Source organism: Ambystoma mexicanum, chromosome 1p, assembly GCF_040938575.1.
Source record: "Ambystoma mexicanum isolate Mex_15411 chromosome 1p, UKY_AmexF1_1, whole genome shotgun sequence".
Taxonomy (NCBI): domain Eukaryota; kingdom Metazoa; phylum Chordata; class Amphibia; order Caudata; family Ambystomatidae; genus Ambystoma; species Ambystoma mexicanum.
Window position 1 is genome coordinate 463,960,619 of NC_090921.1, and position 72,089 is coordinate 464,032,707.

The window sequence follows — 72,089 nt, forward strand, 5'->3', positions numbered from 1 at the left end:
CATCCCAGAGACATTTCGCCGACAATCCTGAAAAGGAAGACATTTATTTTTAAAAGCACATTGCATCGATCGCTGCAGCGCCGCATTCTACTCACCTTTACAGGGCGCCTCCATGTTCAGCAGCGACCATCCGGATTCGCAGTCGCGCCCCAGCGCCTAGGGAGAAAAAGACAAGAACAAAGGTGAGAGAAAGAAGGGAAAAGGGAAGCTAAAACTCCATGTCAAGACTTACCTGTTGGATCATTCCCTTTTCATTTCGGGTCCGCGCCGCATCCAGGCATTTTCAGACCCCGGGCCCTAAGGGGAAAAAGACATCAGCGTTAATGAGTGAATGAAAAGACATTACCAAAAAACTCATTAAAGACTTACCTGATTTCCACAAGGATTTCACTGCTCACCTCGGGTCGGTGCCTGTTCCCCGGCATTCCGTACCCCGGCCCCTATGGGGAAAAAGACACTAGCATTAGAACATTAATGCATGGACACAAGGGGAACCACTTATAGAAAAACTTACTTGGAAGCCAAGCAAGATTGGTTCTCACCCATCCGAAAATCCAGTGACGTAACTGGATACCAACGCGCCCCTGCATCAGAAGCAGGATGGAGAGCTCGTCCTTCCAGACCCTAAGAATGATACTTCTGCGAGTCAGACAAACCAGATCTGGGGCCCGGTCCAGTCCGTCTTCTGAAGCAAGCATCACCTTAGACGAGGTCACAGCAGCGCGAACCAGGCCAGCGCCCCTGTGGGAGTCAGGTGAGCGTTACAGAACGTGAAGCCTTCCTACAAATTCCCACCCAGGCGCTATGGAAACTTCTGAGACTGATCAGTTGGCCCAATTACTGGGGGAATTACGGGCCGAAGTACATGCCGCTCATCAAGAGACTAATGCCCTCAAGAGGGAATTAATAATATCAAAGGAAAGAACTGATGACCTGGCCAGACAGCTTTTGCAAGGTCAAGCTGGACAAACTCCTCTACCCTGTTCCGGAGGGAACCCCGCTCCTGTGGTTCCCAGTAACCCTGTGCAGATTAATCTACCTGGAAACATGCCGCTGGCCCCACCTGAACGCTTTGTGGGGACCCCAAACGATTCGCCGTATTCATGAATCAGTGTCGTTTGCACTTCCTATGCAGACCTGGAGCCTTCCCTAATGATCAGACCAAAGTAGCCTTTGTATTGTCATATCTCAGCGGCTGCGCTGCCGATTGGTCAATTCCACTGGTTACTCAAGATGACCCGATTCTCTGTGATTTTCAAGGATTTCAAGCAAGCATGGAAAGGTTATTTGCTCGACACTCTCAGGGGCAGGCTCTGGATGACGAACTTCTATCCCTGCGACAGGGCAATCAGGACCTCCTATCCTATATTTCTACTTTTAATAGACTAATTGTGGAAACGGGATGGTCAGAGGATAAAAGAGTCACGTTATTTTATCGAGGTCTATGCGGAGAACTTAAAGATGTCTTGGCCCAAGTTGTAAATCCGCCCCAAGAATGCACAGAATATATAGACTTAGTGGTCCAATTGGATCACAGACTTCAAAACAGAAAAACAGATCGGTCCAGGTTTGAGACCCAGGTGTTGGTCAAGACCCATGCTAACCCCAAGGGAGTTGATGTCTCTGAGCCTATGCAAATTGGAGGGGTTAAAGAACCCTTAACTCAAAAGGAATGTGAAAGGAGGCGGGAGTTAAAATGATGTCTTTATTGTGGGAACTCTGGACACTTTCTACGAGATTGCCCGGCAAAACCGCCCCGAAAAGAGGTAGGAGCCGCTGATAAAAACCATGAAGACTCTGTTTCGGGAAACGACTCAGCCCGACAAGCGTAGGGGTACGCTTGCCGAGCTTGAAAACTAACTCCCAGACCACGCATTTCATTGTGCCAATGGTTCTCGTAGATCCAGAAAAGCCTAAGCGGTTGCATGCAATAAAGGCATACATCGATAGTGGGGCTATTGGAAACTATGTGGATCGTGAATTGGCCTCTAGGATTAACCTCCCTCTCCGTCCTAAAACCAGCAAAGATGTCATCACCACAGTCGATGGAACTGAAATTGCCTCTGGACCGGTAACACATTCCACTACTGGGGTGACTCTTATTGGTCCTGACGGCCATCGGGAGGCAGTTGTGTTTGATGTAATCAAAGCTCCACAGTTTCAGGTTATTCTTGGAATTCCTTGGTTAGAGACACATAATCCTCGAATTGATTGGCGAGCTAAGAGAATAACCTTCCCTGATTGTGCACAAACATGCTACCCAGAAAACCTGAAGATTAATCTAGCATCTGTAACCTCTGCCTCCATGCAATTACCTCCGGAATACCAGGACTTTCAGGACGTCTTCCAAAAGGAACAGGCCAACACGTTACCTCCTCACCGATCGTACAATTGCCAAATCGATCTGGTGCCCGGTGCACAACCCCCTTATAGCAGGATTTATGCCCTTACTGAACTTGAGAACCTGCATTTGAGACAATATTTGGATCAATACCTCGCCAATGGTTTTATTCGCCCGTCAAAGTCCCCGGCATCCTCGGCTTTGTTCTTCGTGCCTAAAAAAGAAGGCGACCTTAGAACTTGTATCGATTACCGCGCATTGAACTAGATAACGGTTAAAAACCGTTATCCTCTGCCTCTGATTCCTGAACTCCTTGACCAGGTGAAGGACGCTTGCATATACACCAAGTTAGATCTCCGGGGGGCATATCATCTGGTGCGAGTAAAAGAAGGCGACTAATGGAAAACAGCCTTCCGTACAAAATATGGATTATTCGAATACCAGGTAATGCCTTTCGGGTTGTGCAATGCGCCTGCTGCCTTCCAATTCTTCATGAATGATGTCCTTCGGGAACTCATCGATGTTTGTGTTGTCGTCTATATCGATGACATTCTTCTGTACTCCTCTTCGGAATCTGATCACAGAAAACACGTTAGGGTAGTTCTGGAAAAACGGCGCCAACACAAACTATTTGCTAAACTGGAGAAATGTGTTTTCCATACCACAGAAGTTGAGTTTCTCGGTTTCATCCTGACACCCAAAGGAATCCGAATGGACTCAAGAAAAGTGGATGCCATCCTCAAATGGCCATCACCTTGCTCTGTAAAAGGGGTTCAAAGCATGCTCAGCTTTGCCAATTTCTATCGCAGGTTTATCCCGGAATTTTCACGCATAGTACAACCCATTACTGCACTATTGAGGAAAAATAAATGTTTTGAATGGTCTGAAGAAGCCGAGCAGGCCTTCCAGGATTTAAAAGCTAAGTTTACCTCCGCACCTATATTGAAACACCCACGTCCAGATCTCCCGTATGTCGTCGAAACTGACGCATCCAGCCTAGCCATGGGAGCAGTTCTGTCTCAAAGAGATCCTGAAACCAACCAACTGCATCCCGTAGCATTTTGGTCCAGAAAATTCTCGGCACCAGAGATTAATTACGCAATCACTGACAAAGAACTGTTAGCCATAAAGTCCGCTTTTAAAGCCTGGCGGCATCACCTGCTTGGCGCTCGACATACCTTCAAGGTGATCACTGATCACCGGAATTTACAGTATTTGAAAACCGCCAAGGCTCAGTCATCACGGCAGCTCCAATGGGCTTTGTTTTTCGCTGAATTTGATTTCGTGATTACCTATCGACCTGGCTGCAAGAACGGCAAAGCAGACGCCTTATCCCGAATTGGAATGGGAGAATCTGATGCAAACTCAGAACCAGTACCAATAATTCCCGAACAGAGAATTCTAGGCATGACTTTGTTACAGACGCTTGAAGAATACAAGGAGAATGCTGACCTACATCGGAGTGAAGCACCTCCGTATCAGATTGGGGATCAAGTGTGGTTAGCTACCAGACATTTACCGCTCAAAGGGCCACGAACTTTTAACCCAAAATATCTGGGACCTTATTCTATTACGGCAATAATTAACCCAGTAGCGGTTAAACTTGATTTACCAGCTAATATGCGAATTCACCCTGTTTTTCATGTGTCACTTCTAAAACCAGTGGTCCCCGGAACCAGACTACTCAAACCTCCAGAACCTATTCAAATAGATGGGGAACCCGAATTCGAAGTGAAGAACATTTTAGATTCAAAAATGTTTAGGTCAAAGCTTTTCTACCTAATTGATTGGAAGGGTTACGGACCTCAGGAGAGGTCGTGGGAACCCAGTGACCATGTGCATGCACCTCGATTAGTCAGGAAATTCCACCGACTCTTCCCAAACAAACCAAAACCCCCGGAGGGAACAACCTTGGGAGGGGCCTTGGGGGGGAGTGCTGTCACGATGCCCGCTCCCGGGGAGCCGGCTCAGGCCCTGCGTCCCCGAAAGCGGACATCAAGTCCCCGGGGAAGGTCCAAGCAACCCCTTATAGGGGCCCTTTGGACAGCGTCCTGGCGCCTATGGCGCCAGGCGCATAGAAAACATCAGTCCTGGCGCCATAGGCGCCAGGCTCATTATGAAAGTGTTTGGGTGCACTTACCTGATGCAGACCATGCTGCAGAACCCCGGCCTCCTTGAGGCCTGAAAGGAACTACTTTACCAGTGGGACTCATTTACCACCCGGGCGTAGTCGGGGAAGGATACATACCTGATTGGAGGAAGGACACATTCTAGGAACTTCTTCCAAGGCTATTTAAACCACACCCGATCAGCCACACGTGCTTTGCATTGTTCTGCATCTAGCAGCTGGACGCTCACCATGTCTGCTCCTGCATCTTGACTTCTGCCACACCTGCCAGCATCCTGAATCACCTGCAAATGAAGGGAACAAGAGAACAGAAGAAGGAAAAGGCCTCACCTGCTAAATCTGCATCCCAGAGACATTTTGCCGACAATCCTGAAAAGGAAGACATCTATTTTTAAAAGCACATCGCATCGATCGCTGCAGCGCCACATTCTACTCACCTTTACAGGGCGCCTCCATGTTCAGCAGCGACCATCCGGATTCACAGTCGCGCCCCAGCGCCTAGGGAGAAAAAGACAAGAACAAAGGTGAGAGAAAGAAGGGAAAAGGGAAGCTAAAACTCCATGTCAAGACTTACCTGTTGGGTCATTCCCTTTTCATTTCGGGTCCGCGCCGCATCCAGGCATTTTCGGACCCCGGGCCCTAAGGGGAAAAAGACATCAGCGTTAATGAGTGAATGAAAAGACATTACCAAAAAACTCATTAAAGACTTACCTGATTTCCACAAGGATTTCACCGCTCACCTCGGGTCGGTGCCTGTTCCCCGGCATTCCGTACCCCGGCCCCTATGGGGAAAAAGACACTAGCATTAGAACATTAATGCATGGACACAAGGGGAACCACTTATAGAAAAACTTACCTGGAAGCCAAGCAAGTTTGGTTCTCACCCATCCAAAAATCCAGTGACGTAACTGGATACCAACGTGCCCCTGCATCAGAAGCAGGATGGAGAGCTCGTCCTTCCAGACCCTAAGAGGGATACTTCTGCGAGTCAGACAAGCCAGATCTGGGGCCCGGTCCAGTCCGTCTTCCGAACCCTGCGCATCACCTTAGACGAGGTCACAGCAGCGCGAACCAGGCCAGCGCCCCCGTGGGAGTCAGGTGAGCGTTACATACACCAGCTCGAAAGTAATTGGAAAGATATTTTATGGATTTCGAGTATGCATACAATAACTCTGTACATTCAGGAACCGGACAAAGCCCATTTTATACCATATATGGACATCACCCACGAACCTCAGAACTAGATTCGCCTCAGCATTTAGAAATGCCCGCAGTTAGTCATTTACACTCAACTGTTACAAGCCTTTAATGAGGCAACAGAACATTTGAAACAAGCAAAAGAGAAATATAAGAAAAATGCTGATCAACATAGAAGTGAAACTCCACAATACCAGATTGGGGATCAAGTTTGGCTGGCTACAAAACACATACCTCTGAAGGGAACTCAGACTTTTAACCCTAGATATTTGGGACCTTACACCATTAAGGCCATTATCAACCCGGTGGCCGTCAAATTGGAATTACCCTCTAATATGCGAATTCATCCTGTCTTTCATGTTTCACTTTTAAAACCAGTTCAACCAGGAACAAGATTAATCAAACCACCCAACCCCATCTTGATAGATGGAGAATTTGAGGTAAAAAAAATCCTGGACTCCAAGATGGTTAAATCAAAACTTTTTTTATTTAATCGATTGGAAGGGCTACGGACCACAAGAAAGGTCATGGGTGTCTAGTGACCACGTTCATGCACTTAGTGAAGAAATTCCATCAAGACTTCCCAAACAAACCAGGGCCATGGGGAAGAACAACTTTAGGAGAGGCTTTGGGGGGGAGTGCTGTCATGATGCCTACCCCCGGGCATCAGGACCAAGCCCATCAGCTCCGGGAGCAGGCATCCAGATACTTATTAAAAACCCAACAGCCCCGGCTGGGGGCTGGTTGGGTTCAGACCTGGCGCCTTAGGTGCCAGGCTCATCATGGAAATCAGTCCTGGCGCCATAGGCGCCAGGCTCATAGACTTTACTTACCTGATGCAGACCATGCTGCTAGTGAGTCCAAGCCAACGTGAGGCCTATTTTTCTACAGGGACTATTTTTTACTCGGGCGTGGTTCTAGGGAACTTCTTACCTGGAACTACTTTGGAGGCTATTTAAACCACGCCCGAACAACAGCACACGCTTCGCATTATTCTGCATCCAGCAGCGTAACGCTCACTGTGCGTGCAGTCTGCATCCAGTCTTCTGCCACGACCACCTCGAATCTGGAGCTCCTAAAACCAAGAGGAAAGAAAAGGACAAGATTAGAAAACAAACTATTTCGAATTCCTCACCTGATTTCGGATCCATCTCGCCTCCGGACCTGGAAAGAACATAATTTCTGTACGCGTCGCATCTCCAGCTGCAGTGCCGCGCCATACTCACCAGTCCTCGCAGCATCTTTCGATTCGGCGCTGCCTCCATCATTGCTTCGCCGAACTCCGGCATCTGAGGGACAAAAGAAAACAACAAGGTGAGCCGAGAAAACCAACAAATAAAACACCTATCATCATAGACTTACCTGATTACCACCGGAGGCATTATTCTATAACTCTCCACATCTTCATGTGCCGCACCTGCAAAGGGAGAGAAAACAACACGTTAAACACCGGCAACATTTACCGGACGACGTCGGGTAATACAGACTCTTACCTGAGCTCCACCAACTGCCACGAGGGATATCTTCTCACAATCTTAGTTGCAAGACAAAGAAGGAAGGGGGGACAAGAGTGAATCATCGGACATATTGAACTCTATGAACTTGATACTTACCGAACTTTGCCAGGAAACCTCAGAGTCAATACTCTCCGGAACTCTCCCATGCCTTCAAACCAGTGAAGTAACTGGCATCAACGCACCCCTGCAATCCACGCAGGGGGGAGAGCTCATCATTTAAATACATAAGGTGAGGTTCCTGAAAGGGGATATCGGAGGTGACAAGAAGGGAGAATGAGAACAGTGGGAGGGAGCTCTTACTCATATCCACGGGTGGCTAAATCCCTTTCTCCACTTGCAGGAGAATACTTCCGCCTTCAGGAGTCCAAGAGGGCAGGAGCCCTTCTCCCCCTGCTTCAAAGCATCCACCTTCCCCCACCCATGCGTGGACACATCTGCAGCCTACAGGACCAGAGCCTGCACCCCTAGGTCAGTGGACCTACACCCCCACCGCATGGTGAGCACAACGCAAGCGCCTCACCCACCCCCAGCTGCCTCCCACATTCGCCGTACCCAATGATCAGCTGTTCTCCGAGCCGTGCCTGGTCCCAAAATGGCCCGCGCAATGCGGCCTCAGATCGAGGCTCAAAGCAGTTGCTGAGCAACCTACTTACCCAGGACACATCCGCCGGCAGGCGGAAGGAAGCCGGCCAGTCGCAGAAGGCCAGAAGTAAAAGGCCTTGTTTGCCGTTGTCGACTCCATTCACCCGCCTTCAGGAGTCCGAGAGGGCAGGAGCCCTTCTCCCCCTGCTTCAAAGCATCCACCTTCCCCCACCCATGCGTGGACACATCTGCAGCCTACAGGACCAGAGCCTGCACCCCTAGGTCAGTGGACCTACATCCCCACCGCATGGTGAGCACAACGCAAGCGCCTCACCCACCCCCAGCTGCCTCCCACATTCGCCGTACCCGACGATCAGCTGTTCTCCGAGCCGTGCCTGGTCCCAAAATGGCCGGCGCAATGCGGCCTCAGATCGAGGCTCAAAGCAGTTGCTGAGCAACCTACTTACCCAGGACACATCCGCCGGCAGGCGGAAGGAAGCCGGCCAGTCGCAGAAGGCCAGAAGTAAAAGGCCTTGTTTGCCGTTGTCGACCCCATTCACCCGCCTTCAGGAGTTCGAGAGGGCAGGAGCCCTTCTCCCCCTGCTTCAAAGCATCCACCTTCCCCCACCCATGCGTGGACACATCTGCAGCCTACAGGACCAGAGCCTGCACCCCTAGGTCAGTGGACCTACACCCCCACCGCATGGTGAGCACAACGCAAGCACCTCACCCACCTCCAGCTGCCTCCCACATTCGCCGTACCCGACGATCAGCTGTTCTCCGAGCCGTGCCTGGTCCCAAAATGGCCGGCGCAATGCGGCCCAGATCGAGGCTCAAAGCAGTTGCTGAGCAACCTACTTACCCAGGACACATCCGCCGGCAGGCGGAAGGAAGCCGGCTAGTCGCAGAAGGCCAGAAGTAAAAGGCCTTGTTTGCCGTTGTTCGCCGCTTGTGCGCCGGGTCGCCATAACACTCTAAGACACCGGAGGAACAGGAGCCTCGCCTCCACTGCAGGAGCAGTGTGACGTTGCAGAGTGAAGCAGGAGCTTCCCGCACATATCAAGTTAGGCCCCCTGGGCTTGCTAGTTCATATTTAAGTCTGCGCATTCCAGCCGAAATTACGCGCCAACTTTGCTTCCTCTTTTTAACCCTGACCCCCGATTTCTGCTGCAATCTGCATGAAAGTGCCATTTCACGGCAGCATCCCGCCAGAAACCAGCGCGCCCCCCTTTGTTGCATACTGGGCTGCCTCCCCAAGATGGCCGCCCGCTATGGCCAAATCCAACTTCCATTGATCTGGGTCTTCACAGGCTACGAGCAGCACCCTCATTAGCCGCCCTGACCTAGTAAGTAGCCTATCACCAGCCGGCCAACCTGCCCCCTGCTCGGAACCCTGATCGTATTCTATGAAGACTTTGCCCATAAGGTTCTGTACTAGCTCTGCACCGGCCTCTCACTACTGGAGTAGTCACCTCTCCTCCCACTGCCTTAAGGTAGCCGGCCCTCTACAAGTCACCGCAGTATTGTAGTTCTAGGTACGACTCTGTACCTAGTTGTGGCCCCACTGCATTACATCTTTATCCTAATGTACCTACCATGTGTCGCATAACTGCTTCTCAGTTGATGCATCACTCTGAACTTAGATGCTACCCTGCTGCACCATATGCTGGCCTACGGTCGCTAATGGACCACATTTGATCTATGCTGTGCCTTATGGTCGCTAAATAGACTATATCTGATTTATGTTGCACCTTATCCTAGGTTGTTCTGTCTTGTTTATGATTCGCCATGCCTTAGCAGTTCACTGTGGTACACTCAACTTGGCTAAACTTTACACTGCCTTGTCTATTTGCATTAACTACCTAACTTTGCACACCCCTCAGCCTTGTGTATACTGCTCTTTGCTTTAACTAATATGCCTGATATTTGAATCTAGCTGCGCTGTATTTTGCACTGCATTCCCTGATGTGCCTGATATTCGAATCTAGCTGCGCTGTATTGTGCACTGCATTCCCTGATGTGCCTGATATTTGAATCCAGCTGCGCTGTATTTTGCACTGCATTCCCTGATGTGCCTGATATTTGAATCTGTATCCTGCATATTTGATTCTAGGGGCACTCAGACTGCTGTATACTGTGAAATGCCACCTAGTCTATCTACATCCTGCCACCTTAAAACTTGTCAATGCCTGTTAGCCTCAGTTAGCCCTGAATTCCAAACCGCACCTGGCTTGTTTGTCGCATCCAGGCCGCTCACTTTTAACCAGTTAGCATGTACTCCCTAAATCTAGTGAAACAAACTATTGCTGCCAACCGTAGGATAGCTAAGCTACCCCGCCTCATTACCTCCTCCATCATATTAGTTGCATTATCACTTAGCCTAGCTACTAAAGTTAGCATACTGTCCCACAGCACCAGGCCACTCCCTACCCACCTCCCATACCACACCATGCCGATATCACAACAATTCATAGGACCTATAATGAACCAATATCAGGAAGATACTATCTTACAAAGGCCTTGTAGTACCACAGACAGAAACCTTAAACTTCACGCACGCCTACCTAAATTGCACGAACTACCAGCCAAGAAAATTGAACAACTCAATCTCCACAAAAAAAAACACCTACTGTCGAAGCCAATTATAGAATATACCAGGAAAGATAGCAATCCCAAAAAACTCACACAAAACTGTTCCAAATCTATCACCACTGCTAGTCTCAGTACCACGAACCCCAAACCTGAAAGTCACAAACATCATCTCAAAGGTGCGCTCATTAACGCTAGGTCACTAGTATCACATGCAACAGAGATTTCAGACATCATTCTCGCAGACAACCTCGATTTCCTGGCTATCTCAGAATCGTGGCTTCATGATGCAGCAGGCCCTGCCCTATCATTAGCAGTTCCAGACAATTATACCATCTTACGAGCAGACAGACACACCTCTCGAGGTGGGGGCCTAGCTATCATAGCCAAGCTTAGTCTTGACATGAGAATTACCACAACCCCTATTTCGAAATCTTGCGAATGCCTTGCGGTCAAAATTGCCACCGCTAACTCCCAAACACTGAACCTCATCCTTATCTATAGACCTCCAGGTCCTACTGGAACCTTCGCTGAGGCTCTATCTACAACCATATCCAACAACCTAAAAAGCACCTCCCAAACAATAGTGCTAGGGGACTTCAACCTAGGCTATAATGACGCTAAGGATATCCAGTCCACAGCTACAGCTCTGATCCTTGAAGAACTGGGTTTCTCCCAGAAAGTTAACCTTCCCACTCATGACAAAGGCCGCATCCTAGACTGGATAGCGGAACATAACTGTGGAGTAACCATCACAGAGACTGTACCCCAGATCTGGATTGACCACCATCTATTACTATTCACAGTAGCTATGAACTCGGCCACGGCTCAGTCCCCACTTGCCCCTCCCATGCCCACGAGGAACAAAAAACTTATGACGGCGGAAAAATTGCTGCCCATCATACTACCACATCTGAACTCGCTCCCAGCGAACACGGATCCAAATGTGCTAGTTAAACAATTTAATGAAACTATCAACACAGCCCTTGACCACATAGCTCCGCTCAAGCTACGTAATAGTAAACCGAAGAAACATCTCAACTCATGGTTCACTCCTCACCTAAAAAAGCTCAGGCTAAACAAAAGAAATATTGAAACCACCTGGACACTCTCTCCCTCAGCCGAAAACAAACTCAACCTAGCTAAGGCATCTTCCCAATATAAGAAAGACATCTTACTAGCCAAACAGGAAACGTACAACACCAGAATATCACAATCTAAATATAGTGTCAGAGAATTGTTCAGCATCCTTAAAGAACTGGAAACTCCTATTGCCCCCCAAGAATACTGCACCAAGGATAAAAATTGGTGCTCCAGCATACAGTCGGCCCTCACCAACAAAGTAGCCAATCTACAAACTAAAATTGCCCTCAAAAAAGCTTCTCTTACACCTCGTATCCCACAGACTATAGTTCCACCGCTAAAACCTAAACAAGAATCACGTTTCTGCTTCGCTAAGGTATCGACCATTGAGGTAGAAAAAGTTATCTTGGGACTTAAACCATCCAACTGTAAAGGTGATCAATGCCCTGCCCAATTAATCAAGGATGCTGCGAGAGAATTATCGCCATTCATAATCAAACTCATCAACTCATCCTTTACCACAGGCACTGTACCGAATAACCTAAAAGAGTCCTGGGTACTGCCACTCCTAAAGAAGCAAACCCTTGACCCGGCCATTCCTACCAACTTCAGGCCTATCACGACCGTGCCCTTTCTTCTAAAAATCTTAGACAAAGTGGCATACATGCAAATACAAAACTTCCTTGAATCCAACCTTTTACTTGGAACACGACAATCCGGATTCCGCCCACAGCATGGGACTGAGACAGCCCTAATCAATCTCAAGGCCAAAATAGATCAATGTAGAGACAACGGCCAAGCAGCCCTTCTCCTACTGCTAGACCTCTCAGCGGCCTTTGATTTAGTCGACCATACAGTATTATGTAGCCACCTAGACTCTGCAGCCCACTTCTCCAAAGAGGCCATAATATGGATCAAGTCTTTCCTGAGTAACAGAATTATGAGAGTCTTCTCTCCCTCAGCCTCAGCAGACCCGATCCCCATAACATGTGGGGTACTTCAGGGATCCTGTGTGTCACCCACCCTCTACAATGTATTCACAAAGCCACTCTTTGACGAAATGGATCATCTGGGTATTGCCTACACTAATTACGCAGACGATACCCAGATCCTCCTCCCGCTTTCAGGTGACTACGTCAGGGATCTGGCCTTAGTGAATAAAATCTACAGCATCGTTCAGGCATGGATGGCCACACACGGCCTATGTCTGAACGATGACAAAACTGAACTCATTATCCTAGGCACCCCGACATACATAACCAAACTCAGCCCGTATAATGCCAATTTCATCATCGATGGGAACAACATAAAAGTAGCGAAGGAAGTGAAGACCCTAGGCTTTTACCTAGATGCCACCTTGAACTTTGCTAAACAAGTTAATTCCCTAGCCTCAGCTACCGCATACACATGCAAACTCATCAGAGCGAGCAAACAATTCCTTTCTACAGACAGCTGCATCACGCTTGCCAGAGCCCTCATACTTTCCAAACTGGATTATTGCAATGGACTATACATTGGGGCTAATAAACAGACTATTCATAAAATCCAGGTCCTCCAGAATAATGCCCTGAGAGCAGCTCTCAAGATTAGCAGAAAGGAGCATATATCCTCGGTAAGAAGAGAACATAAATGGCTATCCACACAGGATAAAATTCAACTCAAAATTGCCTCCCTCACCCACAAGTGCCTCAACAACAAAGCACCACCATACCTCAAAGATAGGCTACACCCTAGAACCTCGACCAGACCCACAAGAACAGTAAATGCTAATTGCCTACAAGTCCCGCAATTTAAACTCGCGACTATAGGAGGACAGAGCTTCCCAGTCAAGGCAGCGCAGCTGTGGAACTCACTACCCCTTGGCATCAGAGAACCCCAGCCCTTTGCGAAATTCAGGCAGAACTTGATCAATTGGCTAAGAGTAAATGACGCCTAACTAACTTCCCGGTCCTGACTGTTTCCATTGGTAAACTAACTGAAGCTCCACTGGCACCCCTATTCCAGACTATCTAAATCAACTTCCTTTTGCACTGGAATGTCACTGGAATGATACCTGTATATTACTACTGTATATATTATTGTATACTATATATTGTATGTATATTACTACTGTATATATTATTGTATACTCCCGATAGTATATCCACACCTGTAAAACTGTGTTGGCTCTGGACCTAGTTCCGGCCGTGTATATATATGCCTACTATATACTGTACATTGTATGATACCCTTGTACTGTTACTACATATTATGTACTTGTAACTAAGCTGAGCATATTCTTGTCCTGTGCGCCCTGATGCCCCAGGGTATGGCGCGCCCTATAAATAATAAACTAAACTAAACTTCTACGGATCAAGCAGATGAGATTAGGCGGGCCAGTCCAGACAGTCATCTCGGCACTACGCATCACGTTGGTGGAGACCGCAGCTGTCCGGGTCCGATCGACGCCTCTGTGGGAATCAGGTGAGCGTAACACTATGTCTAACTGGCCTTAAGGCAGAGATTGTTAGCAGTGCACCACGCATGAATAGCAAATAGGCAGTCAGGAATGAGAGAGGAAGAGGTGGAGGCGGAGGAGGGAGGCTCAAAGGAGAGCTGTGTGTCATCTGCATAACACTAGAAGTTAGGAGGGATGGTGGAGATCATATAGGCTAGAGGGGCCAGGTAGATGTTTAAAAGCCATGGTGAAAGGATAGAGCCCTTAGGGACACCGCAGTTGGAGAGTGATATGGTGGAGAGAAAAGGGCCCAGTTGAACCTGGGAAGGTCGGTCCCAGAGGAAGGAGGTCAACCAGTCCAGTGCCAGGTCCAGGATGCCAAGGTTATCCCAGAGCCAATTTATCAGAGTGGCTTGATTGACGGTATTAAAAGCAGAGCAAAGGTCAAGAAGGATGCGAATGGAAGGAGAGCTGGAATCGAGATTAGAAAGTAAGTCTCCACGGGTGTTCAGGAGAGCAGTTTCCATGCCTCTGGCAGCTCTGAAACCAGACTGGTGGTCGTGGAGACAACCGGGATTGCATGAAACGATTGTATTTAAAATGCTGAATGCACGTTTAGAGCGCATTCGGCTTTGTAGATAAGATCTAAGTCCATAATACCGAAAAGGGTTGCGGGAGTTGTGGGGGTGTCCCCCGCACCTCCAGTTTGGTATTATGGGCTGCAGGGGTTTCCACTGCATACATTATAGGCAGTGCAGGGGACAAATGGGCAAAATCCCAAAAGACTGAATTACAAAATGCGGACTAGGGATACTAGAACTATCAGCTCCAGAGATGGCAGCCTGAAAGCTGTTTCCTGTGCCCAAGACTGACTTCCTCCTTTTCTCACTTTAACATGTCTGTATCTGACACCCCTGAGGTGACTCAACCAGCAAAAAGACAAAAAGGAGTGGAGAAAAAGGACAATGATGAAAACAGAGAAGACAATTTGTTGGATTTGCTGACTAAGATAACCCTGGATATTGCAGAAATAAAGAATAAACTTTTTAAATCAGAAGAACAATGTGTGGAAGTTGCCAAAAGGATTGATTCAGCGGAAACACATTTGAATTCAGTGGATGAGAATACTCAGAGGCTAGCTGATCAAGGGAGAGATCTGAAGATACTTAATGAGAAGCTTACTTTAAAGATGTCTGAACAAGAAAATCTTTCACGAAGAAACAATATCCGGCTAGCCAGATTCCCTGAAAATCCTGAGAGAGGTAATCCAATCGACTTTCTACAAAAGAATGTACCTAAAATACTGAATTTAGACCCAAAGATAACTTTGGAAATTGAGAAGGTTCACCTGTCTCTGGGACCTAAGCTAGCCATAAGGGAGAAGTCAAGACATTTTATTGTTACATTTTTAAGATTCCCGTTCGGGAGCTCATACTAAAAAGAGCACAAGAACTGAGAGATTTAGCATGGGGTGGCAACAAAATAATGATATTTGTTGACCTGAGTAAGGATATCCTGGAGAGAAGATGAGCATTTGATAAAGCTAAAATGAAAGTGTGTGAAAAAAGTATGAAATATTACATGATTTACCCAGCTATATTTAGAATAGTGCTGGATGGTCAGCTGCACTCTTTTACTGAACAGAGCTCTGCATGTGCTGGTGCACCCGACGTGCTCTGCTCACGGGTGCCGATACATCCGCAAGGAAAAACCTGGCGGGTTAAACGGTTCCCACGAGCAGAGCCCGTAGTATGGCGGCCCGGGAAGTACGGTACCGGCATACTTACTGGTACTGCACTTCCCAGACCACCATGCTCGTAATGAGGACCATAGTGTTCATTCAAGAAACTCATTTGACTGATCAGTCTGAAAGCTTTCTAACCAACTCTAGGTACACACCAGTGGTATCCAATTGTTATGATTCTAAATCAAGAGGGGTTGGTATACTATTTAGAAGGGGAATATCTATAAAAAATAGAGAAAATACTGAAAGATGATGAAGCACGCATATTGCTAGTAGATTTGGTATATGATGGGCAAGAAATGACAGTAGGATCTATTTATGCCCCATGTTCACCAACTGTACAGTTTTTTGAGGGATTGAGTACATTTCTGAATGAAATGAATGGAGAAAATATTATTTTAGGAGGGGACTTTAATGTTGTGCTTAATAGTAAATTGGATAGGAAATCACAATGCAGATATGGAAGTGAAGGAATGAGTGGAGAATTTCGTAGCTTTACACAAAAATACAATCTGGTAGATATCTGGCGGGAGATGCACCAAACGGAGAAGGAATATACTTTCTACTCACTAGTGCATAATTCACATTCAAGAATAGATTATATGCTCATAAGTGATCGACTGGTTAGTCAGGTAGTGTGCTCAGAGATTAAGGAAACAGGAATCTCAGACCATGCACTAATTGAATTACAAATGAAAATGATGGGTTTAAGGGACAGGTGCAAAAGGTGGAGATTATAAGCAGGAGTGCTTAAAGACTCAACGGTTATTACAGCGCTTGAAACCTTTATTACTAACTGTTTTAATGAGAACAAGGATATGGCTGACATTAAGATACTATAAGACTGTTTTAAAGCAGTAATGAGAGGAGAATTAATAAGCATATCTGGATGGATAATGGAAGAAGAAATTACAGAACTACAGCGAACCTATGCTAATTCTGATACAGAGCCAAACAGGAATAAACTGAGAGGGTTGGAGGAGGAAATGATTAGTCAGATTGACACAGTGGGAGAAAAAGGAAATTTGTATACCAAACAAAAATTCTGGGAATTTGGAGATGAGAATGGTAGGATATTGGCTAATAAGTTAAAGGGGATAACTAATGGAACATGTATCACATTCATAATTACTTATGAACGGAATACTTTATTTAAAAACAGAGAGATGTGTGACTAATTTCACAAGTTCTATTCACGATTACATTGTTACTCACCACTCCAAAGTAGGCCCAAGATGTGGATGTGTGACCTTGGAGATGATGGTTGTACAAGAATCGATATTCAGCCTTCCATCCCAGCTCCCCTGAGTACAAGACTCAGGTTTCCTCAAAGAGGGGCTCTTTTCTACAATGTACCTCTCCGCTGTTTCGATTGGGACAGACAGAGGTGTCAATTGAATAAAAGAGCGGGGAGAACACACACCACCAATACCAATGCTGCAAAGGAATACAAAGATATTATACAGTGTTGAAAATAAACCAAGCAATCAGAACAGCTGTATAATACAGGAAAATACCTAGGTAAATATTGGAGTGGAGCTTCCCCGGGGTGAATCTACAAAAATATGAATAAGCACAATGAGTGGAAATAATTCTGAAGAGACTTCCTAAAGTATTCAACCAATGACAACTAACCTGAAATATGGGTATTTTGAGGATGGAAAATAGTCCATGAAACAGAAGACAACGATAGGAGAAAACAACAAACAGGAATGTTAATATAGGGAATTAAACCCGAGTGGCATGAGGGTCTCACTAGTGCCGGGTTGGTGCAGTATCAGCTAAGCGTTTATATGCACTTAAAGACAAGTTCACAAGACAGTCACTCAATGTCCCAGAATCCAACAAAAGGCAAAAATCCAATCAAGGCTGTGGAGAAATGACTAAATAGCAGGGGTGGAATTGCCAATTACAAATATGTACCTGAGCACACACGCATCCAGATAAGACGTAGAAGAGTTCCGGATGGTTGATAGCAAGTCACCTGCGAGGAAGGCAAAGTCGTTCCGCGTCTAGTAGCAGCTAGCTGGGATGAGGTACCGCAAGAGACAGCAGGAAGCAGGAAGAATAATCCAATAACATTCCGGGTCAAAAGCCAGGCGAGCACGACAGGAATAAAGGAGGAGGCAAGCCAATACAGAAGCCAGGCAAGTGTCAAAACCAGGTAAGCAGATTAGGAATTCGTGCGGAGGAAACACGAAGGAGTAAACGGACGTAACCGCTGTAGCTTGTAACGCTAATTAGCAGCAACGAGCCCCTTGAAAGACGGTGGTTTTAAAGCCGTATGGGGGCGTGTCTTGCCGTACGTCTTCCACGTACAGGATGTGTCAGCTGACACGGACTCCGTCGTAGTTTGTACAGGCGCCATGGCAACCTGTATCTGCTCCACAGAGGAGCTTGTAAAGGAGTCGTATTCTGCAAGGAAGCCCGAAGTGTAACATACATAAGGAGGATATATTTCCAAATGACAAAGATCTTAATGATTTCTTTAGTAAAGTTAAACTTCCAAATTATCATCTAAAGAGAACATTAAGATAGAGTCAAATATTGGGGTTAGCAAAATACTTGAAGCAATAAAACAACTTAATAGCAGGAAATCGCCTGGGCCAGATGGATTAATTCCGGAATTCTACATACCTTTTGCAACTCAATTATCACCAATACTGTGTGAAGTGTTTAATAATTTTCTACTGCCAGGAACATTATGTGAATCAATGAAGGAAGCCTTAATAATTGGAATCCCAAAATCAGATAAAGATCATCGGAAGTGTAGAAGTTATAGACCAATATCACTATTGAATGTAGACATAAAAATATTCACTGAAATATGGTCAAATAGACTGAAAGGATACATGGGGGGCTTAATTGATGAAACTCAAGCAGGCTTTAAACCGGGGAGATTTGGTTATGACAATATTAGAACAGTGTTAGATGTTATAGGCACATATAATATTAAGGAGTCTGATTCGGTGTTAGCTTTCTTTGATGCAGAAAAAGCTTTTGATAGAGTCAATTGGAAATGTCTAGAATACACATTAAGGAAAATGGAGTGTGGGCCTATGTTTATGCAGGTGGTTAACTGTATACATAAGGATATATCGGCAAAGGTGCAAATTAATGGGCTAATATCAAGACCCTTTCCAATATCAAAAGGTACTAGGCAGTGATGCCCATTATCACCTTTCCTATTTAACCTAGCACTAGAACCATTGACAGCATATATAAGACAATGCAATGAAATAAAGGGGATTCAAGTAGGAAATACAGAGCTAAAGATATTAGCTTATGCGGATGATATGACAATACTCCTTTCAAATCCTGCAATGTGTGGCTCGGTTCTGGCAGAAATGTTTGAAGAAGTTGGAAAAATGTCAGGACATAAAATTAGCTGGGACAGGACTGAAATACTCCCTCTCTACAATGTATGTGATAAAAGTGTGTTAGAAGCCTGGAATTGTAAATGGTCCCTGAATGGAGTGAAATATTTAGGTATACATATCATTAGGAATTTGAAGAAAATTGTCCAATTAAATATTGATAGGATAATAGGAAAAATATTAATGAAAATTAAGAAATGGCAAAGGCTGATTTTGAATTTGTGGGCTAAGATTAATGCAATAAAAATGGTACTATTACCCGAGCTATTGTACATCATACAATCGCTTCCTCTTTTAGTTTAAAAAAAAATCTTGTTGAAAGTTGATAAGGTTTTCCAAAATTATTTATGGGGAATCAGCAAACTACCATGTATCCCAAAATATATTTTATTACGTGAAGTAAACGAAGGAGGGTTTGGATATCTGGATCTTTTCAAATATTACAGAGCATTCCGTTGTAAATAAAGGTGCACATTATTTTGATAATGAAGATATAAAAGGTCCTATTTGGTTCCGGATAGAAAGAGATATTTGTAAACCTTATACTTTGGATAGCCTTTATACGATGAGAAAAGTGTCAGAAAAAAACATGAGATTACAGCCAGTAGTGGCAAGTAAGAATGCTTTAGTAACATTGTTTTTAATAAAACGGTCAACATTTTGGGATTAGTTATGATGTGTCAATCTGGCATAATCAAGCGTTGCAATTGCAAAATAGATGTTTGCATTGACATTGCTGGATTGTGAAGGGTATTCTAAGAATAAGGGACATTTTGGAAGGAGGTAGGATACTGAGATTTGAGGAATTACATGATAAGTTTAATTTGAATAGAAGAGTGATGAGTCGCTACATAGAGCTGAGTTCCTTGATAAGTCAAAGAATGAGTATGCTTGATTAAGAATTGGAGAAAAGACCAGAGATTTGTAAACTGTTTGATGGACGGGAACATGGTGTATCTACTTATATGCATTTCATCACTATGAGGTTGGATTATGTAGGTTCATGGACAAAATTGAAATAAATGTGGTCAATTGACATCAATTTAACAATATGAGAGGAAGAATAGGATGATCTTATTTGAGTAGGATCTAACGCAAGAATAGACACGTGTTTACTGTTTGTAAGACAAAAAGTTATTGGAAGAATTTACTGGATTCCAGAGAAAATGCATATGCTAAAATTGATGAATTATGATGTGTCTTGGAGTTGTGGTAGGGAGAGGGGAACTCTATTACATTTGCTCTGGGGCTGCCCGTAGGTACAAACGTTTTGGAGAGAGGTTTTTTGACAGAATAGATATGGTTTTTAATATAACTATTCCTGGGTCAGCTGCGAATGTGATTTTGCTACTGCGTAGAGGAAGATGCTTAATCACAAGGGAATATAATGCATGGATTGATAAGGCCCCAGTGGTTGCTGTCAAGTTGATTCTTAGAGTTTGGAAATGTAGGAAAAAACATGTTATGGAAGATTGGTTGGTAGAAAAGCAAATATTATCAAAATATGAGAAAGTATCTTTAGTAAATAAGGGTCCTGAGTACATATATATCTTTCATTATGGAGTACTTTCAATATATGAATGAATGATTGAGGGGGTATATTTCTTTTTTTGTGTTTGCTTGTTTGTTTGTTTGTTTGTTCTGTGTTGTGCTGTGTTGTTTATGTGTGCTAATTTGTTATGTTTGGTTATTCACTTTTTACATGGGATTTGAGATGAACTATCGCTGTGGGGTTATTGGCTCATTACATAAGATTGTAAGATATTGTCAGATGGTTTTGTTGTTATGGTACTATGGAATATTAATATGTTTATACATTTCATAGTGTCATGATGCCTACCCCCGGGCATCTGGATCAAGCCCATCAGCCCCGGAAGCAGGCATCCAGACATTTATTAAAACCTCAGCAGCCCCGGCTAGGGGCTATCTGGGTTCAGTCCTGGTGCCTTAGGCGCCAAGCTCATAATAGAAATCAGTCCTGGCGCCTAAGACGCCATGCTCATAGTCATTACTTACCTCAGGCAGACCATGCCTGGAGGGGACTATTTTACTACAGGGACTATTTTTTACTCGGGTGTGGTTCTAGGGACTTCTTACCTGGGACTACTTTTGAGGCTATTTAAACCACGCCCGACCAGCAACACACACTTCGCGTTATTCTGCATTCTGCAGCGTAACGCTCACTGTGCCTACCAGCCAGCATCCAGTCTTCTGCCACGCCCGCCTCAAATCCGGAGCTCCTAGAAAAATGGGAAAGAAGGATAAAAGTTTAGATCATGGACATTATTTTAATTCCTTACCTGATTCTGGATCTTGCACGACTCCGAGCCTGAAAGGACATTACTTCAGCACGCGTCGCATCGCCAGCTGCAGCGCCGCGCCATACTCACCAGTCCACAGCATCATTCGACTTGGCGCTGCCTCCATCCTTTTCTTCAGCGAACTCCAATACCTGGGAGAAAACAAAGGAATAACAAGGTGAGCCTAGAGAGCCGACAACTTTTACCACCAGGCTTACCTGATCTACCACCGGAGGCATTACCCTTCAATACGCCACATCTTCTTATGCCGCATCTATAAAGGGAGAGAAAACAACAAGTTAAACTCACGCAACGTTTACCGGACAGTGTTGGGTAATACAGACTCTTACCTGAACACCATCAGCAGCCTCCAGACAATATTTTTTAGCTGCAATTCAACAAGGGGATGCAAGAGTGAACATCAGACATATTGAACTCTTTGACTTTATAAACCACGGATTCAATATTATTCCGGAACTCTTCCAGTACCCCAAACCAGTGAAGTAACTGGTATCTACGCGCCCCTGCATGCCACGCAGGATGGAGAGCTCATCATTTAAAAACATAAGGTGAGGATACTAATTGGGAAAATCGGAGGTGACTAGTGGGGAGAACGAGAACAGTGGGGAGGGACCATCACTAAAATCCATGGGGCTAAATCCCTTTCTCCACTTGCAGGAGATGAGATTAGGCGGGCCAGTCCAGACTGTCATCTCTGCACTACGCTTCACGTTGGTGGAGACCGCAGCTGTCCGGGTCCGATCGACGCCCCTGTGGGTACCAGGTGAGTGTAACACATAGTTAAGGAATTATACTGAAATCCTTATGATTTGGAAATGCATATTGTTGTAAAAATCGAATAAATATATATTTTTTTTTAAAAGAAACGTGGGCTAGAGGGCTCTGTGATTGTGTAATTTAGTCTTTTGGGATACGATATTATAACGTACATCCGAGACAACCAACAGATTCAGTGTAGTGGATACGCTGAGAGATGGCCAGCTTCTCCAAGAGTTTGCCCAGGAAGGGGTTAATGGAGTTAGGGTGGTAGTTTGCCGGACAGGAAGGGTCGGCACTAGGCTTTATGAGGAGAGGGTGCACAGGGGAGTGCTTGAGGAGTGAGGGGAAGCATCCAGTGAAAGAAGAGTGACCAGTGGAAGAAGAGTGATTGCAGACATCAGACAAAGCTGGAGCAAGGAAGACAATGTTATCCTTGATAGTTCTGGAGGAGCAAAGGAGCAGGGGACCACCTGTTTGGATGAGACTTTCATAGAGCGGACTTGTCTAGAATCCTCTTCAGGTGCAATACATGCGAATATGTGTGCCCCTGTATTCTAAGTGGTTGGTGCTCTCGAGGAAATAAGCCCCTCACAGATGCGTTCGCTCTTGAGGAAATAAGCCCCTCACAGATGCGTTGATTATATGTTTTCGATCAGGACATGAAAGAAATTTGAAACAGTCTTTTACAATTTGATCTAAGCTGAAATACCAGGCCTATCCTAAGGCCAGAGTGGGTTGGTCAAATAGTATGGGAGTGTGGTATGTAGTATGGGAGTGGTTATTGTTGCTTTAAAATACTGCATAAACTACACTATGCACCAGCTTCTTTAAATACATTTCAGGGTGCTGTCATGATTGCCTGCCCTCAATGTGGTATTTTATATGGGGATCATTTCAATATGTTCTGGGCATGCTCGCAGCTAATACATTATTGGATCAATATATTTATTCTCAATGGTGGGTCAGGATATACCTTTTGATCCTTGCTGGGCCCTGCTTGGCTGCTATAGCAAAATAATGAGGTGAAAGTGTAAGTTCCTCAATGTCGTGTTTCTACTGGCTAATAGAACAATACTGTTGAGATGAAAACAGAAAGACCACCCACCCTCACGTTCAAGCACTGGCTGAAATCGCTGGCATGGGCTAATGATAACAAGGATGTGTATATATCACTTCTATCAGCAGTTAGCCGGCCCAGAGATATAGGGATGTACTACTATGCATATCTCTTTCAGAAGAATAACACTTTAGATTGACGAGTCTTAAATTGTTGTCTTGAACTGGTGGGTTTGAGGTTCTGAGATTATATGACAATGCAAACCTTCACAGTAATCTATGAAATGTATATAGTATGCCCAATATTTGTTGGCGTGATGCATGCAGACCTGTCGTAAGCTGCCACGTAAAAAATCAATAGGCCTCATTACAACCTTGCCGCTATCCTGGCAGTAGAGCCACCACGATACCGGCAAAGGCTGTTACCATTTCATTGCCACCGGATTATGAGTGCTGGTGGTGCAGTGTAAATCCCCATTCATGAAGGCCCATTGGCAGTAATGAGGGCTTTTATTGCCAGTTGGGTGCCTGGGGTACCTCCGGATTTTAACTGGAGGTAAGCCAAGGTGCCCCACCAGCAAACCCATAGTCGGGCGGTTCAGTAAAGTGCTGGTATCCGTGGATACCGTCAGTTTTTTACTGGACCTCCTGACTCCGAATGAGCTCCAATGTCTGGTCTTGTAGCATCCTTCTTGCAGGCAAAGGACCATCATCAGATTTTTCGTAGATGCAAGATAAAGTGTCAGCAGTCAAATTCAGACTACTGGGTATGTAGATAAAATGGAAGTAGTACTGTGCAGAGAAATGAGCTATTGAGGCTGCCTGCTGTTCCACTTCATTTGTTGCCTGGCCTGGAGATTCTGATGATCCATACAAATCTCTATGGGTGTCTGGGATCCCAAAAGTCTCTGGAGAATAGCTCAGGGGCAACACACTTGTCTTGGAAGCAAGACAATGCGGAGCAACACAGGTTCGATCCCCAAGTCTGTGCTTAGAAACCTCTAGATATCAAGAACTTTATAAATAACCCATTACGAAAAGTAAGTGCTGCCATTCCATACAGAGCTTTTTAAGGTCCAGGAGCTCCTTTTCAAGCGCAGAATAGTGCCTTTTGCTATCATTCAATGCCCAGGAGTGATATGCTACAGCGTGCCCGAGTGGTCTTCTTGCAACTGTCTTAGCACTGCACCTAGTGCAGATTCGGATGCATTGGTCTCGACAATAAACGGCTTGATTGTGTCAGATTGGTACAAGACGGTACCCTGGGTTAACATGTCTTTTAGCCAACTGGAATGCATCATCAGCTTATGGATACCACACAAGGGACCTCATTACAAGTTTGTCAGTATTTTGCTGGTGATTCTGTGGATCCGGTGGCACCGTTTCTGGCACCCATAACCACTGAATCACCGGCACATCACAACAGCACAGGAGCGCGCATTCCAGCATGCCGGTATCAGTGGCACCAGCAGCAACAACGCCAGTGGCACCGTTTATGGCATGTCAACGACAGAACCAGCGGCAACGGAAACACTGGCACCGGAAATAACGTCATTGCCAGAACAGGATGTTTGTCGGTGGCCATTTTGGAAAACACAATCCACTTAAAATCATCCAGTTCCTGTAGCCATGCGGACACACAGACACCGGCATTCCACTAGCAGGTATGGCATCTATAATCCCTGAAAAACAGCACCATACGCCACGCTTTTCAAAGCAGGAACAACATTGTAAGCATACTGGTGAGCTGTTTGCCAGGGACTACCGGCGCAGAACACAGCTCAGATAAAATGCCATCTGGAAGTAGCTGCTGCAGAAGGTGTCAGCCATGGGACCCGTGCCATGCACAGAACGGTACTGCCATAAGTGGTGCTATGGCCTCAACATGAGGGTCTGCAACCTGCTGTCGGCCCACCGGAATGAATGTCTGGCTACTGGTGGTGGGACGTCGTCACCAATTACACGAATGCCATGGGAGGAGCACCTTGAAGGGATCGAGGGAGTGGGTGCGGCCGAGACTGGTGCAGGGACTCCTGGAGAGGGCGGTGAGTATAACGTGCAACACCAAAATAATCACATCGGGCATACAAATGTAGCGCACAACACACAGACGCATGTCCAACTGCAGGTCACCAGATCACATCCGACCCAACCAGTGGCCAACTAACCATGGCCGTTGGCCAAGGCTTCACTAACATTGCCCCCCAAGCTGCCAAACACACATATGCCCACATGTGTACTGGTCATGTGCAGAAATTGATGACATGAAAATGAACACATACACAAGGGACACACCCTCCAAGGATGCATAAATGCACTGAGAGCAATGTAGCCCTGTGACACACTCACCTGCATGCACGCATCAAAACCACCCTGCCGGACCTGGCCCTGCTATGGTTCGCTACATACCTGTCAGACTGACACCCCCAAGTGCAACAGTGCCCTTCCCTCTACTCCGCCTCACTCACCATCTGTGTCGTCCCTCAGGGCACCATTCAATCGCCATGGCACCCCAACACCTACCTTGCCCCTCTGACCCACTCGATCACCATCATTGCACCCCACTCCCAGTACTATGCTGATGACACACCGCACACATTTAAACATACATCCTCTACTTCCTCCCCAGCCTCTCTCATACATGAGTGCCTGACTGCCAATCATGCAACGTGCTCTGCTGATGATCTCTGCCTGTCACTCACCGACTATCCAGGAGATGGTGATCAATCGTTCTCAGTAGCTTTCTCGACCTGACCAACTTTGAGGGAGCTCTTCCTCTAGATATAACCCTCTGCTGGATTCAAGACTGACCAGACAGAGAAGTCGATCAAGTGAAAGAGCAGGTAGCAACACCACTAAGGACCTAGGCTGTAAGAGAAAAAGGACAGGATTATTATCAATCGACAATCGGAGAACAAAGTCTGGTGTTACAGTAACCTGAGTGGGAGGAAGGAGGACCGGGTCGAGAGGCCAGGTATTGAAGAATTGGCAAGATGTGTTGTTTATTTGTGCCTACGGTTGAGAGAGAGGAGTGATTAATACCCCGGAAGGGAATCCCTATCTATGATTCAATAACCTACCCGAAAAGCTGTTCTTACCAGAGCACAAAGTATTAGGACACTAGGACGTCCAGGAAGAAGGAGGGAGAGCTTGGGAGAACAACGAAAGGAGAAAATAATGAATAGGAAGGTTAGTACAGGAATCTAACCCGGTCGAAAACGAGGATCGCTGTAAAACCAGGTTGGTGCACTCTGTAGCTGCAGGGCGTCCCAAGTGCATGTAGGAATCCACTTGGGTATCCCAGAGTCTCAGATAAGACAATCCCAAAGTCTCAGGTAAGGGAGGAAACACACACAGAGCCACATCAATTATATCAAAACCAGGCACTGGATGTAAATACATGATAGAAACGCAGAGAGATCCGCACGTTCTGTTTGCTGTCAAAGAACGCGATGAAGATCTTGCCTCCATGAGCCGCTTGGTAGCGGGCAGATCACACAGTGTCTGAAGGTAAGAGGAAGCCCAGAAGGAAGTCGGGTTTGTTTCATTCACAGTCAGGCCAATGTCAGAGTCGTAAAGCAGAAGCAAGTCGAGTGGATGCTAAACCGGAAAGACCAAATCAGAACCATCAAGCAGAGGGAGGTCGAGGTAACAGGCTGGAGTCGGTAAATGAGTCAGTCAGGTAAGAGAAAATAAACGCTGCTGTAGACCAAAATCAATAAGAAGCACCCAACCAGAGTACAGAGCAAGTATTTAAGTTGACACATAGGACGTAAGCCGTTAGGGAATGTCAGCTGACGTGATTAGGAGACCACCTCACACAGAAGCGCTGACTCCTCCAGGGCATACAGGGGTTAGAAAGCGTGCTGCTATGTGCGAAGATATAAAGGCACAGTCCTTCGGGAGGGATGCAACGGGGGCGAGAGTTGACTTTAGAACCCTGTTTCATAACACTGCCTCAAACAATGCCAGCGAGACAGAGAAGCCCCCATTGTGACGCCTGCGCCCTGTTACCCACCCACTCCCTGGCCACCATCCATGGGCCCCCTTCCCACACCCTCCTGAGAGGCTACAGACTTTGTTGTCAACCCACACCTCTCCTCCGCACATCACGCACCATGGCAAGACGTCCAACCTATAGCACCACCTCAGATGCACCCCCTTACCTCATCCAACCGCAGAAGCTCAATGTCACCAGAGCACAGTTTTCCACTGGGCTTGACAACAGCAACAACCTCTCCTGATTCTACCTCTTACCTCCCTTCTCCCCATCAAACGGATCCAGAATAGTGCCATGTGAATCAACCTAGGCCTCAATCTCTTTGACTGCTCCCCTCCAGCCCTGGATTCACTCCATTGGATCCCTGTGCCGCAAGGATCAATTCCAAGACCCTCCATTCCATTCACAAGGCTGTCTGGGGCTTGGTCCCGCATGAGTCACACCGCTGAAAGTCCATCCTTATCCAGTCACCCCTAGCATCCCTTACCAGCACCCACACATGGCCACCCTTCCCTGCACTAGCTCGATTCTGGACCACCCCATCCTTCGCATTGTACTTTCCTCACCCTTTCACCCCTTTCACCTGTCTCTTATCAACATGTGCTGATGCCCCCACCACCTGCACTACACCTCCTCTCATGCATCCCGGTCCCCTCACACCTCCCTCCCCTGTATGTAGCCCTGCACTTGATATGATATGATAGGTTATTTATAACACGCTTAATACACAGAGGTTTCTAAGCGAGGACCCAGGGATCAAACCTGTGGTGCTCAGTGTCGTCTTGCTTCCAAGGCAAGCACATTGACCCTGAGCTATCCTCCCGAGACAGTGCCAATGACACACAGCCCAGTGCGGCCGAATCTCCTATTATGCCTACCCATGTCCACCACCATCTTGCTGGTGGCGACTGGACTGGAAACACTTGTGAATTTGCGCCATAAAAGATTGCAATGCATGAACTGTAAACACTATGCACAGGAATCATGTCACACAGTGTTTGGACTGCATTTTGTGAGGCCATACGATGGCACAGGGGTGACTAACAGCATGCCCATCTCACCCCCACAGGCACATCATCTGACAGTGACCAAGGTGGACCAAGCACCTCACTGGCAGTGTAAGGAAGGCATGGTATCAACAGCAAGACAAACACAAGTGACCACAGTACAAGGGTGTTTATTGAACTTCAAAAAGGGTATGATAAATGTCTATCTAATCCTAAATCTACAGATGGAGCAAGCTACGACTATCAAATAATAATTACGCAGTCCTAGTGGTGTCTTGTCAAAATAAAAGGGCCTATACTAAAATAATATTGCCAAACCTTACCTCTAAATAAAATAGTGTGGGGGTAGTGTTTATGGAAAAAAACAAGTGTTCACAAAAGTGATATGTCAGATGTTCAGACCATTGGCCTCCCTTCCCCACATTTTCAGCGCAGGACAAGGCAGTTCACTCGAGCGTAGCACAATCTCTGGCTTCTTTAGCACAAGGATACAGTTCAATCATTAGCTTCAGAGTCTTCTGTGCCCAAGTCTCTTTGCCTATCAAATTCTCTTCATGCAGCGGGCCTGATACAACAATACAAATGAAAAGTTCTGTTCCTCTTACAAGTACTCAATTCAGGTGATTCACTATTCACCCCAGATCCCCCTCAGAGGGCTCAGATCACTTTTAAACAACTATTGTCACTTTGGATCCCCCTCTTCCAGGCTCAGATCCTCTTTCACAATGCTCTTAGGACATTCTATCTCGGGTGACTCACCGTTCACCCTGGATCCCCCTCAGCTGGACTAAGATCCCCTTCTTAATACAATTAGTCTCCCTCAGCTGGGTTCGGGCCATTTCAGTTAGCATCAACTATCGAAGACTTACAAATGGGCACAAGGTTTGGCTTAACCCGCTGCAGCACCACTTCGATTTCACAATCCCTTTTTACATTTGCCACCTTTCAGTTGGATACCTAAGAGAGACCTTCGAATGAGCACCCATTTGGCGCTGGACCACTTTGTTTGCGGTATCTGTCTTGGCTTCAAAAGTTCACTCACTCCTCTGCTGTTTAATTATATTTGCGTTGCTTGTCACATACGCTTCACACACTGTTCTCTTCAGTTTTATTATACAATGTTGCTGCTTGCAACCTTGGATTTAACACAGACCGGTCTGGTATCAGGCTCCCCAACTCACTGGCTGTTTTGACTTTACTGGTGCTGTTTTGTTATAGGAGCCAAGGACAGTACCACAGCGGCAAACGATCCTCCCCGCCTTGGCTAAAGATGCGGGGAAGCCCTGTGTACCTAGGACACACATTGCAGGTTTCTTCAGCTTTGATTCTGGGTCTTATGTTTCTTATTCTTGAAGGCTCATGAAAGTAGTGGTCTTTCTCTGAAAAGGTCAAGGGCACTTCCCTCCTTGCAACCTTCTTCTGTCTTGCCGTCTTTCTCCTTGTATTAAACTGCTATCTTGGAATTGCTGCTTCCTCGTGTGCTTTGCCATGCCCGACTGTGGGGAAGTATGATGGAAGTCAGTTGTGTGTAATGATCAGTAATTGTCAAGACCCTCAGCCCTGCTCCCACTAGCAAACCCATTGGCCATGTGGAATCAGGGCTCGGATCACTAATAAGGCCTGGCATCCACTTCTCAGGCCCTCATGGGGCCAGTCCTGGCGCCTCTGGCGCCAGGCTCATCAGTAAGGAAAGACATCTGCTTGAGGAACTACTTTATTTAGGCTTTCAGCCAACATGGAGGCATTCTCTTAGAACCAAGCTATGCGGTCTAGTTTTTGGGTGTGGTGGCCTAGGGACTACTTTACCTGGACTACTTTACAGTGGCTATTTAAACCACACCCGAACAAGACAATACGCTTCGCGTTACTTTGCTTCTAGCAACGTGACGCTCACCATGTAAAGCTTTCTCACGAGCCTGGTGAATGCCGGACCTGCAGAAAAACCAAGAACATCGTTAGCAGCAGAATCTTACCTGCATTCATCATCCTTGACTGCTTGCAGCTCCTGGGCAGCTCTGTTGGTGGATTTCACCATCCGGATCGAAGGACCTGAGAAAAGGAGAAAGACATCATTAAAGGAGGTAGTGGAGACATTACAACCACAAAGCGCTTAAAGACTTACCTGGTTGGTTGCTTTTCAGCCGGAATAGCTCCGGAACTCCTTCTGCGCTGGGAACTCAGCGCGACTTACGAAAAGAGAAAAGCACAGGTCAGTGAGGACAAGACATTGCAGCGCTACGCAAAGCGCCTCCTTACCGCATCATAGCGATATAGCGTGCCATCATCTCCCGGTGAGAACCAGCATATCCAGTTCTCCAAGCGGACACTCCGCGCTCCTAGGGAGATAAAAAAAGAGACATTTAGAACAGAGAAAAAGCATGCAAGAATACGACGGCATCAATCGCAATAAGACCTACCTGAAAGACACTACAAGGGCAGCAGTCAGTGAAGTAACTGGACCGTCTGCGCCCACAAAAGACAAGGCGCCCCTGTCCAGAGAGCAGGACGGAGAGCCCACCGATTCCGACAACCAGGTGAGAAGAGAACCTGGAGGGGCTGGAAACACAAGGGAGGTGGGGGAAAACTTACCTTGGTCGCCCCGCCCGGTCCTAATATAGTCTTCATTTCCAGGCGGAATCCCATCGACACCGAGACCACACCAGGGAATCATTGGGAAGGGCACCAACGATCAACTGGCTGGGTTGCGTCCCCGTGGATACCAGGTGAGCGTAACAGTAATTGCATGACCCTGCCTGACCATTGTATTGGGACATGTCAGGTATACAGCTCAGGTGTTAGTCCGTTTTCTCTCACAGTGAGCTGTCCGTGAGAAAGTGTTCATGTCGGAAAAGGGGGTAGGGGGTTGAGTTCCTAAGTATCCTTCCTGGTAGGATGGGTAAAAGGTGTTACAGGGAAGGAGATACACTGTCTCACTATCCGGTGTCCCACTTCTACCCCCCAAAGACCCCTCATCCAGATGATCCTCCCGCACTGGTCCATCCCCAGAAACTTGATCCAAAAGCTATCGCCGTGTCCTGGCCACCTGGATGACAGATCCCTGGGACTAGCTAGAGAGACACCTTCAGGTTTCTCACAGCACCCACTCAGAGGAGGAGAGCCACACCATGGAAAACCGCTGCCAAGGCAACTCCAGCACCGGCCACGCAAGACACAGGGCCAGTTGGCATACTGTGTGCCCCTGCACCAACACTTGCTGCCCCAACAGAGGCACAGCCAGATGCACCTGCAGCTACACCTACTGCACCAACTGAGGCAAATTCAGCAGCCCCTGCAGCTGCAGCTGCTGCCCCAATGAAGGCACAGCAAGCAGCCCCTGATGCACAGCAGTGTGTGCCAACAGGACAGCCATTCCCCCCCACACCAACCTCCCATTTACATCAGCACTGCTACAGACGACGATGCTGAGCAGGAGCTAGGGACACAACCGAGGGGACACCTGAACACACCCCCTACCACCATCCCTACTTCAGCCTGACCGCCACAGCCTACCTCCACCACCTATCCCCAGCATCAGAGACATGGACGTACGCTTACGGCGCATCGAGGAAAGGCATGAACAGATGGCGGGACTCATGCGCCGGCACCTAGAGGAGGCCAGGTTGACTCAATAGGCGCAATGGTCCTGCTCACACAGAGGATCCGGGAGGGGAACGAGACAATCTCGGCACTAGCCGAGTCCTTCACCCTTTCCCTGCAGGCGGCACCGGAGTCTAGGGACTTGCCAGTGTCAGACCTGCATCAAACATCACCACGCCTGCCAGCTCTCAACAGAGCAGACCGAGACGCAGATCACTGCACCTGTCAGCCTCACCACAGAAAGGCCAGTCCAGTATCATGAATTCACGGAAGGGAGACAGTCGCGGACATCAACTGACACTGATGCTACCTAGGGAGTGCTTTTGGGATAGTGTGTTTGGGAGGGTTAGTCGGGGAGGGTTAGTTGGGGGGTTGGGTGGAAGGTCCTTCGGGAGGGATTAGGTGGGGGGCTAATTGGGGAGCGGGTGGTAAGGGGGCTAGTTAGAGAGGGGGCAATGGGACACTTGTTTCTGATTGTTTGTTCATGCAATGATACACATGGTTCTGCATGTGAATTCACGTCTGGACATTCAATTTGTGTAGTGGAGTGCTTTATTTTTGGGCTGCATCACATGCAGTGTGTGCCATGAGTCGTGTGCAGGTGCTGTGTGCTCAGAAGTAGTTCTGTATGAGTTCCTGGTGGGCTGAACGCCCATCCCTGTCATCCCTGTAATGGTGTATTTGCATGACTGCAGCTGCATCCACGTCACTGTCATCATCATCATCCACCAGAGGCATGTCCATGTCCGGGGGCAAGGGAATGTTCCTTCGGATGCACATATTGTGTAACATGGCACAGGCTAGGACTATCTTCCCCACTTTCACAGGCCTGTACATCAGTGCCCCACCGGAGCGGTGAAGGCAACGTAAATATGCCTTCAACAGTCCAAAGGACTGTTCAATTGACACGATTGTACGCTGTTTCCTGATGGCTCTGTTGATGTCTCACAGGGATCATCAGCAATGGTAGTAAGGGGTAGCCAGAGTCACCTGCATGGAAAGGGACACAGGGAGGGCCACATTATTGAGGTTACTGGGCTGTGCATGCATGTTGGGATGTGTGACATATGAATCTCGGTATGTGTGCTTGTGGGCTGTCAATCAACTTTCTGCACCCTGTGACAGGTAATGCTGGTCAGGAGTTGTATAGGATCAGACTCTCAAGGATGAGTTAGTGGTGGTGGGTGAGGTATAGTGAGGATATGCTGTAATTTGTGTCCTGGGTGTGTTGCATTCTGGTACCTGTGGTGCATTACATGTGCCTCTCTATCTGTGCCCAGATTGTGCTTGTGTGTCCTTCTGTAGACTCACGTGGTACATGCCAGTTGTGGCCACCCACTCTTGCATGCAGAATGTGTCCCTGCATTTGCATGGTGCCTGTGGGCCCTGCGCTGGTGACAGTGAACATCCTCACCCACATGCCGTGGATCACATGAAGGGCCCAATTCATAGAATTAAATAGCGCTGAAAAACGGGCGCAAGTGTGCAAAACGCACGCAAGCACCCGTTTGTTGATTCATAGAATACATAGCGCGTGGCTTAACGGAGACTTGTGCTGAATCCGCGCGGGTCCGACACGTCACTGCAACACCACGAACGCCTTGCGTGAGACGCCCAGTGAAGGCGCATACCGTCTAGTGCAGTCACCTAAAAAGGGGGCAGAACACGTGTAATGGGGAACAACAAGTGTAAATGTGGGCGTTACATGTGAAGTACCACAGTAAAATACTTGCAACGCCCACATGCACGCTAACAACACGTATTCATGGAATTGAACAGGGCTCTCCTGCGCGCGGAAAAAGACGTGCTAATCCAGAAACACGTCCGCCAATGGAAAGTAGGCGTAAGTGTCATAGCGCATCAAAAACAATGCAGAAAAAGAGAGTGCGAACACAAACGTGCATATACAGCTACGATTAATGTCCCCTTCTTCACAGCAGTGATCGCGGGACACCGCAGGAGGAGGACGATTGCCAGGGCACATATTTTTCTCCCCAGGACCAGCCTTTTTGGGATGCCTGATGACCAGGTCTATCGCAGGTATAGGTTTCCACCCCATATCATATTAGACCTGGTCACGGAGTGGGAAGATGACCTCACATTACCCACCCTGTGCTCCCAAGCACTGAGGCCCTCGGAAAAGGTGCATTTTTTGGTCACTGGGTCATTTCAGGGGACAACTGCCATTGTCGGGGGCATTTCACAGGCCACGCAGTCACGCTGCCTACACCAGGTGTTGGCAATCCTGACTGCACACCCCTCAGTCCGCAGGCACATATACATGCCCAGTACACCTGCAGAAAGGCAGGCCGTGGTCCAGGTCTTTTACAGGGTGGGACACTTCCCTAAAGTGCTTAGTGCCATCGATTGTACCCATGTGGCCCTACGTCCACCTAGGGCCACAGAGCACATCTATCGCAATTGCAAGCACTGGCATCAACGTGCAGGTTGTATGTGATGCCAAGGGAATCATCACCTCTGCAAATGCCAACTATCCGGGTTCCACCTATGTTAGTTTCATATTCAGAATGTCACCCCTACAGCGGGCCCTGGAAGCTGGGAGGCATGGCAACACATGGCTCATTGGTGAGTACAAATGGCCCTGCAAATGCATGCATGTCTCACACAGACAAAACCACACCACTGACAACCCATCTCACCTGTACAGGAGACAGTGCCTACCCTCTGAGCACCTACATGATGACGCCAATACGGAACCCCACCACACCACCCCAGGTAAGATACAACTCAGCCCATATTGCAACTAGGGGCATAGTGGAGCGCACATTCGGAGTGCTAAAGTCACGGTTCTGCTCCCTTGACCACTCAGGTGGTGAGCAAGGTCGGACTGGGACAAGAAATAGGCCCAGACACCCAAAATAAAAGTGGCCCACCCCTTGCCTCAAAAGAGTGGCTCACCCCTCGCCTCACTACCCTTGACCTCTGATGACATCACCAGAAGGATGTAATTTGACCCCACCCCAAAGTGACATCCCGGGAAGTGATGAAACACAACCTTTCACCTCTTGACAAAACAGGAAGTGGAATCAAATAGCATTGTTCCTAAGTACACTATGAAAAATACGATTCTAAAAAATAAAATAAAAATGCAACATTTTTTTTCAATTTTCTTTTTTCAAAACCAGCCAGGATTGGGCAGAAACGGGCCCCCACTCCCCAGGGACGATTTTGGCCCAGCCACGGGCCGAAAGGCAGAGGGGCCAATCCGTCCCTGGTGGTGAGCTACTATATATTCCACCAGTAGTGTGCAGGAACATTGTGGCAGCATGTGTCCTGCACAACGTTGCAACACAGCGTGGTGTACCGATGGACATGGTGGTGCCCCCACATCCCCAACCACATGCACGCCGGCTGTGCATTGGAGGGGAAAGGGCACGTGGTGAGACTGCCCGTACCCAGCTTGTAGCACAGTTTTTTACCTAAAATCTAACCCCTGCGGAGTGCACACAGGCCTGGCACATTCCAGGTGGCAATCAATGATGTCAAAGGGACAATCATCTGTCCCAACCTTAACACCCTGAGAATGTGTCCTTGGAAGTGCTACATTGTGTGTATCCCTTAGTACTAAAAGTATCTCAATCTGGTGTGAACAAAAGGAACACATGGAAGATGGAGTATACCAGAAACAGCAAGACAAAGTACCCATCTAAATGCCGGAATGTCACCTAAACCCTCCTACACTTCATGTCACCTGCTTGACACACCATGCCATGGCATGCAATGTCTAAACAGAGAAATAAATGTCCAACACATAACACTACTGTCACAAGGCATGCAACGATCAACCTAAAAAGTCCACAAATAACTAACACATCAATATAATCATGAACACAGGAACATAAATTGGCCAGTACAACAAGCCAGAAACACAGGACCGAAGAGTTAATCTGTGTGACCGTGACCATGCCCAAATGCACATGTGCCTCAATGGGCCTCATTACGACCCTGGCGCTAAGCGAAAAACGATGGCGGTAAATGATTACCGCCATCGTTTTCTGCTAGGTCCGATTATGACCCTTGACCGTTAACTACGATGCCATTAGCGGCATCGTAGGCAACGCTGCCGCTATCTGCGCCAAGGACGCGTGCACGCGACCTCCCACACCGTACTTAGCGCCATGGCGGAAAGGTACGCGAATGCCGACCCAAGCGGACATGCACCTAACGCCATCACCCAGCCCGTTAAGTACCTTACCGCCATGGCGCTAAGTACGCCATCGCGAACCAACCGTATATGGCCATGTAAAGTGAATCCAGCTGCCACAGGTGCACAGAAACAGCATAGGTGGAGGCAATACAGACTCAGGAAGTACAAAAAGAGCACACCCCACCCCTGCCCACACCCAGTCACACTCCACAATGATACCAATACAACTTGCAATGTTGGTGCTGGATGACCTGATAGCAATGCAAGTGCTACTACAACAACAACAACAACAACAACAACAGGCAGCACAGAGGAGATGCAGGAGGAGAAGGAGGGCAAGGCAGGGCCAGCAAGCCCCACCAGCACAGCCAGTGCCACCACGCAGGCAGCCCCCAATCCCACGCATCAGAGCCAGTCCATTCAACCTCAATGCTGAGCAGATCCACACCCTGTACCGTTTGGACCGGGACACCATCACCGCCATCGTAGACATGACACACAACGACATCGTCAGCATGATAGAAAGTCCAACCGCCATCCCACCCCTACTGATGGTAGTGTCTGAACTCCACTTCCTGGCCACAGGCACCTACCAGCACACAGTGGGGCACTTGCATGGCATTTCACAACCATTATTCTCACGTACACTTATCCAAGTGCTCGATGCCCTCCTCAAGCACACAGACGACCACATCTCATTACCACAGACTGCCCAGGAGATTGCAAACACCAAGTGGGTTTCCATGCACTAGCCGGCATACCTGGTTGCATTGGTGCCATCGACTGCACCCATGTGGAATTGGTGGTTCCACAAGCCATGGAGGTACAGCAACCGGAAACAATTCCACTCAATCAACGAGCAAATGGTCTGTGACTCCAACAAGATCCTCACACATTGTTGTGCCCGATTCCCCGGATCAACCCATGATTCAATGGTCCTGAGGAACTCCACAATACCACGCTACATGGAGCGACATGCAGGCCCAAGATCCTGGCTACTCGGTGAGTCTAATGTCATGACCATGGAAATGTGAAGTGGGTAGGTGAACGACATACCAATGCATACTCCACCTGGCTGAAAGCGGGGGGAATGATGCATACTCCACCTGGCTGAAAGGGGGGGATGATGCATACTCCACCTGGCTGAAAGGGGGGGGAATGATGCATACTCCACCTGGCTGAAAGGGGGGGGGGAATGATGCATACTCCACCTGGCTGAAAGGGGGGGAATGATGCATACTCCACCTGGCTGAAGGGGGGGGGAATGATGCATACTCCACCTGGCTGAAAGGGGGGGGGATGATGCATACTCCACCTGGCTGAAAGGGGGGGGGATGATGCATATCCACCTGGCTGAAAGGGGGGGAATGATGCATACTCCACCTGGCTGTGAGTAGCAGAGAGAACGGAGACAGATCATACCCTAAAGCAACCCAAACTCCACCCAACACCAGTAAAGCCAATACCCAATGTATGCAGCCCTACCATGTGAATGAGGTTGTGTCCCAACCATGACACAACCATCTGCAAGTGCATTCTACCAATTCAGACCACATTGTCAACAATGAAATGCACCTACATGAACGTCACCAAACACCATCAACAGAAAGGCCTGTCCCCCATAACTGCCCACGAAGGAGGCACATGACGGACAGAAACATCAACACACCATTACACAGACAGCAGGGCCCCCAAAATGTCCCTATCAACATCAGCATTGCTCACTGGGGTCATGATGAGGCCCACAGCAATGTTGCAATGATGTGCGCATTGACATCACAGGACACGTGCCAGGCCAACAAAACAAACGGCATGAACGGACACAGTGGATGGGCACTCACAATGCACTCCACCCCTCTGCATACATTGGGTGATGGCATGCAAAACAGGCCATGAGAGCCATGAGCATATACTGGTCGCATTGTGTGAATCAATTAGTGCATTTAGAAGTGGTCCAAAATAACAGTTGGATGCAAGCCATGGTGGCACATCATGTTCTTGATCAGACGTCATGACTGACACATACATTCTCGCCTACATACAGGTGATGCAGGCTATCCCCTGAAGAGGTGGCTCCTTACACCAGTCCGGAACCCGCAGAACCAGCACGAGGAGGACTTCAACCGTGCACATACACGTACCCGTGTGGTCATTGAGCAGACATTCGGCCTATTGAAGGCACGGTTCCGATGCCTCAGCAGGTCTGGTGGGGCACTCCTGTACTGCCATGAGAAGGTGGCAAAGATGGTCATGGCATGTGTCATGCTACACAATATGTGCGTCAGACGAAATGTGCCCCTCCCCCCTGACGCAGAACTGCAACCACCTGACGATGAGGATGAGGAGGGTGCAGATGGGGCCGCACCTCATGGAGGAGGCGATGCACAGGAGGGGCGTGAAATGCGTCAAAATATCATCAACCAATGCTTCTAGCACACACGGCTGGTGTGTATCACATGGAGATGTCACTTGGGGCACTGTGTGTCTCTGGGACATGCACACTGTGGACTGTACACCAATAAAGCACACATATGCAATGAAAATGTCCACACATTTGATTTCGGAAAAAGGAAAAAGTGTATTTTAATCATAAATTGTTGTGACACACACCCTCCCTCCCCCTTCCCCCTGCACACCCCAAACCACCCCTCCCCCTCCCCCCTGCAGACCTCAACACACCCCCTCCCACCTCCCCCTGCAAACCCCAACACACCCCCTGTGAGTGTCTACAGATGCCTGTAACAGTGGGCACAGGCTATTACAAGCCCCCTCTCCCGGCCCCCGGGGCCCCCTGCCTGTGGAGCGCAGGTTCCGTCCTGAACGTCGGACGGGGCTGCTCTGGGCAGAACTGGCAGCGGAGGATGTCCCTGCCTGCTCCCGTGCATACATGTCCTACAGGGAGTGGGAGAGCTCTGAGAGCACACGGCGCACCCCGGCAAGTTCGCCACAAATGTCCCTTGACGTGGACTGCGTTGCATCCCTCAGGGTGTCAGTGCTCCGCGCAATTTCGGCCCTTAGGGTCTCCGTAGCCTGTTCGATGGCTGCCCTAGCCCCTACACATTCCGCAGCATGCTCGGTGAGTAGCGTGGACAGCTGTTGCTGCCGTTGAATGATGTCCTCAAGGGACTGTTGCCCCTGCTGGGCCATGCCCATTGCCGGTGGTGTGATGGAGGGGCTGCTCCCCTCCTGTGGACTTACAGCTGTGCATGGGGTAGATGGCCACTCCTCTTCCTCTGTGTGTCCCTGTGTGGGATCCTCATGGGGGCTGGCATGGGACAAACAGGGGGAATGTGGAAGGTCAGTGGGGCGTCTGACATCGTGCTCCTCAATGTCGGAGTCAGAGCATGCTGCAATGGCAGCTGATTCTCCAATGGTGCTGCTGGCCGCAGAACCGGTGCCTTCTGTGGCAGGCAATGTTGGAACAGGTGGTGCTGCTGCTGCTGGCCTGCTGCCTACTGGGGTGCCTGCCGGTGGGCCGTCCTGTTTGCTGGCAGTGGATTGTGCTTGCTGTGGGGTCTGGCTCACTGCAGCTGAGGTTGAGGGTGCGTGAATGGTCGTCTTGGCCTTCTTGGGTTTTTTTGTCGCAGGGGTGTCCTCGTCCTCGGGGTGTGATTCTGAGCCTGTTGTGGAGCAAAGGAGGGAGAGCGTTATTGATGGGTCTGCGGACATTGGAATGACAATGATTGACATGATTTTGGTCAGTAGATGAGGCACATTTGAGGCAGGGGCATGCAGGTTGTCTCCTTTTTGTGTGGAATGAGGATGGAGATATGTGGGTGCCGGCAGTTAGGGTGTGCATGCTACATGTATACAGGGTGGAGCTCGCATGTGGCTGTGGGCAGTGTCCAGCTGATGTTTTGCATTTACACTCTAGGGCAACATTGTGCTACACATGAATGGACTTCAGTGACTATGGCATGTCTTGATTTGAGGCACCTACCTTCATCGCCTGATGTCGGTACTCCTCTTTCCATCCCTCCGACGCCTTCGATGCCTTCAATGCCTATCGTGCTGGCACATATTTCCTCCCACGGTTGGAGTTTCAGTGGGGATTCAGAACCTCCACCGGTAGCCAGGCCAAGGTTGCGGTTGGCGGAGTTGATGCTTCTTACGCGTAGCCTAAGGTCATCCCGCCGCTTCCTGCACTGCTGTGAGGTGCGGGGTACAGTCCCCACCACGCTGACACGCTCTGCCACCAGGGCCCATATGGCCTTCTTTTGGGCTATCGCCGGCCTGGTCATTTGCGTAGAAAAAACTACAGCTGCATGGTCTTGAAGAGTCTCAGCAAGCATGCTCAGTTCCTCCCGGGAGAATCTGTCCTGGCGCTGGCGATCGCATGCCTTCTTGACAACTTTGGGCATTTTTGGGTGGTTAAGTGGGTGGGTGATGGGTTGGGACAGGTGTCAGGGTTGGATCTGGTGTTGTTGGGAAGGATGGCAATGGATTGTGTTTTTAAAGATGGCCGCCGTGCTGTTTCCCGTTCCGCCGCGATGACGCTATTTCCGGTTTCGCTTTTTTACGGTGACCGCTAATTACGGCCACCGCTGATTACGGTGGCCACTAATTACGGTGGCCGCTGAGATGGGTGGCGGTAGTGCACCTTGCGCGGCCTACGATGCCGGTAGGGGCCCTTTCCGCCATGGCGTTATTTACATTACCGCCATGGCGTAATGTTCGTGCGCGATGGGTCGAAATGTGGCGCTCTTTCCGCCATCGGTCCACGGCATAAACGTTCATTACGCCATGGCGGTAATGTCGGCTACTTACCGCCAGGGTCGTAATGAGGTCCACTGTGTTGTGACTTGCACATGCCACTCTTCTAAATTCCACCCTTCTAAATTCGTGTGGCGCTGCTAACCAAAGGGGGCCAGGGAAGGGCCTACAGCTTGAAGGCTAACAACAATGGAGACAGTCAAGGCAATACATGAAGATGGAACATTAACAAAGAATGTATCTCAATGTGCGAACATAAAATGATGTCAACCATGCACTGGACAAACATGGTGTAAACATAGTTTACACCATGGTGGTAAGGGTACGACCCAGGCGGTAACTTACCACCTGGGTCGTAATGAGGCCCACTGCTGTATGTGAGTCCATTCAAGTGTGTGCAACATCAATGGTGTCTGTGTGAATTGCGTGATGCGCGCCAGCATGTAACGAAGTGCACATGTTTGCATCCCTGAGTCTTGACTGTGGCATGTTAGAGGTGTGACACATGGGTGCTTTGGCCGACATCATGGACATGCATGGTGTACATGTGCAGTAGTGAGTGTGTGATTGGACAACACTCTGTGATATATGCTACTTGAGCTTTTGATTGTGTGATTGCCTCACGCTGCCAATTTTACCTCGCGTGCACTCTGACATGAACGCTCCATGGCCTGCCTCATGACTGTCAGGTGATGTGTGTGAATGAGATGTGTATTTCCCATGATGTGTGTAAGCTGAATGCACAATTCTGAATAGCTGGCAGTGCCTTATCCAAGGATGTGAATGTCTGTTGTGAATGACAGACATGATTGTGCATGTGTGTGAATGGCACTTCCCTGTGTGTAGTGGACGGTGCTGGTGGTTGTGACCTTTGACATTGCCACTGATGTTGATTTTTATTTTGGTTATTTCTAAACGCGCACCAGGCAGACCAAACTGCATTCGGGCGCAGTTGTTGACTAAGAGTCGACATTTAGCTGTGAGAGACTGTACTTGCCCTATAGTTGGGTTCATTTAAATAGGTAGGTTTTCAATTCTTTCCTGAAACCCCCTAGAGACTTGCATGATCATATAGCGACGGGTAGCTCGCTCCATAATTTTGGGCCAGATACAGAGAACCTCCTATCACCTTTTGAGGTGCATTTGGTCCGTGGAACATCCACCAAAAGTTTATATCCTGACCGGAGGTCTCCGGTTGGTTGATGATGGTGGATTCTTGTGGTCAGGTATCTGGGTGCAATTTTATGGTAACACTTATACATGAGGCATGCCACTTTAAATTGTACTCGATCCTGCACCATGAGCCAGTGGAGTGCTCTTCGGGATGTTGAAACATGGTCTCTTTTCTTTAAATGAGCAATAAGCCTAACTGCTGCATTCTGTGCCCTCTGAAGTCTCAACATCTGTTTCGCTGGAATCCCTATGATCAGACTATTACAATAGTCAAGATGTGAGTTTACCAGCGCTCCTACAACCACAGAGTGATCTTGGGATGCTATATGTTCCTGAGCATCCGTAAGGAATGGTATGCAGCTTTTACTTTGGCCCCTTCCTGTGTCTCACTGGCTAGGTTCTCTTGCCATATACACCCAAGGTTTTTCACTTTCTTCGCAAACGGAATCTCTTCGCCCAGAATCTGTGGTGTCATATTTAGTTCTATGCTTCTGTTCTTTTTCTCTGATTTGAACAGTAACACCTCTCTTTTTGCTGCATTAAGCTGCAGCTGGTTGCATGCCATCCATTTTTGAATGTCTTGCATACATCTATTAATCCCTTCAAATATTTCGGGCAGGTTTACTGTCTCCACATGAATCTGCGTATCGTCGGCATAAGAATGGAAACGTAATTCATGTTTCCTCAAAATGTCAAAAAGTGGTTGAATATACAAGTTAAAAATCAGAGGTGAAAGCGCTGACCCCTGGGGTACTCCACAGCTCAGCTGTATTAGCTTCGATAGAAAGGCTCCCAGGGTCACCTGTTGGGTTCTATCCCGCAAGAAGGAGTCAAACCAGTCCACCACTACTTTGGCAGCTCTCCCTATTTTTCCAATCCTTTGAAGGATGATCTTGTGGTTGATCGTATCAAATTCCGCAGACAGGTCAAGCATCAGAAGTATGGTAGAATTTCCCCTGTCTGCAGCTTCCAATAGATCATAGATGTACATTTGCATTGTGACAAACACACATATGTTCAGTACCCTGATGTATGTGTTCTATGTTTCCCTATCCACAGCGGCGATGGGAGAAGAGGGTGGAGAAGGTGCTATGGAGCACGGCAGCAGGGATGCCTCCACCAGGCTTAGATGCAAGGCCCAGTCTGCCTCCCAGGTACTGTCATCTTCTAGGAGCAAGGAGACTTGTGCCGCGTCCAAGTCAACGGCCGCAGCTGCTGATGGTATATCCAAGAGGCTGAAGGTGGTGGAGGACTCCTCAGCAGTGGAAGGGACAGGTGAGCCTGCACACGGGCAAGACACTGCAGAAGAAAGTGGGGAGTCATCCAAGTTGGCGTGGGAGGGGGAGGAGATAGAGGCCACATCAGCCCAGCCCCTGCGGCCAAGCGGGGGTGATGGTGTAGGTGTGACTGGTGCAGTCCAGGTTCAGGGGCCGGAGGCAGTGCAGGTCACTGTGGAGGGGCCTATGCCTAATCCTGTCCCTGGTACTGCGACTGCACCAGTATACACCTGCGGCCATGCCCCAGGCCGGACCCATCCGCAGGTGGTGGATGTTTCCACCCAGACGGAAACACCAATGCCTGCGAATGTCACCATTCGGTACAGGGTGGAACCTGTGCTAGCTGGTATCACGAGGCGGGCAGACTCCATCCGTGATGATGTGCAGGGTTCCAATTGGGGGCTTGCACATCATTATGAGGATATCTGATGTCTCGTGAACTGGCTAACACATTTCCTGGTATCGCAATGGGTGCATGGGCTGGCCACTTATGTGACCCCCTCCTCGTCTGCCTCCTGTGTGTGCCAGTCATCCTCCCTGCCGTCTTCCGGCCCACATACCACCAGGGCCTCCTGTGTACCTGTCCCAACCCCGGCAGCCAGTCTGGTGGAGACCACATCCCTGCCAGGATCAGGAGTCAAGGAGGATCAGCAGAGGTGGTCACCACAGAGATCCATCCGGCAACAGGACATGTGGCAATGGTGGAAGAGCAGGCAGCAAGCAGCAGGGCACATGCACGACAGCCCTGAGGGTTGTCTTCATCCGGGAGGCTGTCCCGGAGGCGCATGCACCAGGGTATTCGGCAGCAGCAGCCTCGGCGTAGGAGGCGACAGGACTGGGGGCTTACAATGGAGGGGAGACAGGTATCGGCCATCAGGCAAGAGGCACATGTGGACCTTTCAACAAGGATGTATTCCATGTTGGAGCGATTTGGCCAGCAAATCGGAGCAGAGCGGCAACGGGCACAGGGGGCACGACACACCATGGCCAGGGTGGAGAATACCCTGCGTCGGGCGGAGAGGCGGGCCGAGTTACTCGAGGAGTCTTGCAGGGAGTTTGAGAGGAGCACATTGGAGTCCCTGCAAGCCCTTGAGGGGAGAGCACAGACCCGCCTATTGGAAATCAACGCAGAGTTCGATTATGCCCTGGCCGAGACCTTGGGGGGAAATGGTGAGTCAAAGGACTAGCCGACTGCCATTGTACATAGTTCTTTAGGAGTAGGTTTCATTTGTTTTTCCCTTTTTTTTGGAGTTCCTGGACTTTGCTCCACATCTTGTACATAGTCATTTTTTAATGGTTTTGTTTGGAAGTTCATACATGTTTTGGGAGCATGGACCATGGATGTTTGTATATAGTTGAATTTTTCTTGGAAACATTTATTTTGCACCATGGGGGAATGGTTTTGTTCTAATTTGTGTTTTTATTTGGACATACATTAATGGACATGGACCACTTTTTGGAGTTTTTCATTTTTTCCATCACATTTATTTCCGTTTTCACTTTCTTTTTTTTATTATTTGATTCATGCAGGTTTTATTGCTTTATTTTAATGAGTCTGACTTTCATGCATGTTTTTTAATATATTTGTATCTGTTGAAATCAAAGTGGTGTCTGGTCTCAATGGTTTAGTGCATGTTTCACTCTTCCTTGACTCTGTTGCATGTCCCTGCTGTTGACCTATGTTGTTCATGTGTGTGCACACATGCATGCATGTGTGATTTTAGAATTCCCATGCTGGGGAGCATGGTCAATGGATGGGTCTTGAGGTGCACCGGGGGGTGCAGCGTGTGGTGGCATTTTGGTTGACATGTGCTGCATGATTGTATGTTGGTCCAATGTGTTTTGGGGTGGGGGGTGTCTCTTGCCGTCACTGGTGGTGGTGGGGCGAAATGAGTCGGGGCTTGCCTGCAGGGTATGGTCACGGGTGATGGGAGGCCTATGGGGTGTGGGCTGCCTGCGGGGTATGGTGATGGGTGCTGGGGGGACTATCGTGGGGATCCCATGTGGTATGGGCTGCCTGCGGGGTATGGTCACAGGTGATGGGGGTCGCATGTGGTGTGGGCTGCCTGCGGGGTATGGTGACGGGTAATGGCAGGCCCATGTGGTGTGGGCTGCCTGCGGGGGTATGGTTACGGGTGTTGGGGGGCCCATGCAGTATGTGCTGCCTGCAGGGTATGGTCATGGGTGATGGGGGGCCCATTTGGTGTGGGCTGCCTGCAAGGTATTGTCATGATGCCTACCCCCGGGGATCCAGACCACGTCCAGCAACCCCGGAAGCAGGCATCAAGTTATCCTAAGCAAGCCCAACAACCCCTGCTAGGGGCTATTTGGGTCCTGTCCTGGCGCCTATGGCCATAGGTGCCAGGCTCATAGATTAAAACTCACCTGATGCAGACCATGCTGCAAACGTACCTGATGCAGACCATGCTGCAAGAGCTCCAAGCCAAAAGAGTCTTGGAAGGGACTACTTTACTTAGGGACTATTTTTTACTCGGACGGGGCTGGGGAGGAATACTTACCTAGGACTACTTAGGAGGCTATTTAAACCACGCCCGAAGAGCAGCACACGCTTTGCGTTATTCTGCATCCAAAAGCGAAACGCTCACCTTACCTGCAAGTCTGCATCCAGCCTTCTGCCACGCCCGCCTCGAGTTTGGAGCTCCTAGAAAAAGGGAGAAAGAAGGAGAAAAGGTTAGAACAAGAGCAATACCTTTAATCCTTACCTGAATTCCCGATCCATCGCGCCTTCGAGCTGGAAGAAAGAAGTTATTTTATGCGCGTCGCCTGCTGCAGCGCCGCGCTGAACTCACCGGTCTTCGCAGCATCTTCACATTCCGCCGCATCCTCTTGTATGTTCCCGCCACACTCTGGCACCTAAGGAGAAGACAAGAACAGCAAGGTGAGCCAAGGGAATACACACAGGAATATTAGCTACCCTCCCATAGACTTACCTGATTTTACCACCGGGGGTACTATTCCTCTTCACGGGTCGGCAAAGCTTCCACTACATCTTCGCCGAACCCCGGCCCCTAAGGGGAAACACAAGGACAGCAAGGTGAAACAAAGGGACTAACAATGGGAACCCTCCTCACCACGATAGACTTACCTGATTTTACCGCCGGAGGAATTATTCCCCAAGACTTCATACTTTCTCCCAGCGCCTGAATAAGGGAGAAAGCAACAGGTTACATATTGACATTATTTTATCGAACTGTGTTGGAAAATACAGATCCTTACCAGAATACTACCGGTTGCCACGAGGAACTCTTCATTAGGATCAAGCTGCAACCTGCAAGAAATCGGACAAGAGTGAAAGTCAGGCATTTGAACTCTTACAAACTTTATACTTACGGCGTCTTGCCGGGAATCTCGGAGTCAATATTGTTCTGGAACTCACCAATTCCTTCGAGCCAGTGAAGCAACTGGTTATCAACGCGCCCCTGCGCTCAATGCAGGATGGAGAGCTCATCTTTTCAAACCATCAGGTGAGACTATAAGAGGGGACATCAAAGGTGATCTATGGGGAGAACAGCGGGGGTGGGGGAATTTACGCTCAACTCCACGGGTGGTTAATTCCCTTTCTCCATTTGCAGAAGAATATTCCTACGGGCCAAGCAAACGAAGCTAGGTGGGCCAGTCCAGTCCGTCATCTCAGCCCGAAGCGTCACATTGGTGGAGACCGCAGCTGTCCAGTTCCGATCGACGCCGCTGTGGGAGCCAGGTGAGCGTAACAGGTATGGTCACGGGTGATGGGGGACCCATGTGGTGTGGGCTGGCTGAGTGGTATGGTCACGGGTGTCGGGGGGTTCCCATGTGGTGTGGGCTGCCTGGGTGGTATGGTCACGGGTGATGGGGGTCCCATGTGGTGTGGGCTGCCTGCTGGGTATGGTCACAGATGTTGGGGGGGTCCATGTGGTGTGGGCTGCCTGGGGGGTATGGTCACAGGTGATGGAGGATCCCATGTGGTGTGGGCTGCCTGCAGGGTATGGTCACAGGTATTGGGGGGGTCCATGTGGTGTGGGCTGCCTCTCGGTATGGTCATGGGTGATGGGGGCCCATGTGCTGTGGGATGCCTGCGTGGTGTGTTCGCAGCTGATAAGTGAGAAAGGATAGATGGGTATCCCCTGAACCATGGACCGGGGGAACAATATACATAGAAAACCAAAGGAGTGGGTCACATGGTTAAGTACAAAAATCATTTAAGTTCTCATAGATTCGAATAAATGTGTAGAGAGGAGAGGCTCAGTCAGGAAAGCAGTTATAACTTCATATTTTAATATTGATCAAAAACATCATAATAGCATAAAATTCATAATACGTTCACACAATAACAATCTTAAAAATCATTCAATTCTGTAATATTGCACAGTAATTTTATCAGAAATATTAGAAAGACTAGAGATAAATCTAAAAGTAACCTAGCTGATTTTTCTAGATTTATCTCGTCTTTCTAATATTTTTGATAAAATTACTGTACAATATTACAGAATTGAAAGATTTTTAAGATTGTTATTGTGTGAACGCATTATGAATTTTATGCTATTATGATGTTTTTGATCAATATCAAAATATGAAGTTATAACTGCTTTCCTAACTGAGCCTCTCATCCCTACACATTTATTCGAATCTATGAGGACTTAAAAAAAAATGTTACTTACCCATGTGACCCTCCTTTTGGTTTTCTGTGTTCGCAGCTGATGGCTGCACACGTGGGCCTTTCCAGGTGATTTGGCTGGTGCGACTGGGGTACGCAATTACGCTTGGGTGCAGTGAATGTACACCCGGATCTTTCCACATGATTTGGATGGTGCAACCGGGATACGCGATTACGCTGTTGTGCTGTAGGGGTACGCGCAGGCCTTTCCACGCGATTTGGCTGGTGCGACCGGGGTACGCGATTACGCTGGGGTGCGGTAGGGGTATGTGCAGGCCTTTTCACGCGATTTGGCTGCTGCGAGCGGGGTATGTGATTAAACTGGGGTGCGGTAGGGGTACGGGTGGGCCTTTTCATGCGATTTGGCTGGTGCGAGCAGGGTATGCGATTACGCTGGGGTGCGGACAGGCTACACGCAGGCCTTTCCATACCATTTGGCTGCTGCGAGCGGGCTACGTGATTACGCTGGGGTGCGGATGGGGTACACGCAGGCCTTTCAATGCGATTTGGCTGCTGCGAGCGGGGTACGCGATTACGCTGGGGTGCGGACGGGGTATGCGCAGGCCTTTCCACGCAATTTGCCTGCTGCGAGCGGGGTATGCGATTACGCTGGGATGCAGACGGGATATGCGTGGGTCTTTCCACGTGATATGGCTGGTGCGACTGGGCTACGCTCTGATTTTTCACGTGATTACAATGGGGGTGTTGTGTGCTGGGCCACGGATGGCGCGGGGACTTGCGCCGTATTGGGCATTTCACTGGCTTTTTCCTGCGCACGGGGACTTGTTGGGGGCGTTACTGGCGCTGCTTGGTGTTCATTGCGCCACGGCTACTAATGCCTTGGAAAATCCATGAATACACGTGCCGCGCAATTAATGGTTTGTGTCCTTCTCAGCCCGCAGCACTTGCGCTACTTCTGCACTGGATTCTATGAATTGGGCCCGAAATGTGGTGTGTGTGTTTATCCTTTGACTCACCCAATAGCCAGGTCTGCTGTCCACTATAACGCGCCATGTACCCAAGCAGCATGCTATTGCGCAGGACCATGGAGTCATGTGTTGATCCAGGGAAGAGTGCGCAGCAGTGTGTGATCGTCAGGTCCACATCACAGACAACCTGGTACAGCTTTCTGTTCTGATACACATCCTCTATGGCGTGGGCAGCCACTAGCTCTATGGGTGTGCAGTCCACTGCTCCCAATACATTAGGCATGCCTGCAAGGGCCTGGAAGCGGTCGTTGGTAGGGCGAGGTGCTGGGACACATGACGCAGGAAGGCATCAAGGAGCTGCAAGCGGACAATTGAAAATTCTGGCTGGGAGATGCCATGCAGCTCCCTGACTGTGTCCTGGAATGTGCCAGTGGCAAGGAAATGCAGCACATACACCACCTTCAACAGGGGGGTTATGGCAGTCTGGATGACAATGACGCTTTGGATGTCATCCTGGAAGGGGTCCACTATTGCAAGTATGGTCTCCCTGTCCAGGGGGTAAAGAGTGTGGATCTGCCTGTCAGTCAAGGACCAGTGTGTGGCCCTTTTTCTGGGTATTGGTGCACACCTCCCGTTCACAACTTGATGACCATTGTTCCCATGCAGTCTCCTTCTCATCCTCCTCTGCTGCCTGTCGGTCTGTTGCCACTGTTGCACCTCATGCTCATACAGCGGCACTCCAGCATGCAGCACCTTTGTGTCCATGACTGCTGTTACGAGTGTCAGCATGGTTGTTTTGGAAGGTGTGTGTGGTGTGGGTGTGCTCCTTTTCAGCAGTCACTGCTCATTGTGTGTAGCTGGGTCAATTGGGTAAACCTGTGGCCTGTTTCTCCACACCTGGGCCTGGTTACTGCCTGCTCTGCAGTGCCAGTGTTTCCGGCAAGGTTTTCCCGGTCGCACAGGCATTTTTGTGCCAGTGTTTCTGGGAATCTGCTGCTGTAATGCTGCCTTCTTTCTGTTGTGCCAGTGTTTCCGGAACTGATTCATGAGGGTCCCGCAGTTTCAGTTACCTGTGCTACCACGGTAGCACAGTGTATGTTGTTTCCGGCACTCATAATGCTGAGATCCAGAATTAGTGCAGGTATCAGAATTACTGTTTCCGGACCGCCACACTTGTAATGAGCACCAAAACATTGAGCCTTTCTTTAGTAGGCCTGTTATAGGAGAACCAATTGAGAAAAAGATGGGATGAATTTCTAATAAAGATTGGACAACCCTAGGAAATGCTTGGTCTGTTTAACAGAACTAGAAGGACAGTCCAAAATGGCAGACACATTTTGGGAATCCGTGGCTGTTCCTGATTCTGAAATGACATATCCAAGATAACGAATACCACGTTGACCAAACTTGCATTTCTCTGGTTTTTCAAGTAGTTGGTGTTGTCTTATGTGGGAAAGGACCCCTTGCATACATGCCAACATTCTGTGACCAAAAATCTGTAGGAATCTTAAAGTTTCAAAAATAGTCAGGCGAGGAGGTAATGATAGGAATAGGGCGCGTCAGCAGCCCATTGTCATTGAATGAGCCCGCCGCCGCGGGTGCATTCAATGACAATGAGGCGCCTGCCATGCCTTCTGCCATCACGCCAGCTCGGGGGAGCCCTTGAAAGACTCACCGGAGTTGACGTGGTGGGGGGCTAATGGCGCCTTTGGCCAAAAGGCACCCGCGGTGGAGGGGCGCTTTTAGCCCACCGCCGTGGGTGCCTTTGACATTAAAAGCCTGCATGCTGCGCCTTCTCCCACTACGCCAGCTCAGGGAAGTCCTTGAAAGACTCCCCCGAGTTGGCGTGGTGGGGGGCTAATGGCGCCTTTTGTCAAAGGCACCCGCAGCGGAGGGGCGCTTTTAGCCCACCGCTGTGGGCGCCTTTGACATTAACAGCCTGCATGCTGCGCCTTCTCCCGCTACGCCAGCTCGGGGAAGTCCTTGAAAGACTCCCCCAGGCTGGCGTGGTGGGGGACTAATGGCGCCTTTTGCCAAAGGCACCCGCGGCGGAGGGGCGCTTTAGCCCACCGCCGTGGGTGCCTTTGACATTAAAAGCCTGCATGCCGGGCATTCTCCCGGTACGCCAGCTCGGGGGAGCACTTGAAAGACTCCCCTGAGCTGGCGAGGGCAAAAAAAAAAAAAAATGTAAAAAAAATAAAACAGTTTTATTTTTACCAAAAAAATCGGTATTTGGTGTAAAAAAATCGGTAGGCGGTAGGACTGGTTAAAAAGCGGTATCCTACCGCCTAAATCGGTAGGGTTGGCAAGTATGCCCTTGTAAATGTAATCAGAATGCTTTGTCCTTGTCTCTGGTCAGTCTCCCGGCTGCCTGGGTGTCCAGTTTGAGTACTTGACTTTCTTCACTGGTGTCTAGGGCTGGGGAGGGTGGGGCACCGGGCCAATCCCTCTGCCTCTGGAGTCTGAAGCAGTGCCTTCACCTATTGCTGCTTGCGCTATGTTTAGCGTGGGCTATGGCCCTCATCTCCCTGGCTTGTGGGTCAGTGGTCAGCATTCTTTTTGGTCACCTATCTTGCCATGGTTCTGTGCTTTATCTCTCTGGCCTTTTCAGCAGCCTCCCTTGGTATACTCATCCAGCCCATTATCAGGTGTGGTCCCTGATGTGCATGTGGGGCTCCCCACATGAGGCAATGCCGTATGTTGACCCGGCATCACCACTCACTACTGTGTATGTACACGCTTTTACAGCCTGTTAAATCTGTGGGGGGCCCAGTCCTGTCTGTTGTAGGGTCCGGTGTCACGTGCCACTTTGCCTGCAGATAATATTGTCCACGAAGGGGGGGCGGCCCGGACAGCCTTTGCTAATCTTGCTGTGATCCGGAGGCCATGCCTCGCAGCCCGCAGGGCTTTGCAAGCTTGTCTCTCCTGTTCTGGGCTACACTGCAACATGTCCCTGTGAGTGTGTCTCGCACTGTGGGCCGGGGAGACAGGGACACCCATTACTCTCCCCCTTGGCCTCCTTGTCAATGTTTTTTTTCACAGCAGCCTCCCCGTCCGCAGTTTCATAGATCTTTCGGCTTCCGTGCGCTGTGTTCGCCTCAAACTTCTACAGGGTGTGCCGGGCACCTTCCCCCAGCAATATCTTCAAGAATTGAGGGTCGGGCCCCTTCCTTGCAGCATTTCAGCGGCACTTGGGCGGGATTCCAGGGAAGAGCTACTCGGATCGCGTCTACTCCATTCTGCCATTCCACTCCCCTGCCAGGGCTTTCTTAAACACACTTGTAATTGCCTGGTATACTCTGCCTTCTAGGGCTTTCAAAAACACACTTGTAATTGCCTGGTATACTCTGCTGTCAGTATTTCTATTCATGTGGGTTCTGTACCCACTTTCCAACGTAATATCGTCTTGGCTCTGCTTTATCTAACTCTTTATCTGCCTGGTACACTATCCTGCCTGGGCTTTTTTTAAATGTGTATTGTATACATTGACATTCATGAAAGTGTCTTATTTTTTTGTTTGTTTCCCTTTCCATCCATGATATGTTCACAGGTTCCTTCTCTTTCAATTACCTTATTTGCTTTCTTCACAGTTATTCTCCCCTGGCATATCTGCCAATATGTGCCAGTGTCCCTGCTTCCATTCTGGGGACTCACTGATTCTTGCTGGCATGCTTCGTTCCCCTCACGGTTAACCAGGCAATGGTTGTTTGGTGTCTCTTCTCGCCTCACCATCTTTGTTCCTTAGCTTCCCTGTGTTCTGCGGTTCCTGCTGGGCATGTCTGCTTTGTGTCAGGCGCCAGGTAGGCAAATATTGCCGCTGCACACCTGTGGATGCCGAGGAGCCCTGTGCTGGCTTTTGGGGCTCTTGCAGTGTACCTTCTCTCACAGACAGCTTTCCTCTTCTCCTTCTCTGAGCCTGACGGCTACATGGTTTCCCAGTCCTCACCGAGAGAAGCAGCTTTCTCTTTCTAGCATCTCTCTGCAGTCACCTGCTGCTGCGGTTTAAATCTCCCGGCTATCAGTATGCGCTACCAACAACTAGAGTGCAACTTGCGTTCTTGGTCTTTTCTACTCTGCAACACTCGGCTCATCTTGCTCGTCCCAGTATTCTTGCAGTTATGGAAACAGAAGTCCATTCCTGATGCTTTACAGGGAAAGTCTGAGTGAGCGTTTTCAGAAGTCTTTAAGTGCAAGTTAGTCCTGAATAACTTGTAAGCAGAGTCGGAAGAGCTATTGTCATGAGTTGTGAAGGGTAGATCAGATCTTGTTTGAACATCTTCAGTTTCTTTCCTAGGTTGAATGAGGGGAGTTGTAACAACATGCCATTAAGGCATTGGGTATGGATGGGGTATCCTCAGTAGAGGAAGGGGAATACCAACACTGCATCTGGCAAGTCACCCCTACGTCCATGAAGGCTGTCTTCCCCTCTGTGATCCTCCCTCAAATAGCCACCCCCCGGGTTTGGATCAGAGAGCATCTGCCTCACCCTGGCCACATAAAGGGAGGTTCCCCCATGGAAGTAGTGATAACACTGCCAGATTCATCACATACCCTTCACCTACAGTCTGGGTTGTCCTTTTTGGACACACAGGACTGTATATTTTCTTTGGGGTTTCTTAATCTGATCCCCATTTGGGCCACCTGGGAGACCCACTGGTCAAACTGGGGCATGCTACTCCCTATTACTAACTCCCTATTACTATCTGGGCCGGCAAGTAGAACATTTCCGTCACTATCAGATTATATTCTCTTCCCAAGATGGTGATGTGCATTTGTGTCAATGGGTGGTTTTCAAAATGGCCCTGGACATAACCTACCTCTTCATTTCCTATTCTCTTCCAACCCCGGGAAAGTAGTTCTGTGCGCAAGGGACACCCCTTACTTCTACAATATAGTTGGGCCCAGAGGATTCTTTCTTCTAAGGTGGCAAAGACTCTATAGGAGTTTTCATTTCCTGTGTATATGGAAGAAGAAGTAGCTTTCTTTTTATTTTTCTTCCCCTTCATGTGGGCCCTCCCAGTTGTTTCTTTCCCCTTAGTTAGTATTTCCTCAGACTGAGCACTCATAATGTTTGCATAGGAAAACTCAGTGTTTGGTTCTTTTCGTTCTCCCTTATTGAATTTCTGCTCTGATTGTGAGTTGGAGCTTGCCAGACTATAGTAGGAGCAATATTTTTTGGGGTGTCCCAGATTTCCACAGGAGAAGAACTCCTGGTCTAGGCGATGGTGTTCTGCAGGAAACCCAAATTCCTCCCATGAGGGATCTAGTTCATCTCCACTTTCTTCTTTTATCAAGGGAGTGTCGGGATGAACGTCATACAACTTTTTGGCAACTCGTGGCTGTGTGGTAGGGGGCAGCCTCAGTAGACCGTGTTATTTATTACTGGTGTTTTGCTCACCTTGATAATTTGTTGTTGGTTAGTGCGTCATTGTGAGATCAATATTGTCAAAAACGTGTACACCAATTGAACACATGTGTAGGGAGTTCCTGACAAACAGGGACAAGATACTAAAATACAATTTAGAGTGGTCAGAAGGAACTAAAGGGGAAAAAGTTTGTGGTTGCGTGTCCTTAATTGAAAAGAGGGAATGCATGCTAAACCAGTCCCAAATACCTAACATTGACGTTATACCAGTTATAAGTAACCCAGAGTGAAAACTACATTAAAGGAACGTCTCGTGTGCCCAATTGTGTTTTCCGAAAGAAGTCAGAGTTGCATCCTTTGACATTACGCGTGAATACAATTCTATTCACAACTTTAAACTTGAAAATCTACCTTAAAGAGTGGTCACGTGTGCCCAATTGTGTTTTTACTCAAAAGATTGATTCATATATTGGATCCAGAATTGGCATTCTTTCTAATTTAAAGAAGTAAAGAGCTTAAAATACTGAGGAGAAAAATAAGCATTATCCCAAGCCAAGAGGCAACCCTTTTTCGTAGAGAAGCTAGTTTTGCTTAGAGATAAAGAGCTATCCACCTACACTGTGAAGCTGTCAACAGTCAAGTGGCCAAAGATAAAAGTGTGACAGTGTTAGCTGAAGCTGAAAGAGTGGCACTACGGCTTCTGGGTAACTACTTGAGCAGAAGAGGTGTGTGTAAAAACATGAAGTCTGTATGAAATGCATTCTGGGCGCGCTCAGAGCAGCAATTGACATTTTCCTCAAGCGTCAGTGAAAGCTGCATTTTAATGTGAACTCTGAATACTGTTTGCATTTCTTGAATCACTAAAAATTCATGTTTTGTTCACCTATGTTAGTCTGCATTGCTTCAAGAACTGTTTTTAATACAGGTGCCAGCAAGCGCCTGATAACGTTGTAAGAGGCGAGAGAAAGTTTTGTCTCTCGTGCTCCCATGAGAAAGGGAATAGTTTACCATTTCAGGTGACCATAGGCCATTCGCCCAATGATCCATGGGAGCTTGCAAGAGGTTGAACTTTGGAAAATGCCATCACGCAGTTGCGGATGGCTTAAAAATGGGGGGCATCCACACGCTAGGACAGAACGTTTCTTCGAGAAATGTTGGATGCTGTTCTGTGGTGAAGATCTCTCTGCCTTCCTGGTGGAAGCTTTCGAGTGAAGTCTAGGCAAAGATGAAGGTGTGCTGTGCAACTGTGCCAACGGTGAAGTATTCTATCTAATCTACTTTTATTTTTTGTTGCATTTATTCATTTATGTATGTTTTATGGGTGAATAAACGACCATAAAGAGCCATGTTATAATCTAACTGAGTTTGTGCTTTGTGTGAATAGTTGGCTTTCAAGTGTACAAGGTTTTTTCATTTAGTGTGCTGGGGAGGAAAATAGGCACTATAATCTGTGCACTTTTTGGAAAAGCTAAGCAGGGAGTCAAATGCTTGTGAAGAACAGTCAGAAGTAAGTTATAACCTGTGGTGCTACATATTACTGAAGATAAAGAGAAATACGTTTTGTGGGTAGAAGCAGGTTGTTCCAGTGGCAATCAGACAGGCAGAATAGGCAATGAGGCTGTCCCTTTTAAGAAAGTCATTAAAAGGAAGAGTGCCTTGCCTACCTCTTGAGGTCGAAGTGTCTTGGCAGATTTTGCCTATTAACTCAAAAGACAAAGCAGTAGTAGTAATAGCACTGGAACTATGGTGGTATACTCAGTTGACAGCAGATGTCACATTAAAGTGGTTTGGAGTAGCAAAGTACAGTGGGAAAAGTGACTGTTCTCATAGTTTACAACAGTAGAAGAGTGGTTGTTGAAAGGGAAGTAGCAACCCAAAGAGAAGCATCCTGAGAAATATACCAAATGTACTGAAGAAGCCGTAATTAAATGTTAAGTTGTAATTGAAGATGTCGAAAGTACTGTGTATTATTGTAATTGAGGAAATATCGCACCTTCTTTTGAACTGTGACAAAGTATCTTTAAGAAGGGACAAATTATCATCAAAACCAGGATTACAATTGTTGCTTTTTTCTTTGCTGGAAATTGGAAGGAGATCTTTTCATCCAGGAACAAAGAGGTGTTACCAGTGGATTTGTTTGTTTGATGAAATTTGGTTGTGATTTGGAGTTGACAAAAATGGATTCATGACTTTTTTTCCTTTGGACATTCAGAAGTTGACTTTTAACCCTGGGAAAGGGCTCTTACCCAGCATGGGTAAAGACTATTCAAATATTGTTTAATATTGTTTATTGCCTTGTATTGACATATAATTTCCTTGCTTGTTTTCTTGTTTAGAGTGAGAGACAGTTTACACATGTTAGAGGTTGTTTCCTTAGCCTGTAGTCTAGGTAGGGAATTCCTCTGTAGAGTAGGGCAAGCAAGGCTTAAAACTACAAGCTGTTCACTGCCTCGCATTACTGACCCCTGTGAAGGCATCAGGAAGTAGACACAGACAACTGAGGAATGTTTGGGCCACAAACATTTATTAAAATCACAATTAAGGTTGAGAAAAGGCCTAACTTGTCCTATGCTAAGGAGGAATTTCCCTACCTAACTGACACTAAGGTTTAGTCTGTTCCAGGAAGTCCAAAGTAAATGTCTGTCTGTGTCCAAAACCTATACTTACCCTCACATCTAATGTGTAGGGATGTCAGCATCAAATAAAAAGTGTTCAAACAAAAGTTCAGAGCTTCTTCCAGCTCTTGGTCGGAAAAGGTGTTCTCCCTTCCCCAGGATTCGAGACAGTTCCCTTTCAATCAAAAAGAGGATCCCTTCTTCAAGCTTTCAAGTCTCTCACTGTTTCCAAAACAACATAATTTCTGTGGGATACTTCGCAGCTTTCAGGCTTCTGTGTCTTTCATCAAAATCATAACGTTCAGTTCTTTAAATTCACAATATACAAGCTGTTCTTGATCTTCAATCACAAACTTATAGATGCCTTAAGTGGCTTTTCTTAAGTTGGGTGTACTCAGTCTAGGTGCAGTTGTCGGACCACATGGTCCACCCATTACAGGTCACGCAACTGATACACCGTATTGGCTTCTCTTCCAGTTACATGGCCACTGCCTCAACTCAACAGTTGTATTGGTCTTATACTCTTGCAGCCTTCTCAATACTTATTTTGCCACCATTGACTTGTTGGATTAGCAAATCTTCTCATAGATTTGCCACTGCTTGAGCTTTCAACCTATACAGTTCCTTTTATCCTTATGGCTCTTGCCTTTGCTTGTTTTCCTGAGATTCTGCAATTCACAGTTCATTATATTATTTGGTTTAAATAATCCACAGTTCCCTTTTCATTGCTTTCAATCCAAGTGGCATTCAATCATTGTTACTTTCTTTTGGTTCGGTATTCAAAAACCTCAACTCAGTCACATTAAATAAAGCAACTGCAAATTCACAGTTCAGTCTCCTGCTGGGAATGTGCACCCTTGTTTACTGGCTTGTTCACACTTTTAAAGTTAACTGCTTTTCTAGCCTTTCCTTGGCCTTGTCCATTTTATTAAAGTTCAGTATTCACAAACCATTACAATCATTGCTTTCGGTCTTCGTAGGGATCAATCATCTGTACTTTAAATTGGACCGGCATTCCCATTGCCTACGCTGACCTTCACTCACTCGTGAGTGCTACGACCTACATTCACCACATGGCTTGCACCACAGCATCCCGGAGTCATCTAGCCTGCTTTGACTCACTGGGTACGATGTCTCTGTGTGCTGTCCACTGCCTCGGTTGGCTCCCTGTGGCTGACGCTGCTTAGCAGGCCTTTCATCCAGGGCCTTTGCCAACTTGGGTTCCCAGAGAGGGTGTCCTCTTGACTCCAGGAGGTCAGCAGACCAACCTTGCCACCGGAGACTTTCCGAAAACGTCCACCGCAATCCGCTTCCACTGCAACGACTCTGCAGCTTCAGCGCTCCGGACACGCGTCTCCCTGCCTTCACCTCCGGCTTCTCCTTATGCAAGCGTACCACAAGTGATTTCGAATGCCTCACCTGAGTGGTCCATTCATACCGCCCCTTTGGCCTCATGTGCAGGCAATATTCTTCAGTTGCACAACGGTCTTGGTACTCAGAATTCCTCGTCCTAGATCCAGAGTGGTGTTTGTGTATTTCTGAGTTAAGAAAGGATGGATGTATTTTTCTATGTTGTCTCTTCCTAATCTCAGTACCATAGTGGTATATATTGGGGGATGGTTTTCTGACAAAATAGGGAAGGGATTGGTAATACCCCATAAAAGCCTGGGGGACATTTGAATCCTTATGAAAGGGAAATGGGGGATACCATGCCTAAACTAAGCGTTCCTCATCCCCACTCCCAAAGTCTCCTCCTCCCACGTGATCCTCCCTCGCATATCCACCCCCAGGGGCAGGATCCCAAAAAATTGACGGCCTTCCCATAGCCACCTGGGGGGAAGATATATTGGGGAAAGAAGTGAGGACACCCTCAGATTCCTCACACACCTCACATATGGTGTCAGGGAGGGTTCCAAATCAGCTGATAGAAAGTGGAGATCCACAATATATTTGGCAGACTCTGATTAAACTGAGGCAGAATCAGAGAAGGGTTGATATGAGCATATTTCTCCTACTCGTGCCACTTGAACTTCCCACTCAAACCCTGGTTCTAATATTTCCCTTACTTGATTCCTTTTTATACGGTCCTGGTACTTCATCCGCAGGAGCTGCTGAGCCCCACAGTCCCTCCTAAGTGTTTAGTCTAATACTTATAGGAACAGCAGAAGTCTCAACACCTCTGAGGGAAAGGGGAAGTGGATACAATTAAAAAGAAAAAAGGCTTTGCATTCCAACTAATGGTGTACCTGCAGAGGATGAGAAGATTTAATGGATTATTTCAGTGCACAGGAAACTGACCCGCCACTAATACCCTTGTCTCTGTAAATACCTGTTTAACCTCCTTGAACAGTTAGGAGGTATGTTGAAGCATCTTGAGTTCTGTTAATCCTTTACATTTCCCAGTTTCTTTAGATTATAGGATCTTTCTTTAGGATATCTTGCTCTTGTGAAGATTCACAAATTCATTAATTGTTAGTTCAAACCTACCCAATGTGTGGTTTTAACTTCTCAAGATGTACTTACTAAATTGTTGTGTTCTTCTGAATGAGCCTTTCTATTACAAGTGAGTCTTGAAAACCAAAGTCATTTATCTTTTAAAGAAACTCTCTCACTGAAAGTCTATCAAAAAGAGTCCTTTTCTACATTTCACCCTAAACAAGTGCTCTGTGTAACTTCAACTTTGCAGGAAGGAAAAGCTCAACTTGAACTCGTTGCCGCTTAAAGTTATAAGAAGGCAACCACCTTACCTTCAACTGATAGTGAACTTCAGTATGGCACGTTTAAAGAAACAAGAGACACTAGTCTCGAAGGCTAATACGCGTGACTCTTCACGCATGCGCAAAGCTCCCATGTCTGAAAGAGACACAACTCTCTTCCAGGCAGCATCTATGCATTTACAATAGTTACACTATCTCTGTGCGCTTGCGTGCAGGGGTGTTTGTTTCCTTTATTCACGGAAATGCGTGTCGCGTCTTACTCATATTTAACTCTCAGACCTTGATAAAAAAGAAAATAGATCGTATCGCTCCGAATATAGCCTCCAGTACATTTTTTTTCATTCTGAGTTTCAGACTCTAGTCACAAAGCGATGCACAGTAGAAATTAACTAAAAAGAGCTTTGCTTCTTCACAGGAAATTACAGTCTTTTGTTGAGAAACTAATTTAAACATTGAATTCACTAAACCTAACTAAATACCTAAACTAAATATTAGTTAATAACTAGAAAAGGGTATGTTTTCTCCATAGCTTTTCTTGAGAGTTGCTGCACTTTCACAACTGTCCAGAAACCAAACTTGAGTGCAGCACTCCCACCAGTTCTTCTGCTTGTCTTATCCCACGTAGCAAACCAAAAGAATCTGAAATCTTCTCCAGCCTGTACTAGGTTTCTTAATATCTCAAAGGCCTAAAGTTAGGAACTACTAGTAACAGGACCTTCCTGTTAAGGGAAGGACAATGAAAGGCAGTTTAGAATGCCTCTCTTCTTTCCAAGCACCCAAAACCTCTAATAGTCTTTCAGCTTCTTCCACTCCAATCACTTGCCAGGCTCCTCAGCACCATGTTGGCTTGGGGAGATTTCCATTAAAATCAACTGGGTTAAGGACCAAATCCAGAGGCAAATACAAAATGTAAGCAAACACTAAATGTGACTGAAAGAGGATACAGAATGTAACAATAATCAGAGAGAGAGAATACAAGATGTAACTATAATCAGATTGGGAACCTGGCTCTTTTCCATCAAAGGAGCCGAAAAAAATAAGAGAAGTCCCTTGTAATCAGTGGTCTCTTCAGATGAATGTAGGAATAACATTTAAGTCTCAGGCCAGGCTATTCTTCCTGAAAGACAACATGCTGAAGGAAAAGTATATCATCTGTATTTCCCTCAGAATCATGTGATACCAGGAAAAGACAAATTTATAGTTTCTTTGCTAATAGAGATGGAATTTCCCATTTATATCTCTGCATATTGTGACAAACTAGAAGATTTCTCACCCGCTAGTCCCCGGAGAGCTCTCTCTCAGATTGCCAGGGTACACCCATCACCTTTGGATCCAGACCCTGGGGGTGGACCAGTGTGGGAGGATCACCTGGTTGAGGGTTCTTCGGGGAGGGTTGAGGGTTCTTCGGGGACCAATATAATGGTCAGGCAATTACTGATCATTACGCACCCCAGACTTCCATCACACTTCCCCACATGGATAAAAGAAAGAGCACAAAAGCACACTCCGAGCATGGCAAAGCACACCAGGAATCAGCAATTCCAAGATGGCAGTTTAATACAAGGAGAAAGACTGCAAAACTGAAGAGGGTTGCAAGGAGGGAAGTGCCTGTGACCTTTTCAAAGAAAGACCATTACTTTCATGAGCCTTCGAGAATAATAAACATAAGACCCGGAATCAAAGCTGAAGAAACCTGCATTGTGTGTCAGAGGTACCCTGGGCTCTCCTGCTTCGATAGTGAAGGTGGGAAGGATCGTTTGCCGCTGTGGTACTGTCCTTGGCTCCTACAACAAGGCAGAACCAGTAAAGTCAGCACAGCCGGTGAGTTGGAGAGAATGATTGCAGACCGGTCTGTGTTAAAGCCAAGTTTGCAAGCGGCAACATTGTATTGAGAAAACTGAAGAGAACAGTGTGTGAAGCATATGTGACAAGCTACACGAATATAATCAAACAGCAGATGAGTGAAGGAACTTTTGAAGCCAAGACAGATACTGTAAACAGAGTGATCCAGCGCCACGTGGGTGCTCATTCGAAGGTTTCTCTTAGGTATCCAACTGAAAGGTGGCAACTGTAAAAAGGAATTGGGAAATCAAAGTGGTCCTGCAACGGGGCAAGCCAAACCCTGTGCACATTTGAAAGTCTTCGATAGTTGATGCTAATTGAAATTGGTGCATGTTCCGCAGAATCATATGCAGTGCTCTTTGGGGACACCACACAGAATTAAGACTACAAGTGCAAGTACAAATCCACCTTTGGTACAAGCCTGCACTACACAGTAAAGTGGTAGTGATGGCTGAGCAGCCAGATTTATCTCAAGAGTAAAGTGAGCAGTATCAGAAGTTACACAAAGGACAGCAATTACTATGGTTCAAACAAACGCTGATTCAAGGTTTCTAAGTAAAAGAATATACATTTATTTACACCATCAGTTATAAAACAGTTCACTAATGTAATGCAGCAGAAAATCACAATCGTAATACACAACACAATACCCAATCAATTCTGAACAGGTTAAGCTCAAAATGAAGTGAGAGCAAAATGGCATTCCAGCAATTTAAAGGGGAGGGAAAGGACAAGGTTATCAAAAATCGACAACACCAACAAGTGATAGGCAGGGAAATCTAGAAAAGGCTTACTACAACTAGGTTTCAAATCAATAGGCCTGGGCCAATTTTAATAGTTCAGAGTCTTTGCAGAGGATTTTACAGTTCAGAGTAGTTTCCGGTTAATTCTTTGCCAAGAGTTCAAAACGAAGTTGGTCAGAGGAAAAGTTATTCAAAAGAGAAGAGAAGGACAAGCCTTCGGAGAGGTGAAAGATTTCAAACACTTTCACCGTGGTCGGACTGAATGAACGACCGGATTTGAACAGTACCTTAAATGAAGAAGAATGCTGTAGCTGAGGCGGTTGTCCCTGACAGTTCTTGCAGGCTCACGGTTCCTGAAGTGACTGTCGTGGTGACAAGAAGGAGGAAGACTGGAGGGTCCTGCACTGCCCAGGGAAGAAGCCAGCAGCAGAGCAAAGCGTTGAATAAAAGGTATGCTCCTTAAAACCCAAACAGGTTCCGTTCCTCCTGGCTATCCGGTTCACTGGAGCAAGGCACAGCAAATTCGACCAGGAGAGGGAGGCCGGCATTTGGTGTTTGGCGAGCTGGTTGGTCCCACCAAGCCCAAGGGAAGAAGATTCCTTGCAGACCTTCCCTGTCGTCAGAGTTTTGGGCGATTTGGAACTGCAGCAGGGCTTCACCGGGATGTCCAGTAGTTGCAGCAGTCGTCTTCCTTCAGCTCCTCGTTGGTTCTCTCGTTCCAGTGGCGACTCTGCCTTCCAAGTCCCAGAGATCTGCTTTTAAGCAGTTTTCCCCCCTTCACACAGCCTGGCTGTTAATCACCAGGCAGGGTGGCTGTCCTGGCACGCGTAAATATTTTGGCCAGGTAAGACTGTGATTTTAGTATGCCTGGTAAGTTGTCATCCTGTTTTGCAATGTTTTGTTGCTGAGGAAGATAACCTACTCATTTGAAACATAGTCAACCCGCACCACCTGAGGGGTCGGCGGTGTAAGATATGTATGTATCTCACGGCCTAGGCGCAATTGTATTCAATGATATTTGCCATCGACAAGACATGCTTCAGACCTTCAGTGGCCAGTGCTGGAAAGTTTTGAGTTGGCGAGAATAGAATATCTGGAATCTGTATTATTGCGTAAGAAAGCTGGACCAGCTGCATTTGACGCTATTAGAGATTGGAAGAAGGAAGGAAATAAATGACTCAAAAGTAGAGAGAAGCATGCACGTAGACATATGACGAATGCGGAAAAGGCTTTAGTACATGACCAGCAGAAGCAGAGCAAGGCCTTTAAGAGTATGGATAGGGCCTTTCAATTAGATTTGCAGAAAATATACCTATCGTAAGATTTGCATGTATCGGATGAGTTGTTGAATAAGCTACTGAATGAGCGGAGGTCTGATTCAGGAGCCGATTCAAATGCACCACCTCCCTATCACCCTGCATCTGCACCCAGTCCAATTGAAACAGCTGCCGCTAAATCGGTTGTTCCAACTAAACCGACATTTCCTCCGCCGCCGAGCCCGCATGATTTATTTTTGCTTCCATTGCCGGCTGCCTCTACTTCCACTCCCCTTCCAGTGCTTGGCACCGATTCAAGAATATTGATACGTAGTACGATATCGTTGGAGAGAAAGAGGGAACTGCGTGAATGGGCTGAGACGTACATGGAGGGGGTGATGAAACGGCTGCTGTAAGTGCTATTCCACAAGAATTGCAGGATTGTAATTTTTTGTCTCGTTCAAGAGATACTGCAACGAAGATATACGAACATGTCGCAAAGTTGTTTGTATATAAGAGGGAACTTGATTGTTTACATAAAGATTAATTGAATAGGGATAAGCAACACACATCATGGGTACAGAAATGATTTTTGCCTCCATTGAAACCCGTTAGTGAAGAGATGCGTATTTGTACGAGAAACGCATTTAGATGGATTTCAGATGTCTCTATTTCTCCTATTGAAGTGCATGATACCTTTAGTTAGCATACACCGGCTATGTTGCAGAAGGTGTTACAAGTGATTGTTGAGTACTTACAAGATGAATGCATGAAGAGAAACTTGTGTCGTCCCACGGATATGATGGTGATTTCTAAAAGATTTCTAAAAGAGCATTTTCACGGGAAACCACGTTAACCTCTTTGCCACTCAATTTGGCCCTATTGCTTAACAAGCGTTCAGAACTACCTACTGTATAATTGCCTATGAGAGAGGTTCCTCCAACACTAGTCCCAAAGGTAGAAATCCCAGCTGTAGGACAGATACCTGCTTCCATTATTCCAGCACATTATATTTCACAGTTTGTTCATGTTCCATTTTCAAGACAGGAAGTGAATACGATTAAGCAGTCAATTTCAGACATTAGGAAGAATCCTACAGGGTTCTACAAAGAGATAGAATCCGTTTTGAATTTGTCAGTTTTCACCTTAGGGAATATTGACTTGTTATTTCCTGTGATCCTACCTGCAAATTTATGGAAACAGATTGGGACCGTAGATGCTCAAGCAGGGATGGGCGACACTTGGGATGCCTTAGCACAAGCTGATGGGGCTAGGAAAGCAGGCGAGAATCTGCCTCAGGCTATATTGATCTTGCCGAATAATATAGTGACCAAACTAAAGACTTCAGTGCCCGAGAAAATAATTATATGGGACAAGCTGACAGCATGCATGCAAGGTAAAACCGAGGGTGCAACTGAATTTTTCAACACGTTTGAACAAGTATTTTCAGATGTTAGTGGGCAAGATTTGAGTACGTAACCGGGAAAGAGATTATTTGTTGACAAATTTGTACGAGAATTGTTGCCTGATATTCAAACTCAGATCATGACGTCTGAAAGTGCATGGCAAGAAAAATAGCAATCCGAAGTGCTAGATATGGCGCAATATTATGAGAACAGGGTGAACACAGAGAAGGAGAAGGTGGAAAAGAAAAAGGGTGATTTGAAAACTAGAGTCCTTTTGCAGCAAATAGCACGAGGATCGAGGGGTGGGAACTCTCATCCAAGGGGTCAGTTTGTGCCACAAATAAGAGCACAAATGGGTCCCGTGCACATGAACCAGTGTGCATATTGTAGACAGGGAGGCCATTGGAGGGCACAATGTCTGTCTCTCCAACAACAAACTAATAACCCATATGGTATGATCGGAAGGCGATCGAGGGGTTGTCCCGGCATTGGGGGTCCTGGTAGATACCAATTTGCACAGAATCAGCAGAGTCAACCACAAGACACGAATGTGGGTAGCCAGGGAGGAGCACAGACACAGTGGGAATGTTTTTGATAATCCTGCTCACGCTTATGTCAATGAAGATTTTACATCGGATTATGTATTGTTTTGCTAGGACAGCCCGGTCTGGAACTGATACCTATTCCCGTAGATCAGAAAGTTCCCTACGTTGAAATGAAGGTGGGGAATAGGGAGCATATCTTTTTAGTAGATACCGGAGCACGACAATGTTCCATTGACTATATGCGGGTGCCAGATATTCCACTGTCAGGGCACAGCAATGTTTCCGTAGGGTTCTCTGGTACGCCAGTGGTCAGTCCGGTCTACCGGCCAGTACCGATTGCATTGGGACCATTTACTGATTCATGTCCATTCTTGTTGACAACGAATTGCAGCGAAAACTTGTTGGGATTACATTAGTTGGGATTATAGTACAAAATATCAGGAGAAGGTGAGCGTGCTTTGAAAAGTATTGTTTCTGATTTTATACACCGAGGTGTGATTGAAGAGATTTCTGGAAGTGTGTGTAATAGCCCAATTTTACACGTATATAAGAAAGGAGATATGTCTTACCCTACCGTTTTATAATTAATTTGCGTGCAATTAACAAGATTGTCACGCCACAGTTTCCGATTGTCCCTGATGTTATGACCATTTTGACTATGATTCCGGCTACGGCCACATATTTTAGTGTTATTGATTTGAAAAATGCTTTCTTTTGCATTCCTGTACACACAGATAGTAGATACTTGTTTGCGTTCACTTTGGGAGGACGTCCTTTCAAATTCACACGTGTTTCTCAGGGTTATACCGAAAGCCGGAGCATATATAGTAGGGCATTGAAAGAACAGCTTGAAATGCTTGAGTTGCCAACAACCTGCACGTTGCTGCAATACAATCTGCTTGTTGCTGCAGATTTTGAGGACGCTTGCAAGGAGGGTACTGTTTTACAGCTAATTCATTTAGCTACACATGGACACAGAGCATCGTTGAGGAAGTTTCAGTATTATCGACAGGAGGTCTCCTATTTAGGCTATATCCTGTCAAAGAAGGGAAGGCGTCTGACACTTGAACGTATACAAATCATCTCTGACATGTCTGTTCCAAATACACAAAAGGAAGTCAGAGCTTTGACTGGCATGGCTTCTTATTGTAGACTGTGGATCCCGAATTTTTCACTTTTGATCAAACCTATGCTGGCATTGACAAAGAAGGATAACCCTTTGCCTTTGCCATGGGACATAGATTGCCAGAATGCTTTTGATCTGCTCAGAGCTGCGTTATGATCCGCGCCAGTATTGGGCACACCAAATTATGAAAAGGATTTTGTTTTGTATGTGCATGAGAGAGAGGGTTGTGCTTTGCCTTTATTGACACAGGAACATGGGGGGAAAGAGCAGACCATGCAGCTATTTTTCCTCCATGTTAGACCCGTTGCATGCACTTTGCCGAAATGTTTGAGAGCTGTGGCTGCTGCTGCTGCATCAATGAAATAAAGTGAGGGTATGGTTTTAGGTCATTCTTTAACCGTGATGGTACCTCACTCTGTTGATGTTCTATTAAACAGAACACAGAATCAGCATCTCACTTCTGCTCGACTAACGAGATATGAGTTTATTTTATTTGCACCGCACATCCAAATTAAGAGATGCTGTACTTTGAATCCGGCTGAACTTTTGCCGTCTCCACAAGCGGAAGACCACACTAATGCCTTGTTTTATGATTGCCTATATGTCACAGATCAAGATACAAAAGGCAGAATGGACTTGAGCGATACACCGTTGAAATTTCCAGATGGGGAACTATTTTGTGATGGTTCCTGTTTTGAGTTACCTGTTGGTACTTCCACTGCTGCCTATGCAATCACCACATTAGGCACTGTTGTTGAGAGCAGAAAGATACTGCATAATTCCGCCCAGGCTGCAGAGATTATTGCATTAACCAGCGCATGCGAGATTTCTGAAAGGCTTAGCATAAACATCTATACTGACAGTCAGTATGCGTTTGGAGTGGTTGACAATTTCGGATGATTATGAGTGGACAGGGGATTCTTGATATCACATGGCACCAAAATTCAACATGGTACTCTGATAGCACAATTCTTATCAGCACTAGCGCTTCCTACACAGTTAACGATAATGAAATGCGCCGCACACCAGAAAGTGACGGACGATGTAGGAAAAGGAAACGCTTTTGCCGATAGAATTGCCAAGCAGACTGCTACTGATCCACACTCAGGAATGTATGTGTTGCGTATGGCCAAATGGGTTACAGACACCAATTCGATGGAAGAAGAGGTCAATAGTGTGAAAGAAATTCAAGCTGAGGCAACAGCAGAGGAGATTAAACAATGGAGTAATGATCTGGCGGGATTGGATGTTGAGGGTTGTTGGGTAGACAATGAGAAGCAAAGATGGATGCTGCCCAATGCTTACGTCACCGCTGTAGTCATTATGGTTCACAGTCCAGCGCACATATGTGTGAAAAAGATATGCCAGCATTTAGATCATGTATGGTACAATGGCAATATCCCAAATATTTCTGAACGTTTGGTTCAGAACTGTATGATATGTCTGCAACACAACATTGGGAAGGGCACGCCAACACCAAGGGGTAGTTTTGGGCCTCTCTCCATGCCATTTGAAGTGATTAATTTTGACTTTATTGAGATGCAATGCTGCCAAAACTATAGATATGTATTAGTTGTGATTTGTGCCTTTAGAAAATGGGTTGAGGCTTTTCCCCTGAAAGACAACATTGCACTATTGACGGCCAAAGCCATGTTAAAGGAATATTTTCCTAGGTTTGGCCTGCCGAAAGTCATTTGGTCCGACAACGGACCGCACTTTATCACTGATGTCATTCTGCTAATATGTGCGGGATTACAGATCAATAAGAGTTTCACTCAGTGGGACATCCTCAGAGTGCCCGTTTGGTGGAACGCCACAACGGTCTTTTGAAGAATAAATCAGCAAAGGTGTGTGCACAGAGTAATCTAAAATGGCCTGACGCTTTACCAACAGCGTTACTTTCAATGCGAACATCCACTCAGTAAAAAACGTGACCTTCCCCATACAAGATTGTTATGGGAAGGCCTGCAAATGTATGGAATGCACCAATACCTAAAACGTTCGCCGAGATCGAGTATCCATTACTGTCTGACTATTGTAAATGCCTATGAAAACAGTTTCATCAGATTATTTGAATTGTGGAAATTAATGATTTTTGTTGGAAATGTATTTTGATTTCTTTAATTTTGAAAAAAAAACAGAGATGGGCCAATTAAAATGAGCCATATCTCGAGAAATTTGTGCAAACATTGTCTCATTTTTGAGGATTTACTTTATTACAAAATTCTGAAATACGATTTGTTTTAGATATTAACGAAAAATTGCAATAACATGCTTTTGATTAGCTTGTGTTAGGAAGTACACTTTAAAAAATTGGACTGTGGTCCGATAGGAGTGCATTTTGGCTTACTGCTTAGTAATAAGCTGTTCTGTTTTTTGTGTCTGACTATTGTGACCAGTTGACTCAAAACTTGCGTTTGATTCACCAACAGGTTCGAGCAGCCCTGCCTGAGAAATACGAGGGCCCAGGCCATCGAATTCGGGCTGGGGAATTCGTTCTGTTGAAGAACTTTGAGAGGAAAACGTGCTTCGACCCTCGCTGGAAGGCGCCGCGCTTAGTGCAACTGGCCACGCAAACAGCAATACGTGTGTCTGGAAAGCGTCATTGGATCCACGCGACGCACGTGAAACAAGTGTCACTGCCTTTGCCTCTCAATGATTGTGGCAAAAAGGAAATCGATCATCATTTGCCTGTCCTGATCGACACCAGGAGTGATACGAAAATACTTCCTTGGTCCATGGGGCCTGGGGAGACAGATCTTTCTTCTTCCTCTGCATTGAATGACATTGTTTATTCGGAGATCAACGATCCTTTGTTCATCGATCATTCAGTATCTGGAGCTTTGAGGTACAACCTTTGACCAAAAATCGTATTTAGTTAAGGGATTGACATTACGTTTTGTTATAGAACAGGAAAGTGTGATAGAACTACTTCACCAACGAGACACCAACGTTGTGCCATTCCCTCGTCATTCCCCTCCGGATAAGCTAAGGGGCAGGGAGCGGCAAAGAAGACTACAAGCAAGATTGGCCATGTGGTCAGGTGCTACCAACGGATGAACTTCTAAAGCCTTTCAGTGAGGCTTCTTAACGGACGCTGAAGGACTATGCCCGCGTTTGTGGCTGCTCGAATAAATGAGGACATGGTTCCATTTTCAGAATGATGGGCCTGTATATCAAAGGCCATGGTCCCAGAGGACAAAATGGATAATACTCACAGTGATAACCTGCATTATGGTCATATTGATACCTGTATTGTGGTATTTGGAAAGTGCAAATCCACTCGATACTCTGTTGCCAACTGTCAGTGCATCCACAATGTCTCCTTTGCACGTGTACGCACACACTCTTCGTCCACATGACCTCAGTCATAGAGGGAGTTATCGTAACAACACCCTCATGATGATTATGAATGCAACACCTGCTATTCTGAATTAAACCAATTGTTGGGTTTGCTCACATCTGCCAGAGCATTCATCCTCTCCCTCTGTCTACTGCATGTTATGCCTCATTTACGGCACTGTTCTTTGGACGATGGAAGGACAGTGCAACTGGCAACTTTGATGGTACAAATGTTAATGAATTCAATCGACTTGCATTATTGCCTCTAGGCGGTTCAGTGTTCGCAAACAAAAGCACGCTCAATACTTACCAATCGATGATCTCTTTTAAAATGACATCAATAGGAAATAAGGAGGTCACTCCTCCATCATACACCATCAATCACGACCCTGAAACTGTCCTGTTCTGTTTACAAAAAGAAGGTTCCCAGCCTATGGGCTCCTATGATAAATGCATGAACACAGCTGTTCTAGTAAAAGAGGATAGGCCTCTGTATATAGGGGGTTCCATCTATTTCGTTTGCGGGAGTGAAGCTTATCCTTGGTTACCTAGAGATTGGCAGGGTACATGTTATCTGGGAATACTTTTACCTGGGGTATATATCACTTCCACTGTTGATATCTTGAAAACTCGCCCTAGAAGGGAAATAGAAGGTGATACTCCCCTACAGGTATTGGGGGACATTGCTAAGTCCATGGTTCCATTCTGGGGACAGATAATCAACTCTCAAGACATTAGGAAACTTGCTAGGATTTTGGAGAAAACTATCAATGAGACTACTAATATCATGTTCAATATGACGTTGGAACAAAAGGCCATTACAACTAGTAGCTCTTCAGAACATGATGGTGTTAGACATCATCCTGGCTGAGCGTGGTGGTGTATGCAAAATGGTCGGGTCAGCGTGTTGCGTTTACGGAGCTGACTCCACCCCCACCATTTTCCAAGCGATCAAGAGATTACATATTTTGGGTTCAGAATTACACATTCCCCCAGGGGATTGGGATCTCAGTACATGGTTCGGGAGTTTACTGCAGACTTGGGGTTGGAAGATATTCTCTGTTCTAGCTATAATTCTTAGCATAGTTCTTTTCTGTTGCTGCTGTATTCAATGTTTACCTGACCTGGGTTCCATGATAGGGGATTGTTGTGCACGTTCATTGGTCAAACTGAAACTAGGCCCACACTTGCCCGTACATGTTACCAATGCACAGATTATGCAGGACGTTGCCATAAAAGAGTTTGTGTCCATCAGCGTTTATGACAGTGATGACTCAGGGTGTTCCGATGATGACACTGCATCCTGGTCATCTGAAGATGCTGTGTTTGGGTGATGCTCTTGGCTTAGGCCAAAAGGAGGGTTTGTGAAAATGCATTTGGTTCAATGTCCTACGTAGTATGTATATTGGCCTAAGTACATTCGCATTTCACATCACACTACAAATCTATTGCTTCATAATGATGGTCACGTCGGCATTTTGTTTTATTCACCATCTTGGATGCAATGTTCAGTGCCCTGCTCATTATTTGTTTTCACACTGAACGCAGTAGAAGACCGTGGCATGAACTTTCCGATATTTACGAGACAGGAATGCACATTCTGCTGAGCGTGTTGTTTGTCTTACACTGTAGAACCTTGAAGCCTTCACAGGAGCATAGCTAATCTACAAGTAGGTGCCCGCCTTTCTCAACCATGTTTTCCCCGCTGAACCATTAATTGTAATAATGTACATTTAAACCGTGCTCCTGTAGTGAAAACCCTATTCCCAAGCTTTAGAGCAGACTGACCTTAGGCTCTAGGAGCAACACAGATAAGATGTGCAGCAAATGTTACCTTGTACCAGGGAACATTATATGCTCCCAAGCACTGCTTTGCCCTGCTCCCAGACAGTAAATTGTCAGTAGGAGGATGGGTAAATATGAAAAACTGTTGTCATAGTAATACCATCTGCGTGGAAAGGTCATGAAACCTATGGCCCCTATCATACAAGGGGGATGGACAAGCATTTCATATGTGATTCTGAATGTATATATGTGCACGATTTTGGCAACTCAGGGCTCTCTCCCGCCACAGTGTTTGTACACATGCATCGTGGGGTGCTGAGACCCAGTCGCGCCTATAATAAACTTTGTTGTTTGACTTCGTGACTGGCTATTTCCATTTCTTTGTAGTAAGCCACATTTTGTTGTCTTTCATAACTACCTTCATTTAGTGCCCACCCATGCATGTGTGTGATATTTGCATGGAAAAGGCTTTCTCAGTGCTCTAGTGCTTAGAAACCTTCAAACGAAGTCTTGCCTAGTTCTAAAGTGCTTGGGAATGAAGGAAGGCGCTAGCTCCTTCCCAACATTCCCCCCTTTCGTTACTTCTACAGTAACAAGCTCATCCCCACTCGACATATCTACTACCCCAGAAATATTACTTTGAGTTTCGCTGTTTATTGTATGGAAAGGTGTTTTAGATCCCCCAATTAATACCATCA